Source organism: Euprymna scolopes, chromosome 10 (genome assembly GCF_053919585.1).
Source record: "Euprymna scolopes isolate OS-2025 chromosome 10, ASM5391958v1, whole genome shotgun sequence".
Lineage (NCBI taxonomy): Eukaryota > Metazoa > Mollusca > Cephalopoda > Sepiida > Sepiolidae > Euprymna > Euprymna scolopes.
Genome location: NC_136491.1, coordinates 28,668,017 through 28,729,711, shown reverse-complemented (window position 1 = coordinate 28,729,711; position 61,695 = coordinate 28,668,017). Strand labels below are relative to the sequence as shown.

Below are 61,695 nucleotides of genomic sequence, written 5' to 3'. Positions count from 1 at the left end.
TTTTCGGTTTCACTTTTGATAAATAATGTTCTCTTAATATGTTCAATGTTTTCTGTCAATCATCCAATGCGTCTCTTATAATCAGAGACAGACTTCTATCGTCTAAGCATTGAATCAGTTCTGCAAAACAGTCGCGTTCTTTTCGAGAAATTCGGGGTTATTAGGATTCTCTGTTGGAGATTGTATCACTTTGTGTAGTTTTCGAATCATTAGATATCCCAAAAGTTTTACCTGGCACAATTCGAATATAGATTCCGATCTGAAAAAGAAAAGCAATGGCTGGGCCCATAACCTGTTAAGTTTTGAGACATTATGTTGAACAAAGATGGCGGCGTAGTTCAGATCAGTAACCAAGATGGCGGCCAAGAATCAAATGCGGTCCGTGGCGCAGCTAACGGCGAACTGATTGAATCCAAAATTCGACAATTTTTATAATAATTTTGAAAGGTTTTCATTGGTTGTTTAACACAGCCGGTGGGTATAAAAATGATAGGCGAATCCATTCGTCACATACCCCCATTAGGAGTCAAAACATTTTACAAAGAGACACCCTTCTAATAACTCATCAAATGTTGTCGTTCACTTGTTCTATTGTGTCTGGTTCATCAGCGTTGACACGGAACTTTACATATCGTCAAAGATGATAATCTCATTGGATTAACTTGTACGAAAGAAGTGACCAGTCGTCAAGTTTATTTCGTGAAATTATTCATTCATCAAATGTTTGACACAGTAAATTGATCGTATATCGCGCTGTTTCTATCCTGCTGCAACCACAAGATAAATTGCCACACCAGGCTGAACTAAAAATAGCCGATAGTTGTCACTTTTGCAATTAAAGAAAATAGGTGCGAATTTTTTTTAATTTACTTTGACTTCCAAACAAGGCATATCGCCACTTGGACGTAAGGGGCTTCTAATTGGAACCATGCCTAAGAAAGATTAACAAGATGTTGGTTTACGTTACATTTGAACTTCTGCATATCAGTACAGTAAGGGAATCAGGAAGTGAATTCCACAGTCTAGCTGTTCTATGTAAAAGCCATTAAAGTAGAAAGCTTTCTGCCATTTCGGGAACTCAGCAGTGAAGGAGGTGTGATTTTGCTGCTAAGCGGGTTTTCGGAGATATGTACGTCCAGGGGGGGGGCACAAGTGCAATGAGTTCATCAGAATACATTCCATTAAAATACTTGTAAAATAGACACAGAGATGTAATATTGCGGCCCTAGTTGACAAAGTGGGATCTATTTGATTAGAGACCTTTTTTGAACCCTATCCAAGAGGAAACTTTCAGGTGTGAGTAGTCTTCTAGCAGGATAGAGGGAGTCCATCTTCTTTTCAGCAAACTTCGCAATGTCCTCAATGTATTTGTCCAAGTTCATATTTTCTGTGAATGTTGAGCCGAGGAGTTTGAAGGAATTCACAGGTAGGGAGTTATTTGCCATAGATATCGGTGGTTGGAGAGGCTTCTTATACTTACCATCCATTCCACTACGATCTAGAGATCATTTTCTAAGGATTCAGTCATTGTCTTGTAGTTTGCTTATATATATATATATATATATATATATATATATATATATATATATTACAGTTTATATATCACCTTCTCAGCTATACTGTAAAAAAAAATTCAATTTCGTTCAGTAAAACAAAAGAATTTACTGTTGTTCACAATCGTAAAAAAAAAATAAAATGCAAGGAGTTGGGCGACGTTTTTTATGACTGGTTTCCATAACTATTGTTGCTATTAATTCACCGCTCTCGTGAAAAGAGAAGAAACAAGTGAAACAGAGAGAATGAAAGCATGAAAGGGAGAAAATTGGGGGGATTTTATTGAAAGCAGACGAGTGTCGTACATTGTTATTACTTATGTGTATTTTATGTTTATGGGGCAAAAAATAAGACTTAAATTAAACAAAGAACAAGTGAATTTATTGGAAGCCTGGAAAAATCATGGATTACAATAGAAAGAAGATTTTTTTAAGAATTCAATTTATAACATTATATAATCAATTCTTAATGCTGCAATATTTTAAAGTATAAATTAATTATATTTTTTACTAGAATATCTTGTCCTTTTTCTTTTCCAGTTTTAACAATTAGTCCTTTACTTTTCCATGTTTAAGCTTAACCATATTACTTTTCATGCTCGAATTTTTCTATTGTAATTAGTATATTGATACCCTAATTTAGTGTTTGTAGTATGTTATCATCGTCTATCCTCCTTTTTAATAAATAGGATCTCCTGATCGCCGAACACGCAACTTAAAAAACAATTAAAATAAAAAATATGTCGCTTTGGGATCGTACGTTTTTAAGGAAGTGTATTTTTTTCTGTTTTAATTTCATGTTTATTTTCTAAGTGAAATCTTGTTATCCTGTATTAATGTCCCGTTTGACACGATTTCTCTTAGAAAATTTGTTTTTAAAATTGTAATGCAAAAATAGTTGTGAAATATTTAATAATTTATTTGAACCTTTAACGACGTACGTGTGTCACGGCTCTTCTACACTATTGGGACGAAATTTCAGAAATCGTAAAACTGAATTTCACGTGAAAACAACGGTATCTACGTATTCCACGTATTTTTAAGATGATTGTATCAAAAAATTACGAAAAATCGATAAGATAGAAAATTATTTATTAAAGAAAATAAAAAATAGAATTTAAAGAAAACGATCGTAAAACACAGAAGAATTCAAAAAGAAGATATTTTTCCGTTTGGATTCAAACAAGATGGCGGCAATTTTTCACATGGTAATACGATTAAAGTTTTTTTTTTTAAATAATTCAGTAATATTTAGTTAATTCCGACTGCACGATTTGGAAGCTACTGTTATAACTTATTAGAATTGATAAAGAAATAAGTTGAAACCATTGTTCTTTTTTATCTGAAAACTCCATTTATTGACTATGAAATCTCGTCCCAATAATGTAGAAGCGCCAAATCGACAATTATGTCTTACTGCCGCTGTGGAATTTCCACAGCTCCTGCTAGTACTATATGCATTCTTAAACGGGGCACGCGACTTTTACGTTCTGTTATTACTAAGATCCTAATGTATTCTTAACGCAGTAACATAAAATAAAATAAAATGGCCAAATCCACGCAAAGAATTTCTCGGCTTTTCACATGCGATTGACGTGAGAGGCATGCCATTGCGTTTCGTAATATCGACAGATGGGATCTTCAAACGCAACCAAGACGGGATTGGAGTTTGAATTGAACGTAATTGCCAACTCTTATTGTACAACGCATGCTCAGCTGCTGCTGCTGCTACTACTACTACCAATGACCTGCTAGCCTCCATTGCTTTCCATTTGAAAGGTGAACGCAATAAAAAGATTTGATTTGTCAATCAAGCCATTGGCTGCGACCAATCAGTGACCGACATTTAACTTAACGCTCGCACGCTAATGGCCGCAGATGACATTATCAACTATTTGAACTGAAAAAAAAAAAAAACCCTTCTATCTTATACTTTCTATGTTCTATCTTTATATATATATATATATGTATATATATATATATATATATATATATATATATATATATATATATATATATATATCTGTGTGTGTGTATTATTCCATGTATACATATATTATAAAGGTGGGTTCCAAAAGAATTTCCTCCAAATTTTATTCCGCCAGAATGGATTGCAAATTCCATTTTTATGATGACTGAACATGGATTAATGACCCGAAAGTTACATCTCTCTGTTGCAGATATTGACAGTGAGACTCTATGAAAGGAATTCCTGTCATCACACACACACACACACACACACACACACACACACACACACACACACACACACACACAAACATTTTCACTTTTATATACAGTAGCGTCCAAAACTAAGGGACATCATTTAAAAACCTAATATTTTTTACAAATAACAAGTATGAAAAGCTGAAATTTTGACAACTGGTAGTCGTTATCATCCATAATAATATGCTAAAATTTGAATCATTTGCAAACGATAGAAAAAGAATTATAACAATTATTTATTTATTCTTAAAATAGGAACGTCCAAAAGTAAGGGACAAAATTGAGAAAGACAATGTAAACAGTATGCTGTATAAAAATTGTTTGATTTCTTCTAAAGAATAAGTCTTACTTAGTCATTTGTAAACATTGCATCAGCTGGCACTATGGCAAAACGCCAAAAACTATTATTACGTGCATAAAATAAGTATTCTATAGACAAGTATGTTTACTCGTCATCAGTACGGCTAAACTGTGAGAATTTGGAATTTGTTGACTTGCCGAGGGTAGGTCGGTGGGGAAGAAAGGAGTGCTGGTAGCTGTGACCAACACGGCCGGTGGTCCGTTAATCAAAGAACCTGAGTGCCTATTCCTTACAAGTTAAATAGACATTCCAGTCACGCGTGAATCTCGTTGACTGAGAGTTGGAGTAGATAAAAAGGGGTGGCCGCTCTACTGTTGTTGTAGTTGTAGTCTTTTAGACAAATTACATTTCGACCATCGTTACCCATTTGTTACTTTTACAAGGAAAGACTGCTTGTAAGCAACATCGACATTTCGTTGCAAGACTTAAACCGTCTTTTCTTCCCCTCCCCCTACTCGTCGGTATGCTAATTCCGACAAAACTTAGTTAACAAGGATCGAACCTACCTTGTCAACTAAGTCTAGCTATACTGGTGAAGTGTAAACTCCAAAACATGCATGTCTATAGATGACGTACTTTTATGCACGTAAAACTATTTAATTAAAAAATAATTTAAACAATAATAATAAACAAAATAATACGCCCTAAAAAATGTGGGGCAGAAGAAAATGTAAACAAAGGGCAGATAACTCCTTTCTTATAATAAAAACGCTCAGGGAAGCGGAAAGAAAGAAAATAGTACAGAATCGCTAATGAAATAAAAACATAAAAAAGTTAAATAGAATTGTAGAAGGCAATACAATGCAGAAGTAACGGAAAGACACAAGCTGAAGCAGGTGAGAAATTTTATTAATACAACTTATAAATACATGTGTACATATTCATATTTCATATACGCAGTATATTTATATTTGCACAGTGGTTACCTGGGAAAGTCGGTCTGGTGGTATGTCCGTGTAATATAATATTTCGAGAAAGATCTCTTCGTCAGATATTTGCTTGACTTTGACAAACGTGCTGTTGTAAGCAGTAACTATACCGCAGCAAATCATCGCTCGGGACTTGTAGGTAGTATATGGTTAGGTTTTTTTTTCAAATCTTATTTTATATTTCTAAATTATTTATTTTACATTATATTTTATTTTATTTATTTATTTATTTTTTTATAATAGTTTGTTTTTCGTTCAAACGAGTTGTTGTAAACAGTAAATTTCTCACCTGCTTCAGCTTGTGTCTTTCCGTTACTTCTGCATTGTACCGCCTTCTACAATTCTATTTAACTACATACTATACGATGCTTCAAGCAAACTACACCCACCTCTTATAAAAAAGTTAATCAGCAATATTGTGTGTGTGTGTTTACGAGTATAGAAAGAGAAAAAGAAAGTTACCGATGATGCGTTAACTTACATGGGAGAATATGTTTTAGATAAAGAGATGGGGGAGAGAATATTTCGCAGATGAAATTGGCATTTGCTTTTTAAAAAGATCTGACAGAATGGCGGCGAATGACAGAGCTACCAACAATAAATGTTACATAAAGCGATATTATTTCCCACTTTTACTGTGTCCTGTACCGTTAATGCAACACTATTATAGCGAAAAAGTCGATATAAATAGTAAATTATAAAAAAAATAGAAGACGAAATTAAAAAAGAAGAGAAGAGAAAATTATTGAAGAAGGAAAGAAGGCAATTATTATCAGGTTTGAAGAAAATCGAACTAATTTAGAAATAAAATATTATAGGAAAGGAGAAAGAAGACAGAAGACAAAGGACAGAAGTTAAAAAAAAAATTTTAATGTAGAGTTTTGATAAAAGAAAGTTTAGAAAGGAGGAGAAGGAGATGCGGGAGGAGATGATGACAAAAAGAATAAGAAGATGAGGAAGAAAATAATAAAGAAGGTGAAACTAAATAAGAAGGTGAAGAAGAGGTTGCTGAACACAAAGAATAAGGAAGCGTATAAAAAGATGGAGACGAAATTGAGGAAGAACTAGCATAAACGAAGAAACTAGAAAAGCCGATTTCGAATAATAATAATAATAATAATAATAATAAGAAGAAGAAGAAGAAGAAGAAGAAGAAGAAGAAGAAGATGAAGATGATGAAGAAGAAGAAGGAGGAGGAGGAGGAGGAGGAGGAGGAGGAGGAGGGGAGAAAGAAGATGTCTTCAAGTCCAACGTTAACAAATTCCTAATGAAAGTAAACACTTCATCAAATCTCCACACTAACGTACTGTACTTGCAATAACCCTTATCCCTGAGTGGCTTCCGGGCCTTGATAAGTTGTGACCACCGTGTAAAAAAAAAGAAGAAGAAGAAGAAGGAAGAGGAGGGAAGAAAAAAGAAGAAGAAGAAGAAGAAGAAGGAGAGGGGAAGGAAGAAGATACAACAACAACAACAACAAAAGAACATGGCTGACGGAATGAGAGCATACTACCCCCGGTGAATTAAATAAAGGGTCCCGTTCGAAATTCCGTGCAGATTTCGACAAGATACACTTAAGCAAAGTCGAAGGTTGCATCGGCTGAAACGTTGTTCGAATGACACTCAAGATGAGAACAGTAGACCGAATAATCCAAGTGACCTGGATAAGTGAAGAAATAAAAAAAACAAAAAAACGACGGATTTACACGACTCAGAAAGAAACGAGAAAACTTGAATAAAAAACGTTTCCGAATAATTTAAAATACAAAACAATAAGGCATGGAGGTAGAAAAGTTAGTTTTATTGCTTGTGCCAGCAGCTATTTCGTAACTGATTTTACATCTTTTGTTTTTCTCTGTCGTAAATTCTTAACAACCACCGAAGTTTTAAGTCCTCTATACCTCCTGATACTGGTTAAATGAAATACGTATTATTGAATTCATACGAATCCTGCGAATAATTTATCTAACGCGTCTTAGTTCCTAACCAGTATAATCTCATTTAATCTACGACTTCATTTCGCGAACGTATAAAGAAATGTCGTCCATTTTTAACAACATTACACCGTTAAACGTGAAATGTCTGCGTTACTAGCATATAAAATAAACTATAGAAAGCAACTAGCAGGGAGACCCAGCGTTGTCCGGGATTGAATGACGATCAATAAATGTTCTACTTGTTGTCATTGAAATCGGTGAAATCGGCCATATTTTTTTTTATCAAATCGATTGATTGCCTGCTCTAGTTAGGGACCCCCACACAGTGTATCGGGAGAAAGATTCACACCTCCCCGTTGTAGTTTACGTTGCACTGTAGAGAATTTACTGTTGATTTGATAAAATCATCCGTAAATAATGACTAGATTTACTTAAAGTTTAAAATTCAAAAGCCAAGTATCCTGGTTCAATTGTTCCCCAAACAGAAACATTTATTTCGAACTTCTATCTTATCAAGGAACTAACTGTTGGTTGGTTGGTTGGTTGGTTGGTTGTATTTGTTTTACGGCATATCAACCTTTTTCAGGTTATTTAATGCCGAATGTAATTATTTTGAGGAACGATTTTTAATGGAGTAAAAAATTTTTTTTAAGTCGGATTCTATTTAACCCATAGTTGGGACCCTAACAGGTACTACCAATCCAGGTCAGAGTGGACCTGGGAGCAATGACAATTAAAGGGTGGCTCCACACTTCCCAAAACCTGCAAGGTGGGGCCTCATCATCAGATATAGTTTTAGGTCATATCCAGGACCGTTGTATAAAGGGTTCTTTTTAAATTTTTTTATAAAGGCCAATTTTTTTAAGATATGAGAATATGGTGTGGGGATTGTTTTTATCAAATAACTCTTTAATATTGTTTTCTTTGTAGAATCGATTTCTTACTGTTACAAAATCAGTGCATTCAATTAATATGTGTTTGATTGTGAGTGGTGTTTGACAAGGTATACAGATGGGTTGGCTTTCTTTTTTTTTAGGAACTAACTGTTGATTTTATAAATTTACATACTCACTTGAATTAAAGTTAGACCTACAAGTGTCAAATATCATGGTTCAATTGTGCTCTAAAATGAAACATTCATTTCAAACGCGACGGTGTCTTATGAAATAATCCACAGTTGATTTTATGGGCTGGGCCTTTCTGCTTGTGAGATGATAAAACATCTCAAATAAACTTGTGATGTTAGGTTGTATAAAAGTGTTAACTTTGGTACAAAATCGGATTCCTTCTTTAATCGGATTTTTTCGATTATCGATTTTCGATACTTGTCCGACGTATTCCGGTACAAATCATACGTAAGAATACTCCCAGATACATTAGATTTATTCGTGTAAAATTTTTAAAAACTTGGCCCATCCGTTTCCGAGTCAATATGGAACTTTTACTCTCTCTCACGCACAAAGTTTCTTTGATATAATTGTAGAAATTTCAAAGTCCTTGTGATGTGTGCAATTCATAATACTTTTATAATATACTAAATTAAAATACTTTTGTAATATACTAAATTAAAATACTTTTGTAATATACTAAATCAAAATACTTTTATAATATACTAAATTAAAATACTTTTGTAATATACTAAATCAAAATACTTTTGTAATATATAAAATAAAATACTTTTATAATATACTAAATTAAAAGGCTTTTGTAATATATAAAACAAAAAAGTATTTGCAATATATTTCATTACAAAAAATGCATATAATATATTCATCTTTTAAAAAGTTCATATGATATATAAAATTTTTGAAAAAAATCATTATATTTAAGACAGGCGTTATGATATATATGGCCAACAGTCATTTTAATTTACATAAATGATGCCTGCGTATAACACTATGGAATATGGTGGTTACACACACACACACACACACACATATATATATATATATATTATATGGGGGTCACCACTTATCAAGGCCCGAAGGCCACTCAGCAATAAGGATTATTGCGTGTACAGTAATCAATGAGATAGTATTGTAGTAATCATTAGTTATGGAGATTTGATGAAGTGTTTACTTAAGGGGGAGGTTTGTCAGGAGTTTGTTTATGTTGGACTTGAAGACATCCAAGTTGAAGTCAAGAGGGGAACAGGCAAGCGGCAGAGAGTTCCACAGGAGTGCAGTTCTAAGAAAGAAGCTTTGCTCATGGAATCTACGTTTGGATTTAGGCACAGATAAAGAGTGGGGAAAATTATTGATAGTAGTTTCAGCCAGACAGGTGTTTCTCGTGAAAGATTGGCGAGGGGGGGGGGACGAGAGATTGGAGCTCAGACGAGCACTTGCCATGGAAATAACGATAAAACAAAGACAGGCTCGCCACGTCTCTTCTGTGGGAGAGAGGTTGCAGGTAAGAGAAAAGGACATCCCCCACTAAACCACGAAGTCTATTTTGTACTCTGTCAAGGCAGGATAGGCTGTTTTTAGCAGCTCCTGTCGAGATGTGGCAGCAGTACTCCATTCTTGGACGTACTTGGCTTTTATACAGATAGAGAATTGCATCAGTAGTGAGATATCTTCTGGAGCGGTAGAAGGATCCCACCATTTTCCCAGCGTCCTTGGCAACGGACCTGATGTACGTGTTCCATTTTAGATCATATATATATATATATATATATATATATATATATATATATATATATATATATATATATATATATATGGGGGTGCGTGTGTGCGTGTGTGTGTGTGCATAAGTTGTGCGTTTATTGTTTTTTAATCAACAACAGCAATACTTTTAAAATTTGATTTTTTCCTTTCTTTCTTACAATTTCAATAATAAATTCCCAAGATCTACACGTGTGTTTTTCATTATCGATCCACTTGACTTTAACCAAGACCGTCTTAAAAGACAAGATGGCCGGTGGGCAAAAATAATTTAATCTGCTGACGTCATCACGGGTAGTCCATTAGTTGCTTCTTGACACCGGTAAACACTCGTGGATATCTCCATTCAGCAAAGTAAGTTTTAACGTGCTCCCCCCTGTATTTAACACGATGTAACTATAATTTAATTCAATATTATCATCCTAAGTTTTTTACCATTCAAAAGAAGAAGCTTCAAGTAAATTGCTAATATTAAAAAAAAATTTTTTTTACAGCATACAAAACTAATGAAAATGCGAGACAACATCGACTCTTTTGAAGAGACGATTTTTTTAAGCTGTTGACACATGTTTTAAAAATTTAGCAAAAATTAATTTTCCTGAAATTTTCAATATTTAAAAATAAATTATGCCGGCTGATAACATTTTTAAACTTTTTTTTTAAAGCTAGAAAGATAAAATTTAAAAATACTTATTTATATATATATATATATATATATATATATATATATATATATATATATATATATATATATATATATATATATATATATATATATATATATATATATATATATATATGAAACTTAAAAGTAAAAAAAAAAAAAACGCGCGTTCATTTCGGGTTTGTATTACTGTACACATAGATTCGAAAAAGTTGTCAAAAAACAAATATATGACAAATAAATGTTACCAAAGGCAAGATAAGTTACTTTTCTGCCAAACTAGATATATTTTTCGTGTTTTTATTCAATGTAACATGTTTATTCAGCTCGAAAAACAAGGTGTTATAAATAAAAAAAACTAGAAAAAATATGTCAAGCTATGTCACGGTAACATATATTGAGCGAGTTTTTAACAGTATTTTAACCAGTTTTTTATTTATAACACCTTTTCCCAAACTTACCGTGTTAAAGAGGGAGTCAGACGTCATCTTGAATTGTCCGGGTTTGTATTACTGTACACATAGATTCGAAAAAGTTGTCAAAAAACAAATATATAACAAATAAATGTTATCAAAGGCAAGATAAGTTACTTTTCTACCTAACTGGATATATTTTTGTGTTTTTATTCAATGTAACATATTTATTCAGCTCGAAAAACATACAGTATTACCGATGTATGTGAAAATTTAAAATGGCGGCCGACTCTCTCTTTAACACGATAAGTTCGGAAAAAGGTGTTATAAATAATAAACTAGACAAAATACTCTCAGAAATTTGCTCAATATAAGTTACCGTGACACAACTTGATATATATTTGGTGGTTTTTTTAATAGTATTTTGTCTAGTTTATTATTTATAACACCTTTTCCCGAACTGACCGTGTTAAAGAGAGAGTCGGCCGCCATTTTAAATTTTCCAATACATCGGTAAACACTGTATGCTTTTTAAGCTGAATAAACATGTTAAATTGAATAAAAACACGAAAATTATATCCAGTTTGGTAGAAAAGTAATTTATCTTGCCTTTGATAACATTTATTTGTTATATATTTGTTTTTTGACAACTTTTTCGAATCTATGTGTACAGTAATACAAACCCAATTTTCCAATACATCGGTAAACACTGTATGGTTTTCGAACTGAATAAACATGTTACATTGAATAAAAACACGAAAAATATATCCAGTTTGGTAGAAAAGTAACTTATCTTGCCTTTGATAACATTTATTTGTTTTTTGACAACTTTTTCGAATCTATGTTTACAGTAATACAAACCCACGTATTTTAACAAACTGAAAATATGGATATAAAAAAATGATTTTGCATGTTATTTTTGTTATGTGGTGAAATAATCTTAAATAAGAAACATGATTTTTTTTTAGGTTAATTATTTTTTTACTGTGCAATATTTCATGAATTTATTAAAAATATTGTTTTTGATTTTGAAAAAATATTGTGGTTCATTTGCATTTAAAAATATTGTGGTTCATTTTGATTAAAAAATATTCATTTTGATTTAAAAAAAATATTGTTCATTTTGATTAAAAAATATTCATTTTGATTTAAAAAAAAAATATTGTTCACTTTGATTAAAAAATATTCCTTTTGATTAAAAAAAATTCATTTTGATTTAAAAAATATTGTTCATTTGATTAAAAAAATAGTTTAATTTTAATATTTCAAATGTTTTGCTTGTGTTCTGCTTCAAATATTCATAATCTTACATGCATAATTTTCATTTAATTATATTAAATAAACTTCAAGTTTACTACAAATCAAATCGTGTTCCTTCACTTTTTAAAAATGTAATTTATAAGTAATTAAAGAACGCATTCTAATCTTTAAAATCTATAATACAACGAAATATTCAATTGCTTATAATACTTAAACAAACAACTTGTGTTTTATTATTTTTTTATTATTTTTGTATTATTAATATTAGATGAGTTTCAGTATAAATCATCGTGTTCTTTATTTCAATCCAATTTTGAAGTTTTGTAACGCTGTCTGTAAAAATAACTGTTCATTATTGACAGTCTAAGAGTTCCACATATCTTGCTTGTTGGGACCTCGGCGATGACGTCATTTTTTCAGCTGGCCGGCCATCTTTATAACGAAGGCCACGCTTTAACTCTTTATTTTGCTTTCATTCTATTATTCTAACATTCTATTATTCTATCATTCTATTATTCTAACATTTTATTATTCTAACATTCTATTATTCTATCATTCTATTATGAATTACTTTTCAAAGTATTTTAACACGTTGTTATTTAGATTATACGCTTTTTTATCAGTTACTAGACTTTATAAAACTTAACATCACAAGTGCATTCGTGTTATTACCTCACAAGCAGAAAAGACCCAACCTATAAACTCAACAGTAGATTCTTTTTATAAGTCAGGGATGCGTTCGAAATGAACGTTTCTTTTTAGAGCACAATTGAACCACGATACTTGGCTTTTGTACATTTAACTTTAATCAAAGTTATCGTGTAAAATCATTTTTAAATAAAATCAAGAGTTGGTTCTTTGATAAAATAGGGGCGCCTTCGAAACGAATGTTTCTGTTTAGAGCACAATTGAGCCATGATAATTGACATTTGGATATTAAACTTTAATTCCTGCTATTATTTATAGATAATTTTATAAAATCAACAGTAGATTCTCTACAGTCTAATGTAGAATACTATATATTGTGGATCAAGTTACTGTACTGAGCAAGTAATCAATCGATTTAATTAAAAATTAATAATAGTAGCCCCCTGCTTCAAAGTGGCACTGTGCCTTGTTTGGGATGAAAATTGAATAATAAAAAAAAATGGCCGATTTCACCGATTTTGAGGACAATAAAATGTGGGAGTGTGAAACATTCGTTGATCGTCATTCAATCCCGGATAATGAAAGCCCCCCCTCTCTGTTTAATATATTACAATGACTTTTGTAATTTAATATAATACGATGGCCTTTTTTTAATTTTATATATTATAATAAATTTTATAATTTAATATATTACAAGCATTTTTTTTTGTTAATATATTTTAAGGACACTTTTAATTCAGTATATTACAAATACTTTTTCATATACATATTATGTGGCTTTTTTAATTCAATATATATACAAGGAATCTTTAATATTCAGTATATTACAAAGTATTGAAAGGCTTTAGAAGCCATCATTGCAAGGTATGCAAAAGAAAGAGTCTTGCGGACTCAGAGGAACAGTTCATCAGAGGGAAGTTGATGGCCCCCAGAAACCAAATCACAGTAGTAAAGTCTACACCTCAATAGACTACGCTTCTTTTGTCCCAGTGTTGCGTTGTCATCTCTAATAATGGAGATAGAAGCGATGACGTATATTATATATTTGTTGTATCATAAAGCGGATAGTGTGTGATTGTCTAGTCAGAGTTAATGTCGTGTGTGATCGTCTAGTTATTCTGTCTATTTGTTCATATGCCGTTGTGTGTGTGTGTGTGTGTGTGTGTGTGTGTGTGTGTGTGTGTGTGTGTGTGTGTGTGTGTGTGTGTGGTACATATATTTTCAGATATACCTTCTGTTTCTTGAATGTTGGTCCATCTGGAAATCTCTCGTCTTGGAGGGGAGACCTGGTACCTGTTTTGGACGAAGATTCAATCACTCCAAGACAAGGAATTGGTTTTATAGTTTATTTCACTTTTCAGATGTCTCGCAGAGGATGGAAAGTGAAACTCTGGCTTGTGTGGTTCTGTTCTACACACGTTAGCGTCCCCCCCCAGTGAAGGGGAGGAGACGCTAACGTCAAACCAAATCTCCACGATTCAGTTAACCTGATCGTGTGGCTCACACGCAATCCGATCAGTTGATCTTGACTTCCGGTCAACGTATCTACGATATACTTTACACGCCTCCCACCCTCTGTCTCTGTCTGTTTGTCTGTCTCTCTTTCTCTGTCTCTCTGTCTCTCTCTCTCTTTCTCTTGGTCCATTCTCTAACATGGCAGCTTCACATGTCTCAGGTGTTCATTTTTAACTAAGAAACTTCAGATTGAATGTGGTCGTACAAAGTGTTAGAAAGAACAAGATACAAATCGAACAATTCAGCCCGAAACCATCATTGTTGTCCGTTGTGAAGAGTCGACACAACAACAATGATAATGATTTTATGAGTACGTATGCAGCATAGGGACCGTGCTATCGTCGGGATCGTCCGAACGGTTTATGAAAAAAAAAATTCATCAAAAAAGAAAAAACTCATATACAACCAATGTTTGATGCCAGTTGTTTGCTTTCAAAAAATAAATATTCATTCATGAAACTTACCTTAGAATAAATATTTTTAGGTTTAAGCACAGAGTGGGGGAACTTAGTGATAGTGTTTTCTGCTAGACAAGTATTTCTTGTGAAAGTCTGGCGAGGGAGGACCATAGATTGAAGCTCAGCTGAGCATTTGCCATGAAAATGACGATAAAGGAGAGACAAACTTGCAATATCTCTTCTATGAGAAAGAGTTTGCAGAGAAGAGAAAAGGACATCTTTAAAAGTTTTCTTTTTAATTATTCGTCCGCCACTTACGATTTACTTTTTCTTTGGACGTTAATGCCTGAGCTATGAAGACATATTTGCTGCAACGCTAAAAATTAAAACATTAACCGATAGCTATTACGTCACGCATGCATATTCGTAATGCCGTCGTTCGACCTCCACTTGGCAAATTCCATTTTATAAATTTTCACACTTTTGGACCGATTTTCCCCGGCTAAAACACATATATGAAGTTTCACATGGGTCCAAATACCCTATATATGGTTTCATGTCTGTAGACTAAAAACTGACAGAGGAGTTTGGTAGGCAACATTTTTTAAACAAATATATATACGCATATATATATATATATATATATATATATAGATAGATAGATAGATAGATAGATAGATAGATAGATAGATAAAGGTGTGTGCTTACTATAAACTGTTTTCCGCAAATATTACGCAAGTATAAATCATGTAGAATATCTGCATGAATATAATTACACGTAATAGTTAACGAAAGATGATCACCCCATAAGAAAACCGAAAAAATCTAATAGGGAATTAATTAAAATGAATGTTTAAAAGAATATGCAAATTAGCTAGATCTTTTGCAAATGAATGCAATTCGACGGCCCATATTATAAGAAGGTGGTATTTTCTTTTTAAATAAATAGAAAAAAGAGTTTTTAATATGAATATAAATACACGAAAAAAGGAGCATAGATAACCATTTCGTTTCGTTTATATTGTCTGCAATTATTTTTGGCAACAACGTGCTATCACGGAAGTCAAATGTGCTAATGAACTTGCATGATCGAATGCAAGTGTGCACCGAACTTCACGCCGACGCAAATAACATCGCACGAGCGCTTCTATCTATGATGTTTGTCCATACGCACCTGAATGTTTGAGGAAAATCGCCATTCATTTTTGTAATAACGTGTTTGGAATGCATAACCTTTAGCTAACGAGCGCGTGCAGAACATCTACCATTAGGTGTGGCGGTCGATAGCACGGGAGACGAGGCTTATTTCTGCAACAGTGAACTAAACGTATGTATTTTAGGAAATGTATATTCATTTTAACTGCAGAGTGTCAATTTTTATTCGATGTTGGCAAGTGCTTCAAGCGTTCTTTCTATTTAGATGCTGATATGACATTTTTTTGCTTGGCAACATTCATAGTGAGAAAGGAAGTCTCGGATTCACAAGACTTGTCACAGAATTAATACATATTTTACACACACACACACACACACATATGGTATGTGTATTATTATTTCATATATCTGTATTCTTATTTATGTAGCTGTATGAGGTATAGTTTTATCTATCTATTTATATATGTGTATCTCTACTATTATATAAAAGCCACTTTGTGTGTGTATGTGTGTATGCGTGTGTGTCTGTGTGAGTTCCTTCCTTATAGGTTCCGAAATGGCTGAGCCTATCTTTTGCAAATGTCACACAAAGCTATTTTATATGTCTGGCAGTGTTCTTAGATATGTTTTGTACAGAAATTACATCGATAAGTATAAAAATCCAAAAATATCCGATCCTAAAAATAGTAGTTCGTCTCTTATAGATAAAAAAAAGTCATTTTCGCAGGAGAATATTTTACGTTACACGGGCAAGAGCGATAATAATATTGTAGTGGGTCATTTCTTTAAAAAAAAAACAGATTTATTATAATCTGGAGATATAGCTTAGTGGTAGAGCTTTCGACTACAGATCGAATGATTCCCTGTTCAATCCTGGGTGTACCTCACTATTTTATTTTAATTTTTCTTATTTATGGGCTCAATTTACGATAAAAGAAAAGGTACCATTTAAAATCACTGCAAATTATTTCTACATTTGCATGATTAAAAACTAAACATTAATCAGAAGTGACGTTTCCAAGGCATTCATCGTCAAGCCCAAATATCAGCTGACGTGATAATGTAAACAGGGACAGACGGAATTTATGAACGACATTATCATCATTATTTTTAATTTAATTTATTTATTTATTAGCGAATTAGTTCACCGTGCAAATTAGTCCTTATAATATATAATAATCAATAGAGGATTGATCCTATAATAATACATACGCAATCTGCATAAATTAAAATATCATGTTTAAACATATTATACGACCGGGCAACGCCGGTATGTCAACTAGTATACATATATAAGAAACGTATTGGCACTTTAAAAACAACATAACATATTTTGATTATTTTTCCATATAGTAAAATAGAAACAATTATTCTTCACTGGAAAAAAAAAGCATTATAGCTTCACAACCGCAGACGCCACATAAAAATTTAATACAATGATTACCTGTTATCAGTTTTGCACATATTTTTCATTTTTACCTTTTATTAAATAATATTGTATTAATTCCTAGGAGTGTGACATTCAAAATTAAGTCATTTAAAACAGCGGTAGCATGATTTTCACTCGCTATTCTTTTTTTTTTCATTTCTTCCTTCCCCAAATGTAACTGGGAACTCTCGACATTAGAAACACCTAACAAGAACACCATTCGTGTTTGATTTTTATTTCTATATATTTCATATTATTTATTTCCCCAACAATGCTTCGAATAAGGATCTCTCCCTGAAATAATTTCTTACTGACTACCAGCATACGCTTTCTCGGAATTAGCGAATAACAGAATAATCGATTTCCGAAAGGTACGAAAATACGTGCAACAACAATACCCTTCGATTCGTCTCCATCTAAGAATGCCGCATTTCTCCGAAAAATTACATTTCATGTACGCTTTGTTAACGTTTCTTCTTTCATTCCATATTCTAATCGTTAGCAAACCCGAAATACAGTTCACTTTTATTTTAAACCACGGCAGAAATGCATAACCTCTTTGTTTCTTCAGACTCCCCTAGGCCAAACATTGTATTCCGTATCGTAAGTTCTCCCATTTTCGCTTCTCTTTCATCTGATTCATATGCAAGCGTACATTTATTTATTAAATATATTTACTCAGCGGAGAAACAGAAGCGCAATTGTTACCCGTAATATAAAATTGAGACACTTACATAGAATCACAATGGTCAATATTTGTTTAATTAGTTGAGGATTGAGTGGTTGAGGGTGATCTAACTCAAATTCACAAAGAAGTTGGCCGGCAGCCCCTCCAGACGGTGGAAAACCTAAATTTAATGTGCACCATCCTTATGTTAGTAGTTTATGAAGATCCGGACCAAACATAACCTTGAAAAATGGTGTGCACCATTCCTAGGTTGGAGACCATCACCATGGCAAGTTTGATCATGTTCGGTCCAGTGGTGTGGGCTGGAGGAGAGAATGTATACATAGGCTATGACCTTGACTTTTGAGCTTAACCTTGAAAAATGGTGTGCACTATGCCTAGGTGGAGGGCCATCATCATGCCAGGTTTGGTTATGATCGGGCTTATGGCTGTAGGAGAGTTATAAACACAGACAACAGACACATAAACACTACTTTTTTATATACATAAATATTGATTTCCACCCCCCTCTCTCTCTCTCTAGATATATAAATACACATACACACACATCTCTCTCTCTATATATATATATATATTTATATATATATATATATATATTTATGTAGAAATATATTTTCTTATTATATATAAATCCTTCTTATAATATATACACGAAATAATCACGTTAACACACCAGTTCTTGTTAAATTGCTTAAGTTAACGTTGAGCCTGACCAGAACCAGATGGGCTACCACTTAGGAATATCGATCGCTGTATATAGGAGGACGTCAACACCATTATACACGGATTGCAAAAGCCTAACGTCGTCATCTACCCTGTTAAACATACGACTGAGGACCGCTTATAAATTTAACATTCCCTTGACACATCCTCCTCAGAAAGAAGGCGGTTCAACCCGCCTAAGGTGAATACCACTGGCATACATCGTATATATATATATATATATATATATATATATATATAGCAGGTTCCTTCAGTCTTGGGCAGACTATGGATACCTACGAAGGGTTGCTTATGCATAGAATTTTTGTGGCAGGAGGTGCGTAATCTCCACCCACACCCTTTCTGAGACGACATTGTTAAATACGAGTGGCAAGTGAAATACAGGACGACTGGAAACAAATGCCGAGATAAGCGGAGAGCATATACAGCGCTTAGAATTCCCAAGTGGTCGCCCATCTGGTACTAACCAGACTCAACATTGCTTAACTTCGGTGATCTGACGAGAACCGGTGTGTCAACGCGATTATGCTATATATATATATATATATATATATATATATATATATATATATATATATATATATACATATATATAGAGTGTCACAATAAAATGTATATACTCTTTAAATTATCCCACTTTGCTATATGAATACGCCATGCCACGTTCCCAAAGGATGTTTAGAAATACAGAATAGCACTTCCATCAGGATGAAGCACTTCCTCACTCTCATCATGACGTAAGAGCACATCTTGATAGTCACCTGCGAAACAGATAGGTAGGACGAAGAGACAGTATCGAGTACTGTCCACACTCACAAGATTTGACCCCCTCCCCATGGATTTTTCTCTTTTCGGGGGGTGGGTAGGGGATGGGGCATATTAAACACAGGGTTCACACCACAAAATGAGCTACAATAATGAGCTGAAAGCAACCATTGGAAGAAAATGTGTCAACATATCAATTGAACTGATTATGAAAGTTTTCGATTCAATCAGTGAGCGTTATCAGCTGTTCATGGACCACAATTGCCAATAATTTTAACACTTCCGATAATTAGCTGGTTTCTATATTTGTTCACAGTGTTTTGATGTATGAAATTCCTTTCTCATAATAAATGTTGGTTTTATCGTCATTTAAAGAGTGCATACATTTTTATTGGACAACCTGTATATATATATATATATATATATATATATATATATATATATATATATATATATATATATAAGACGGTGACCCATTAGGTCATCCATTAAGGTCAGCTAGATCGTTTTAATAAGGAAAAGGGCAATCCACCGGCAGTAGATTAGCCCTATTCCCCAATGGAAAGAATTAATGCCCGAGAAGATTATCTTCTAGCATTGGACTGAAACATATTTAATCCAGATAAATAATTCGCGTTCTTTGCGAATCAGACTCTAGTATCAGAATGTGCCAAGGATTCAGTATAAAAAGAAGAGCCGAGAAAAGCCCTTTAATTACGTGTCAATATTGACACGAGGTCAGTTTAAAGAGAGGCAAACTGGCTGTCCAGAAGGAGGAACTAGGAAAGATCAACATCCCCCCGTAGGTAATACTTATCTTTCAGAAGAGTATGGTTTTCTAGATCCAAATCGAACTTTGCCTTATTATTATAAAGATGCGCATAGTTTTGTTCGAACTGTATTTCGCCGTATTAAACACCGATTGTATACTTTACTTTTTCTTCATAGGAAGGCAAGTAAATTTGTTGCATTGAAGCATTGCCCCAACCGACTTCAATGTGCCAAGGATTCCCTGTTTAGTATAATAAAAAGAGTCGAGAAAAGCCTTTTAATTACGTGTCTCCTGTGGGTGCAATATTTGATACAAGGTCAGTTTAAAAGGGGCAAACCGGCTTTCCAGATAGAGGAACTACGAAAAATCAACATTTCCCCGTAGAAAGGCTCAGAGGGCAGGTAATACTTAACTTCTCAGAAGAGTATGGTTTTTGTAGATCCAAAATCGAACCTTGCCTTATTACTGTCATGCAAGGATGCGCATTCTTTTGTTCGAGCTGTATTTTTCCGTATCAAACACCGATCTTGTGTCTGACTTTGTCTTCGTAGGAAGGAAAGTAAATCGAGACAGTCATATTGTTGCATTGAAGCATTGCCCCAACCGACTTCAACGCCGAATTGGTATGATGCTGTGAGTTGCCTGACACTATTGCAATAGCAGCGAAAATATGAACAACTGCAGTTGACAGCTGTATTACTTTTAAAGATCTAGAAAGAGAAAGAGATGGATAGAGTGGACTCTCTCTCTCTCTCTCTTTTATTTCTCTTTCTCTCTCTCTCTCTCTCTCTGTCGTTTGAACACTCTGGATTGTCTAATGTCTGCTCCCGAATTGAGCATTTATTAGTTCTTAATTCCCTTCATTCTCGTGGTAATTGTTTTTTTTAGTAGAAGGTTAGCAAATGGACTCAAAGGTGGCTTTGTGGCTGAATTTGAATCTTTTGACCAGCAGCAATTGTCATCCTACACTGATGATTGCATAAGCATGAAACACTAGTATATGTTGGTATAAAAGAATAATTGTCATTTAATTATAATATAAATATATATTAATGGATGAAACTATATGGCATTTTCATAACTGACTACCTGTCTCTACTCACGTATTGAGTACTGGTGAAGGAATTATTGAAAATCGGTACATGAAATATAAGATCTGCTTCTAACATTTTATATGAATACCTGAAATAATATATAGAATATATGAATATGATATATATATTACAGAAAAATATACGTATAAACAAGAAAATTGATAGCGAAAATCTATCTCTATATCTGCTATTATATAAAAGTCACTTGTGTGTGTGTTTGTCTGTGTGTGTGTATGTATGTGTGTGTGTGCATGTGTGTGTGTGTGAGAGAGTTTCTTCTCTCATGGGTTCCAAAATGGCTAAGCTCATCTTTTGCAAATTTCACACAAAGCTAATTTATATGTCTGGCAGTGTTCTTAGATATGTTGTGTACCACCGGATAAGTATCGAAAATCGAAAAAATCCGATCTTAAAATTAGTTTTTCATCTCTTACAGATAATAATAATAATAATAATAATAATAATAATTTTTAAAGGGAAATATTTTATGTTACACCGGCAAGGGAGATAATAAGATTTCAGTAAATCATTTCTTCTTAGAAATATAGATTTATTATAATTTGGAGATATAGTTATGTGGCATAGCATTCGACTGCAGATCGAATGATTCCCTGTAAAAGCCCAAGTTTACCTCACCATTTTATTTTAATTTTTTCTTATTAACGAGTTCAATTTACGATAAAAGAAGAGGTACTGTTTAAAATCGCCGCAAATTATTTCTTCGTTTGCATATTTTAAAAGTAAACATTAATCAGAATTGGATTTTCCAGGATTTTTATCATCAAGCCCAAATATCAGCTGACGTGATATTGTAAACAAACACAGACGAAAATTGATGAAGGACATTATTATTTTATTTTATTTGCCAATTAGTCCACCGGGCGAATTATTCCTCGGAATATATAATAATCAATAAAGCATGGTTCTATAATAATACATACACAGTGAATTAAAAATATCATGTTTAGCGTTTTGTACGACCGGGCAATGCCGGGTTGCCGGCTAGTAAGAAAATAAATAACAGTATTCATTAACTCATCAAATCTTATAACAATTAAAATTTAAAAAAAATACAAATTCATGTTAAAAATAAGATCCTCTCGCCAGTATCATCAGTAAAACGTATATTACTAGTTATCATCACTTTGAAAATCTATATATTAATACCTTAATACCTTAAACGTACGTACATACGTACGTGTGTCACGGTTTTCAGATGATAAATTATTCGACCGAAATATCTTATTTATTAAAAAAGAGCGATAGAAGACGATAACATATTACGAACATTAAATTAGTATATAGATACGCTAACTTAATGTTCGTAGTATGCTTTGACCTCCCATCGTCCTTTTTAATAAATAGGATCTCCCGATCGTCGAAGACACACTGTAAACAAAAATAAAATAAATGAAATAAAATTAAAAAATGATTTCGCTTTTGGGCCGTACTTGAAACTAAAATATACCTTCTTGGTCTTCTATCTAGGATCCATGGGTAGTATCTGTCCTGTCTAAAGATGGTGTAGTGATATGGGTGTCATGCCTACAGTCAAGCATGGTGGTGGGTATGTCATGGTCTGGGGCTGCATGAGTGCTGCAGGTATTGGAGAGTTACATTTCACCGAGGGAAACATGAACTCCAACATGCACTGTCAAAGACTGCAGCAAAGTATAGTCCCTTCCCTATATAAACCGGGTCACAGAACTAACCCTAACCCTAACCCTAACCCTAACCCGACGGTCACAGAACTGTGTTCCAGCATGGCAATGATCCAAAACGCATATCCAAGACAATCACTGCTTTACTGAAAAAGGCTGAGGGTAAAGGTGATGAATTGGCCAAGTATGATTCCAGACTTGAACCCAATAGAACATCTTTGGGGCATCCTCAAGCAGAAGGTTGAGGGGCGCAAAGTCTCAAATATCTCCCAGCTCCGCGATGTTGTAATTGAAGAGTGGAAGAGTATTCCAGTGACTACATGTGAAGCTCTGGTAAACTTCATGCCCAGGAGAGTAAATGCAGTTTTGGATAATAATGGTGGTCACACAAATTATGGAGAGTTCACACGTTGTATGTTTATATTGACAACTTTTCATAAGAGGTGTACTCACTTTTGTTGTCAGGGATTTAGCTTTTAATGACTATATTTTTAATTATTTTGAGGAGAAAATAAATGAACTCTGTTATATATGCTGCAGGCAGACTACTTTTCATTGTGTCAAAAAATTATTTTTTTCAGTATTGTCCCATGAAGAGATATACTTTAATATTTGAAGAAATGTGAGGGGTGTACTCACTTTTGTGATACACTGTATACATGTGCGCACACACACACACACACACACACACACATATATATATATATATATATATATATATATATATATATATATATATATATATATATATGTTTAAGCGTTGCCTTAAGGAGAAGTGCTTTCTAACACCTTGGAAAACCTCATCAGTATGCCCTGTATTTAAGAATTCAGGTGATAAGTCCTCTGCCTCTCAGTACAGACCAATAAGTCTCCTGTGTGTCATGAGTAAGTCGCTGGAATCCATACTAAATAGAGAAATAGTCAACCACCTCAGCAGAAATAACCTCCTTAGTGACATGCAATATGGTTTCCGTTCTGCAAGATCTACCGCAGATGTGCTAACGGTTATATCTCATAGGATTAGCGAATCTCTTGACAAAGGCTACCTTTCTAGGGCAATTGCTCTTGACATATCAAAGGCCTTCGACAAGGTATGGCATAAAGGCCTACTTCACAAGATTTCTAGCTACGGTATAACTGGAAATGATTTCTCAATCATTAAATCATTTCTCTCTAATAGGCTCATAAGAGTAGTGGTCGATGGACAAAAATCAGAGGCCTGCAGTATTAATGCTGGAGTCCCTCAGGGGTCCATCCTGGGCTCAACTCTCTTCCTGATCTACATCAATGATCTCCCTAAACACATACTTAAATCATTCGTTGACATCTATGCTGATGACACGACCATCTATGGCAACACATCAAAGGCTGTAAATGACAAAGTTCTCTCTGATTTTCTCTCCTCTGATCTCGAGCGTGTAGTTCAGTAGGGGAAGACGTGGCTGGGTACCTTTAATGCATCTAAAACCAAGCTCCTATCTTTACACCATCAACACTTTGATCCCCATCTGGCATCAATTGTAATGGATGGCTCTCACCTAGGAGAAGCTCAATGTTTTGACAAGTTTCTGGGTTTGACCTTTACTCCTGATATGAAATGGAACACGTACATCAAGTCTGTTGCCAGGGTCGCTGGAAAGATGGTGGGTTCCTACTACCGCTCCAGAAGATATCTCACTACTGATGCAATTCTCTATCTATATAAAAGCAAAGTACGTCCAAGGATGGAATACTGCTGCCTTATCTGGGCAGGAGCTGCTAAAAATAGCCTATCCTGCCTTGACAGAGTACAAAATAGACTTCGTGGCTTAGTAGGGGATGCCCTTTTCTCTTCCCTGAAACCTCTCTCCCACAGAAGAGACGTTGCGAGCCTGTCTTTGTTTTACCGTTATTTCCATGGCAAGTGCTCGTCTGAGCTACAATCTCTGGTCCCCCCTCGCCAATCTTTTACGAAAAACACCCGTCTAGCTGAAGCCACTGTCAAAAATTTTCCCCACTCTCTATCTGTGCCTAAATCAAAACGTAGATTCCATGAGCATAGCTTCTTTCTTAGAACAGCACGCCAGTGTAACTCTATTCCGTCTGCCTGTTTCCCACCTGACTACAACTTGGATGTCTTCAAATCCAACGTAAACAAATTCCTGATGAACCGTCCCCTTAAGTAGACACTTTATGAAATCTCAACACTAACTGTACAACGTACTGTACATGCAATAACCCTTATCCCTGAGTGGCTTCCGGGCCTTGATAAGTGGTGACCTCCTTGTAAAAAAATAAATAAATAGATAAATAAATATATATATATATATATATATATATATATATATATATATATATATATATAATCTTTATCATTAATATATAAGTAAAAGAGTAACTGGATTCTGTATACATTTCTTATTAGAGAAGTGGTATTTTCAACTGAAAAGCCATGGATTTAGCAGTTGTCCTATATTTAAATCTACGAAAAAGCTACATGGGAAACAGCTCTTGCTCCACGTTTTCTGTTTAATATTATGTTAAGAATAACTAGGTTCGAAAACAATATTTAAAGTTCATAGCGTACTTGACTTCCTGTCGTTAGGTTTTGGTTTCGATCTCAGCTCAGGTATTTTTTTATACTTACAAGAAGTGAAGTGTTCAGAAAAAAAAAAAAACAATACTCACATGCACATGTCTCAGTTTATATTCCGGTATTTACTTTATTTTTTTAAACGGATTTTTATTGCAGATTCACTCAGAAATTTTCACGAATTCACTTAAAAAATAATCCCAATTTCCAGACATATTTTAGACAAAGGGGCAAGGGCGGCTTTTCCCGGTCTTAAAATACGCTTAAATATGATATTTAAATTTGTCCAAATTTCGTATATATTATTATAGAGTCGTGATTTAAAAAAAAATGTATTTAAGTGCCATCAGCGAGAATCGAAACCGAAAGCAAAACTATAGCATTCAAAGCTGGTGACGTTACCACTTTACCAACATGACACATGACAATTAAAAATTAAAAATAAACTCAGATGAATGTACAAAATGTATGATGATGTGTTCAATTTTAGCCCATTTTTGGCCCCTTAAAACAATTTTAACCGGCTAAAGACCCATAAAAAGAAAGGTCCGTAAAATATCCGTTCATTTGAGGTCCCTAGCGCCGCTGTGTGACTTTGAGTTTCGGAGGAGATAAAGTTTGAAAATATGGAGACAGACAGACAGACCGACATACAGACAGACAGACATATAGCCGTTTATATATTATATTTCGTGCTGGATCTGCACTCGAAAAGCAATTTGGTAACTAAAAGAAAATTAAAAAAAAAAAGAGGAAGGAGAGGATGGAGAGTAGATATTGAAATGGAGGGTCTTGCAGGAATATGTGAAAGAAATAGTGAAGAGGGAGAGCAAGAGATGAGAGGTAGTAGGAGGAGTAAGAATACTGCATTTAAAAAGTTACCCGGATGTGAAACAAAGGAGGATTGAACATGATATTGTCGAAACGAGGTTACCGTCCTCTCGCGAAATGCTCTTCGTTTTTCGTATTTTGCATTTCAGTTTTTATTTATATTTTTAATTTATTTTACAATTGACAGTTTTAAAAACGAAACAAAAATGTCGCGTCAAATTGAAATTCATTATGCTATTCGTATTTTTCGATTTCTTAAGTAAAAAAAAATGTTTTTTAAATTAAATTTTAAAATGGTCGTCTTTATTTTCTGTTTTCTTTGTTATACGGAATTGCAACGTTAATATTAATTTAATTTCTTCGTCAAGTCTGTATATCTCTCTAGAGCCAATCCTCTGACATAAAAACAAAAAACAAAACAACAACAACAAAAATAAAACAAACATCATAGTTGATCTCAGCAGCGTAAAGAGATAATGCTACGCTGTAAAGGTGAAGTTCATAATAAAAAATAATGGCAATATAGGCTATAAATTAGGCGGGAATTATAAAAGGCGCCAAAATCTTTTTGTTCTCGTTTTTTTTCTTGAGCATCTTTCATGAGGATTTTATGGCGTTCGTTTCCCCGATATCTCTCTATTAAGAATTATTTCTACAAAGATAGCGGGTACTTACGGAAAGGGTCAAGTGAAGGTTGCCGACGTCCCTAAGTGAAAGCGTCTCTGTGGAACGAATTGGATTCGAACTTGGTATACCCAAGTAACCAGTCTGTGTCGTTAAACACGTAGCCACCGTCACCTCGCTCAGTTATAGTGAACAGCAATACTGGTTAAAACTAAAACAGGTGCATTCTTCAGATACGTCCATTTAATCTAAATTTTAAGATGCGGCCATTAAATCTGCAAGCTTAACGATTAACACCCCTTTTTGGAACAAGCGAGCGCAACGTAGATAGATTGGGGTATTTCTGTCTGTCTTTCTATCTGTCTCTCTCTCTCTCTCTCTCTCTCTTTCTCTCCTTATATATATATATATATATATATATATAGAGAGAGAGAGAGAGAGAGAGAGAGAGAGATAGATAGATAGATAGATAGATAGATAGATAAAGAGAGAAGGAGAGAGAGAGAGAGAGAGAGAATAAATGACAAAAATTTATATTCCAAAATACATGATGTTGACAATTTTTTATTTTATTCCTTTACATCGATTGATCCTTACAGTTCTTGGCAGTATCTGTTTCGTAGCGCAAAATCAATCACTTCATAATTATATCAATTAGTGAATCTATTATGCCCTTAACTCATCAGAAGAAATAGCAACAATCAATCAACCAAAAGGAATTAAAATGTGATACGACATGGTGAGATTCCGAAAATTTGGAAGAGAAGCTGAATATATATATATATATATATATATATATATATATATATATATATATATATATATATATATATATAAGGAGAGAAATAGAGACACTCAATCCTGGATTGAGGTAGTTGCCTGTCTAGCCGCACTGATGAGCTCTAAAACAGTGAAACAGTACTGCATGTGGATAACTATATATATATATATATATATATATATATATATATATATATATATATATATATATATATATGCGTGTGTGTGTGTGTGTGGGTGTATATATATATTTAAAAGAGTGTAGCCATCAACAATTGTGGGGTTTTTAGCCTTTTATCATATTTTTATTTTAAAATATTTTTATAACGCGTTTCAAGCTTTGGTTCGCTTTCTTCAGACATTTTCGTGAAAAGGTATTTTTTTTTAAATATATATAAAATTTTACCGCCTTGTCTTTTTCTATTAAGTTATGTGTTAAATAGTATTAGCACATGTGGTAATATTCTCTATTGTTAATCTATATATTAATAGGATAGCATGTGTGCCATTTATTTTGTGTGTGCTATTTCTTTTGTGTGTCACGCTTACATCCGAGTAACAGTCGTTTAATTGTTAGGGACTCCCATTTCTTGTATTAAATGATTTTATCAATAATTCTTCATAAGTTTTGGTTCTGGTTTCGATTATAGCTGATGGCACTCATCTTATATATATATATATATATATATATATATATATATATATATATATATATATATATATACTTTTTTTTTCATACGTTTTAGTTTCGGTTTTGTATTCAAGCTGATCCACCTAAGTCATATGGATTTTTTAAAAATCAAAACTTTATAATGTATAATAATAAATACGTAATCTGCAAGATATTAAAATATCATACTTTACAACCGGGCTATGCCGGGCGTCGCTGGTAGCTAAAATAAATACTTTTGTAGTTTTAACAAAAGAGCTACAATAATATCAGAGGGTCTCCATTTACACTGAACCCTTACAGAATGCCAACATCAATATATTACATATGAATGAGTTCTTGTGGAATTTACACATATGCATATACTAGTAATAGACTATTCCAGTATTTTGTTTTACAGTTAGTTTTATTACCTTTAAATGTTAGAAAGAAAGATATCTCTGCGTGTCTATCTGCATCTCTTATCACTCTCTTTTTCTCTGTATATATACATATATATACATACATATATATATATAAATATATATATATATACGTTTTATTTTTTATTACCGTATCTTTCTGTTAAGTTACATTATTGTTTCAGCTACCCGGCCGGTTTTTTTTTGGCCGTCTGTAGCTTCCTCAGACTTCTATAGAAATGTTCATTATTATGGGATGAAAGAGTGAAGGGAATCAAAACAACAGTAGGCAGCTAGGGTGGAGTTAAGTTTTAAAAACGTATTAATAGGTTGGCAGGCTCGGGCTCCTGACGCGAAGGTGGAAATGAAAGAAAGAAAATCAGACATCTTACCGATGCTCCATCGTCTGACAGGAAGTTGGGAACGTTGAAATTCAGTGAAGTCAATCCAACCGATATAATGACTTGCACAAATGACTACTCAGAAAACGACTCCTCCTTGCAGAAAAATTGTCCTGTTGAGGGTGAAGGAATTAATGTTTTTGGCCAAGTTTTCGATATTTGTCATCCGAGTTTTTGGCCAAGTTTTCGATATTTGTCATCCGAGCTTAAAAACGATCGATCTCCTGAGGATCCGTCGCCTCTGTCGAAAGTTTTTGCAAGACATACAAACACACACACATTTTGACCTTTATATATATATATAGACTAGCGGGAGTACTCGGCGTGCCCGGGTTTGGTTAGGTGTGTGTATTAGGGGGGGGTAAACCAAAACAATAATAATTTAGGCAATAAAAGAATAAGCGAACGAAATAACCCTGTTTAAATATTAAAACTTTTTTTAAAATCCGAAAAAAACAGCGAACGTGATGGAAAATAAAGAACAATCGAACAAAAAATGGCATAAATAAACCTGTTTAAATATTAAAACTTTAAAAATCGAAAATAAAATAAAAGTGGTAGTAGGCAGGCAGGCTCGAACCCGTACCGCGAAAGAATGGAAAAAACGTGGAAAAAAGTGACTTGCGTTGATCACCAAACCGGAATTGGCGAAGGTTTGAATTAAGCCTAGTCAATTGAAAAGAGGGGACGACTTTCGAAAATATCGGCGAAAAAAAGAGACCTCTTCCTGTAGAAAAGTGCCCAATTGAGGGCGAAGGAATTAATGTTTTTAGCTAATTTTTCGATATTTGTCGTCCAAAGGAAGGAGCTTCAAAACGATATCGATCTCGTGAAAATCCGTCACTTCTGTCGAAAGTTTTTGTAAAACTTACATACATACGTACATACGTACATACATGATGATTGATGATTGCAACGTCTTGTCAGACGAGTGCCACTCCCTCAGACATTTAAAATCCATGAGCCCAAATGTCTGAGGGAGTATCTATACAAATATGATGTTACAGAGTCTTAGCTTTGTACGACAGCTAAGTCTCTCTCTCGGTTCAAAATGTTGAGATCCAGCAACAAGCAAGAGCAAGATAGCCAGCAACAAATTAAACTGCAGACCAGCTTAATGCGGGTACTGGTCTTCCGCTTTATGGTTTTTTAAATCAGAGATTTGCTTCTCCTAGAAAGGTTGACTTCACCACGGCTTACGGGAGCCCTCTCTACCCCAATACACATATACACACACACAAATATATACGGTGCTAGTTGGCCGTTGACCCAGAAAAAGAGTTCATTCGCCCTTTGGAAGGTCTTGTTTTTAATCCTTCAGGGAGACTAGCCGCCCTCCTCACCAAACAAGTCTGGTGGGGGAACCAGTTTAGTCGCCGGTCACCCGACCATGAGGCAGGTAGTACTGGGTTACATGGTACCAGTAGCATATGACATGACCTGACTATAATACTGTATACGTACATACATACATACATGCATACATACATACATACATACATTTAAACAGACATGTAAGATTTATATTATAGATTGTTATTTATGCAGTTGTATTAGATATAGTTTATATCTGTATCTTTATGTATGTAGTAGTATAGGGTATTGTTTATATCTGTATCGTTATTTATGAACTTATATGACGTATTGTTTGGTTATTTGTATCGCTATTTATGTAGTTGTATGTGTATGGTTATATCTGTATTGTTATGAAGTTTTATAGTGTATTGTTTATATATGTATCTTTGTTTATGTGCTTGTATTGGGTATAATTTTTATATGAATATCGCTATTTTCCAGTAAGATATTTGATTTCTTTTTCAGATTCATATAAACATATAAGATATTCTTTAGACAGCTTGCCTGATAACAAAATCACAAGGGCAATGGCGGAGCATATGTTTCCTTATCCATCTCTGTATCTTTCGAGTGTTCCTTTTCTTTTTCGTTGTTTATTACGATTGGGGGCCGTAATGTTTATCGATCGTTTCCGGTTGGCAAACACTCATTTACTGGCCGTAAACAGTGTTCGTTTTCGCTTTACATGAGCTTTGGCTATCTGCACGTAGGTAAATTCATTTTTATGTTAGATATGGTCGGGTTAAGGTTAGGTCAAAAGTAGGGGGAAGATCTGTTAACAGGAAACAGTATTAATCTTTCTCTTCAATCTGTCTGGGACAATAGAAAATGGAAAAATTTATATGACAGGATTAATTTTGTTCGTCTCGAGGGATATTAATAAAATATAGCTTTATTTAGTACACTTTTAATTTAAAAACACGTTCAACGAATTTAAACCATGTAAAGATTAAAGGAATACACCATTTATAAGTGTTACTACCCATCAAGGTAAAAAAGCCATTTGAGGATAAGAGTGAACGTTTTTTGCCAAGTGGGTGATGAGACAAACACTTTGAGGATTGCAGACGACAGTTTAATCTGGGCAGAATTTGATTATGTATGAGAATTTGACTTTAATAAAAGCACGCTGTAGTGAGTTAGGAAGCATCGCCATGGTATTGTATTTCATAAACGGGTAGTATTTGGAATGAAATTTCTCTCATGAAAGTTCTGCTTAGGTTTTAAGAAAGAAAAACAGCTGATTGGGACCAAACACGATATAAAAAAATGAACGCATAATTTCAACCATGTTGGTCCCATTTTTTTTTTTTTTTAGAATGATATATATTGTGAGTTTCAATCTTATTAAATACCAAAAACAATCAGAAAGTACTTTTCATCTCTCAAAAATAGATGAGGTATACATAAGTGTACGCAGACAGAATCCAACCATAACGAGACGAGAGACAAGCGGAGGGGAATTTGAAACAAGGAGGATGGGGTGATGATGAAGAAAGGTCAATGGAAAATTGAAACATATGATGAAAGAGTGCGATATTAACACTACTTTTTAATTTTGCTGGCGGACTTTGAAAAAGAACTTTGATCTGAAAATTAGATCGTACTGGTTCGTCCTGAACACTCCCCAAGACAAATTTCTTCACTGTGTATGTGTGTACACACACACACACACACACACACACACACACACACACACACAATATATATATATATATATATATACATATATATAATGTGTGTGTGCTTGTATGTATACACACATTATATATATATATACACGTATTTATGTATGTGTAATTATATATACATATATATGCACGCATGTATATATATATATATATATATATATATATATATATATATATATATATATATATAGTCTTGGAAGTTTTTTAACCTTTAAAACTATACAAAAACTTATTTAATTTTTATATTTTTTATCATTCGTTAAAAAAACTATTTAGTCAGTAAGTCATTTAATAACCTGCAATCACTGCATCAACTTTCTCTCTCGAATTCACTATAGTACTAATGGCAATTTAAGGGATCATCAGTTGTTTACCATGAAACACTGTTTCGGGTATTTCAAAACAAAACAGTATATTAAATCATGGCTCCGCAGCAGTGTTGATCAAACACCACCTCCCTTAGTATTGAGAAGAAAAAATGTTGCATAGTATATATATATATATATATATATATATATATATATATATATATATATATATTTACAATATATACAATATATTATGTCATATATTTATAGCTTCTGTCCCAAAATATCTAGAGGAGCTTCGTAAACAATTCAGTCATTTTTAACTTTAGTTAATAATGAAATATAAAATCAATTAAATAACAAATCTGAAACGAAACGTACGAAAGTGCCAATAGAGTTTCAAATAATGCGTTCTTTTCGTCAGAGGAAATATTTAAGCAATATGCAGACTGGTTGGTTGCATACCAATGACCAAAGGCAAGAATCTGTCGACAATAACACTATTTTATTTTTTCCCCCTTTTTATTTCGCCAACTTGTATTTCCGTGCGTATAATAGTTTCTTATCCTTGATGATTTGTTGCTAGCAGTATCGGTTTTATGCACGGTGAAACACATGTAAGACGCCCAGGAAAAACATATATATTCTCGCATTCAGAGCATATTGTAAATTTTCATTCCAGTTACAACAAAGTCAAATCACAGTCATGATTTCTAAAATCAAACTATATTTTTATACAGGCTGGAACGATAAAATTCTCACCCTTAAAAAAAACAACAACAACAACAGTACAACTTTATTTTAAACTTTTATTAAAAAATCAATTCAGATGACTTGATTATGTAGTAGAGCTGATATCTATTCAATATAGCCGACTTCAGATTCAATCACTGCCTCAATACGGGTCCGGAACTGGGAGTATTTTTTTCCAACAAGCGCCGCTGGAAGATCGACGAATACTCGGCGGATTGCGGCGATCAGGCTGGCTTTGGTGTTGTGGGAGGTCATGCTGGTGATGTTCTCGATCACACTCTTCAGCACATCCAGGTACAATTTGCTGTTGACTTTCAAGCCGATTTCGAAGATGTGAGGTCGCATGATGTGGCCCTCACTTGAAACCACACCAAAGGCTCTAGCCTTGTCCGTCAACTTTGCTATCATCATCCTGGGCACGCCCCTCTTATCCTGATTTGTATTTTGAGAGTGCCGGTAATGGTCCTGCTGTCATAACTTGAACCGGTAGAGAGCATAAATTTCAAAGCGACCCATCTCCGATCTCGCTCGTTTAACATTGTATCACTTTCAAGATTAATGAAATCAAAGGGATGTAGTGTTTACCTGATATACGCAATGGTAAACCTGAAACTAATATAAATAACAGCGTTTATATATAGAAAATTTAATCTCAACCGAATTAAAAAAAAGAGAAGAGTTTATTATAAGAGAATGAAAATTAAAACTGTAACTGTAACTTGTCGAACAATAAATTTTGATTGTAAAGTTAAACTTACAGTTTTAATTTTCTTTCTCTCATATATATACTAGCGAGGGGTACCCGGCGTTGCCCGGGTGTTTGGAGGTGTGTGTGGAAACTCCGGGGGTGGGGGTGGGTTAAAATATGTTTTGGTAGGTAAGGATCGAACCGGAACCGTTGAGGGAAAGTTGTAAAGTCAAGTGTGAAAAAAAAAAAGTGCGACGCTAACCATTGCCCCCACCGCGAGATGCTAACGGAAACACGTTTGAATTTATTTAATTACTTGGATTTGGCAGGTGCCCGTTTTAATGAGTTAATGAGGTCAAGTTTGACTGCGGGATGGTATTAGTATTTCATTTACCGCGGGAACGCTTCCCAAGATGTTATAGGAAAAAGACTAACCCACATGCGGCGAGCGACAAATGTTGAATATATATCTTCCCGAAATCGAGCAAATTAAATAGACAGGCGAGCTTCGTTGCTAACTCTGAGATATTTCGATTTATATGTGATATAAAAAGTTTTAAAAAGTTGTGGACCGACCGACTGCTTCTCTGAAAAAAGCCTTTTGTAGACATACAGAAAAAGCGAACACACATACAAACATAAATACATTTTCGCTTTTATATATATATATATATATATATATATATATATATATATATATATATATATATATATCGTCATAATATATTTCAGAGGTATCCTTCATATGGAGCATACCCCTAAAATATATTTGTGATAAATTTAAACCAAATAAAATATTTGTTTATTTTCCTAATATTACGCTGTATTTGGCTTTCAAGTGCACTTGATACGTATTTTATTTTATTCAAATTAAAACAACGTCTCTATATGAACTCTCATTCTTTGACGTTATTCTCGCGTTGCCTACGCACGGCCCAAACATTTCAAGCATTGACCCCTTGGCAGGTAAACCGATTAAAAAGCTTGCCCTACGTATGAATACACTTTATGTAAAATTTTAAATGTTTAGACCAAAAATTGGCTGAATAATTTGGTAGAGACCGTAGAGGTCAAATTTTTTAAAACTTTGACCCCAATTTTGGACCTCTAAATATTCATTGTTTTGTGCTCACATCAAATTAAAAAGTTTGATCCATGTCCAATTAACCTACATTTAAAATTTCAAGTTATTAGACCCCAAATTAGCGGAGGAGTTTGGTAGAGTTTCCAAAGGACAAACCGTTGAACTTTGACCCCTTGACAGCCAAATTTCTGACAGAAAACCGATTAAAAAGATTTTCCCAAATCTCGACACCCCTTATGTCCAATCGACAGAGTAGTTTGGTAGGGAAATATACACACACAGGCAATTTCACTTTTATAGATATACTAGCATTTCAGCTCGGCTTTGGCCGGGTATTTGAAGGTGTATGTTGAGCAAAAAAAAATAAATAAATAAATAATAAAGAGCGGTCAATTTTTTTAACTTTGACCCCTATTATGACCCCTTAACCTTTATTGTTTTGTACTCAAATCAAATTATTAAGTTAGATCCATCTCCAAGGAACCTATGTCTAAAATTTCAAGTGTTTAGACCAAAAATTGGCGGAGGAGTTTGGTAGAGTTTTAAAAGGTCAAATTGTTGAACTTTGACCCCTTACCAGCCAAATTTCTGGCCGAAAACCAATCAGATAGCTTTTTCCGAATCTCAGTACCCTGCATATCAAATTTCGAGTCTGTAGACTAAAAATTGACAGAGTTATTGCGTAGGAAAATGTACACACACAGACACGTTCACTTTGATAGATAGATAGATAGATAGATAGGTATCCTCATTATTGTATATATATATATATATATATATATATATATATATATATATATATATATATATATATATATAATGTGTGCGTGTTAAGCGGTCAACTCTATTTAGGTCGATTTTTATTTTAAAATAAAAAAAATAATATCAATTTCACATTTTCAATTAACATTCATTTTCGACCGAAAGTGTAACATTCATTTCTTTTGAAATCTTGATCTAATTAAGAATTGAAATGATCAAAGTCTGTCCGACTGCGACCTTGGCTTTCTTTTTCTTTTTCTTTTTTTAAAGAACTATTTCCAAAGACATGGCACAAAATACATTTTTCATTTTGTTTTTATGAATCACGTGAACAATTTTTAGATACGTCACCGCATCTCTGTGCAATGTTCACCGTTCACGCTTGATCGTGAAATAATATTATTTTTACACCGAAACGCAAGTCTGTCACCTTTAAGTTGAAAGGAACATTTTCACCGGCCTTTCACGCTTATTTTTCAAACAGCACTTAAACAAAACAAAAATTTAATTTGTGCATCATATTTGTTCAAGATAATTAGCAAAAAAAAAAAAAAAGGTTGGGAGAACCTGATTTGAAACCGAGAGGAAAAGTAGCAAGAAAGGTTATAAGAATTCTCTCTGATTTAGAAAAATAAGAAAAAGAAAAACGAAAGAAGGAATATTGGTTTAGAATTTCTGTGTGCAAGAGAGGAAGGGGGGCGAGCCAAAAACATTATATCAATAAAAATAAACAAAGGAAAAACACAAGTTTGGGATTCGCTTTTGCTCAAGGAGTCCACGTCGTTCTGAGTTAGCCCCAGATGTGGGAATGCTGTTACCAACTAAAACCGTCTAGAATTTGAGAACTTCAGAACCAAAAAGCCAATCCTAAAACACTTAGATTAAAAATACAATTATACACTTTCCCAATTCAATATTGTGACAAAACAAACGTTAATTATTTAAGCTCTAGTGTTATAATAAATACACCAGAAAAGGAAATATTTGTTTGAAATAGTTGAGTGGGCTTGGCTACTTTTCGAATAACACAATCTAGTAAATCGCCTTAACGAATGGATGTTTGTAGTCGTAGCTGGTGATATGCTTAAGCCTTAAGCTTTTGGCGTATCTTTGAACATCACTCTAAGGCCTGCTATACCCATCCGTATTTATGGCCTACACTAGCCAAGTATGTTCTTTTGTGGAGGAATCCGGATGTATTCCTAATTCCACTAAGTCTATAGGAGCGTTTCAGTCAAGAGTAGGAGGTAATTCCTGGAGAAGAGCAGCCTCTTTGGACTGACCTAACCATATTTCATTAAAAGAAATATGGTATGATCTTAGAGCAAGTCAATCCCTGGCATACCGATTTATTTACCCCCCCCCCGCTCCTCAATGAGACACAGTTACCAGCAAATACATAGAAATATTTCGCTAAAAAATTTATCCTTTGATGAGAAGAAATGACATTCTTTGAAACTCCGCGGATTAAGGAATACACAACTTTGGAGTATTCTACCGAATAATAAAAACTGTTTGTATAATTCTACTTTGCAACTCGGTTGTTATTATTATTATTATTATTATTATTATTATTATTATTATTATTATTATTATTATTATTATTAATTATTATTATTATTATTATTATTTATGTTTAGCTCTACTACCCTCAATGATTGTATTGAGCTTTTTCATTTGGTTGGGATTAAAATATGAATAACTATATTTGTATTTATTCTTTAAATGGAGACTCTTTAAATTTAGATTATCGAGAGACATTTATTGCATATATATATATATATATATATATATATATATATATATATATATATATTATATGTATAATATAGTAAATACTTATATATATTATAGTAGATATATATATATTATAGTTAATATATATATTAATATATATTCATTAGTTAATTAGTTATTAGTAAATATATATATATAAATATATATATATATGTGTGTGTGTGTGTGTGTGTGTGTGTGTGTATTTACTATAATAATTATTGATTATTAATTATAATAATTATTTACTATAATAATTATTGAATACCTACAGAGACTAGTGTTTTATCTTTTCGGGAATCATCATCAGTGCAGGGTGTCACGATTAACACCGGTTAATAGATTCAAACCCGGCAACAGAAGCCATCTCTGACTTCATTCGCAAGGAGCTAATCCAATTGGCCACCGTTAACCGATAGAAATACTGTTGAAATTTAGACATTTATTTTTATATGTTTTAACGTCTGTCAGAGTGATCTAATCATAATATGTTGATATGTGCATAAGATCTAAATTGACCGACTTTATTTCAACTAAAAGTGCTCAACGATAATTAACACCGGTCGACAGATTCGAACCCGGCAACAGAAACCATATATATATATATATATATATATATATATATATATATATATATATATATATATATATATAAAATGGGTTAAGAAATTCCAACGACAAGCCCAACAAAAGAGCAATAAAAGAGTAATAAAAATTGATAATAAACACTTACAAGCCTCCACCCCTTGGAAAAACTTCAAATTAACTACGAAAATCGCCATTTTTACATCTCCAACACATTTGAAAATAATTTCTGACGAGGGCGCATCACAGAACGTCTGAAACGCGCGTAAAAACGATTTCAATGACTTAAAAACATTATTACAATGATCCAAACATAATTCCCAATGAAAAACCAAGACACGGAATAATAAAATAATGTTAAAAAATACACACTGTTGGTGGCTACCCCCTCATTTAAATATATATATATATATATATATATATATATATATATATATATATATATATATATATATATATAATGATGATGAGAATAATGGAAATAGTATTCCGACAAAATAGAGAAATAAAAATGAACAAAACGAGTTATGTGTTCATCAGCACACACACACACGCACACACACACACACACACACACACACACACACATATATATATATATATATATATATATATATATATATATATATATATATATATATACTAGCATACGTGCCCGCCGTTGCCTGGGTGTTTGGAGGTGCATGCTGAGCAAAAACAAAAAAAAACAGAAATAAAATAAACGGTCAATTTGTTTAACTTTGACCCCTATTGTGACCCCTTAATATTTATTGTCTTGGGCTCAACTCATGTTATTAAGTTAGATCCATGTCAAAGGAACCTATATCTAAAATTTCAAGTGTTTAGACCCAAAATTGTCGGAGGAGTTTGGTAGAGTTCTCAAAGGTCAAATCGTCGAACTTTGACCCCTTAACAGCCAAATTTCTGGCCGAAAACCGATCACATCGATTTTCCCAAATCTCAGTACCCTGTATATCAAATTTCGAGTCTGTAGACTAAAAATTGACAGAGTTATTGCGTAGGGAAATGTACACAGACACACAGATACACAGACACACAGACACGTTCACTTTTATAGATATATAAAAATTGCTCTGCTGAGGTAGCTCCAGTTCTCTCCAAACTTTTCAACAAATGCCTTAACAAGTCTTGCTTTCCTGACTGCTTCTGTGGTACCAGTTTACAATATATTATGATTAATTATTACTTATTAGTCCAGCAAATGCGCTGCCGCTTTTAGTCGCCTTAATTTCAACACTTACTTTTGTCAATAATGTTTACATTGTTCCATTAGGGTAGATGGTTTCCCTTCTCCTTTCACATTTGGTCAGCTATGCTTAATTTTTCAATATCTCCATCTATTACGGATGACGAAAAGCCAATCTTTAACAACCGAGCTATACAATCTTCAGCGCTTCTCCCGGAACTCTGAGAATGTGTGTGTAGCAATCTAACAACATAAAATCAACAATTCGCCATCAGTTAAACAAATTTCCTTATGGAAGTCCTCAGTTTCCCAGGAAGACATATATCAGCGAAAGCTTTTAAATGCATGTCAAAGTCGACCAGGTGATACATCTGTGACGTTGGATATGGCCAATGGCAACGCGAGAGCTCTTTTCCTCGCCGCCGCACCAGTAGAAGTTGTGTGGATGTAAGCTCGGAGATAAACGTTACGTATTGCCGGAACATTTTTCACGGCGAGGGAAATAGGTGCGATTCCTGCCAGTGGCTGGTGGAAAGTGATTATCGTCTCTTTTATAGGCGCTCTTTAATGTTAATGGATGATAGAATAATGGGGAAGTAAGAAGGAAGGAAAAGTGAATGAATCAAAAGTAAAAGAAGGTGAACGGAGAAAAGGAAGAGGCCACACAAAGCATGATGGATACATTATACAAATGCCACACACACACACACACACACACACACACACACATACTTCACACGCACATAATTACCTATTTATATATCTGTAAAAATGAGAATGTGCGTGGGCGGACACTTCTCAACCTATATACTCAGCAAATGTTTGACCTACAGACTTGAAAGTTGGTATATATAAAATATTCAGGCATGTGGATATCTTTTTAATCTATTTTCCTCCGGAAAAAAAGGGGCTGCTAAGGAGGCAAAATTGAAAAATTCGTTCGGGGTGGGGTATCGGATTTTTATCTGCTTATTGTTTCACGAACGCGCATGCGTGAATAGTTCGCATTAACGATTATTTATGTAAAGAATAAATAGTTTGAAGACAATTCTTTAAGACCGTGTTAAACTGGTTATCGTACTTGACTCACTGTTTTCAGGTTTTGGTTTCGATTTCAGCTCGAGTATTTTTTTTTTTTTACTTACAAGAAGTGAACTGTTAAAAAATATTACTCGCATGCAAATGCCTCAGTTCCTTTACTTATATATATATATATATATATATATATATATATATATATATATCGTTTAATACTAACATAAACGAGCAGAAACAATGTGCCACCAAATGGACAAAGGTGAGTGCATTTTGCATACTTAATAATTAAGCACCCGTAAACGATTAACTAAAACAATCTAAGGGTCTATCACGCTTGCAATTGGAATGTTGATAAATACCTATGGCAAGTATTATCGTAAAGCAACGTTGTTGGCACGGTCTACAATAAAGCTGACTGTGATACCATCAGAGATCACATCAGAGATACTCCATATTTTCTCTTCCTGCGGAACAGTGCGCAAATAAAACCACTGAATGGTTCAAAGCGGCAACTGAAGCACATGTTCCCATACGTAGATTCTATAGCAAACCCCACTCACCACAATGGTGTACTTCTACTTGCACAGCGGCCATTGCTCAATGGCAGCATGCACACTGCAGAAGTATGAATAGACAAAACTTTAAAGAAGTAATTGTAAGAAGGAAATAGCTACAGCCAAGAGAGAATATACAGAAACCACCTGAAAAAGCATTGGACCGCAGAAATTAGGAACTCGTAATTTCTGGAAAATCAATAACAGTGTAGTAAATAATAAGCAATCAACAATTCCCAACTACCCAACAATCATGAAGTTGTATGCACGACAACTGAAAAGATTAATCTGTTTGCCCGTCGATTTTCCTCTAACTCTACTTTAGATCCAGCAAACCATGCCCGCCCAGATTTTCCTCTGCGAACAGAAACCACGCTAGATGATCTGAAAATCACCCCTTCTCAAGTACATCATATAAAAAACCTAGATACCTCAAAAGCATGTGGACCTGATCTCATCCCGGCTGTACTATTAAAAATTGCTCTGCTGAGGTAGCTCCAGTTCTCTCCAAACTTTTCAACAAATGCCTTAACAAGTCTTGCTTTCCTGACTGCTTCTGTGGTACCAGTTTGCAAGAACTCTAGCGAAAAACTGACCCATTAAATTATCGCCCCATTAGTCGCCTCCCCTTTTTTGCGAAAATACTGGAGTCCATAATCATTAAAGCTCTAGTCCACCACCTCACAGCACCTAAACTTCTGTCCGACCAGATTATGGGTTAGACAAACCCGCTCTACTGCAGATATCTTAACTGTAATTTCTGAACGTATATACCATGCACTGGATAAAGCTGAGGGGGCTAGGGCAGTAGTTCTACATATATATAAGACCTTTGATAGAGTATGGTATGATGGTCTTCTCCTGAAGATCAGATCCTATGATATTACTGGACGAATACTCAACATAACTAAACCCTTCTTGAATAAGAGAATAATCCAAACTGTCCTCGATGGTCGTACGTCAAAACAATGTGATATAAATGTGGGTGTACCTCAGGGGTCGATCCTTGAACATTTATTATTCCTGATATTCATAAATAACCCCCGTGATAAAATGGTCTTGTTGATGGGTATATTTGCTGACAAGACCACGCTCTATAACAAACACGAGGGGAAAACGAATGAACGCGTATCCAAAGAAATGGAGGAATCCTTAGACGAAGAGCTCCAGTCTGTAGTGGAATGGGGATAAAACTGTATGGTAATATTCAATGCTGCCAAGACTACGTTTTTTTTTCCTTTAATAACTACAAAAAAACTTTATCGACCACTAATAGCCATGGCTAATGATACATTACCTTAAAGTACTTCGTTCAAACTCCTCAGTTTAACTTTCACGGGGACATGAGTTGAAAAAGATACATTGAGGGCATTGCAAAGAGTAATTTTTTCTAGGAGTAATGCTATCTAGGAGTAATGTTTTCTAGAAGTAATGTTATCTAGAAGTAGTGTTTTCTAGGAGTAATGTTATCTAGGAGTAATGTTTGCTAGGAGAAATTTTTCTGGGAGTAATATTATCTAGGAGTAGTGTTTTCTAGGAGTAATATTACCTAGGATTAGTATTTTCTATGAGTAATGTTATCTAGGAGTAGTGTTTCCCAGGAGTAATTTTATCTAGGAATAATGTTTTCTAGGAGTAATGTTATCTAGGAGTAGTGTTTGCTAGGAGTAATGTTATCTAGGAGTAGTGTTTCCTAGGAGTAATGTTATCTAGGAGTAGTGTTTCCTAGGAGTAATGTTATCTAGGAGTAGTGTTTCCTAGGAGTAATGTTATCTAGGAGTACTGTTTCCTAGGAGTAATGTTATCTAGGAGTAGTGTTTCCTAGGAGTAATGTTATCTAGGAGTAGTGTTTCCTAGGAGTAATGTTATCTAGGAGTAGTGTATTCTAGTAGTAGTTACGTTACCCTCGGTGTAAAATTTCATTTTAAGAGTAATCTTTTCAAAGAGTATAAAATAATTATCGTTTCCATTTGACAACTTTATTCGATTTCTGTTTTTTTGAGTGACGATGGATTATTTGGATTATTCGAGCAAAGTGAGAATAGTAGTCCGAATAGTCCAAATAATCCAAAGTTTGCTCAGCATTAAATAAGCATCACGATATACTATTTGCTTTTCATCTTTAATGCTTTTCATTTTTTACGTTCCTATTAGAAATCCTTTTTGATAAATTTGCATAAGGATCCAATCTTATTTAAAATGTGTCCATGTTCGGTGTCACCCTTTTGTGTTTCTCTTTTCCCATAAACGATACACCTTTCATGTAGAAATTATCACACGAGTTGGAGCAAGTCAGTATGGTTTGTAATAAGAACATATACAAACTAGCAGGGAGACCATGCTTTGCTCGGGATCGAATAACGATGAATGTTCCATACTTCTATTACTTTTATTGTCATCGAAATCAGTGAAATGGCCTATTCGTCAATCTGATTAGCCGATTGCCTACTCTAGTCGGGAACCCATCGCGGTGCATCAGGAGAAAGCTAACATACCTCCCCACAGTGACTTAGTCCACAATTGATTGTAGCTTACATTGCACTGTAGAGAACTTACTATTGATTTTATGAAATTATTTTTATATAATAGCTTGAATTAAGTTTAAGATACAAAGGTCAAGTACAATAGTTCAATTGTGCTCTAAACAGAAACACTCACTTTGAATGCAACCCGGTCATATCAAATGACCTACTGCTGATTTAATACGCCGGGGTCTTCTACTTGTGCACTGTGCAGTGATGAATTTGCTCAAATGCACTTTTGATATTAGGCTATATAAAAGTATTGACTTTGGTCAAAATTAGACATTTTTATTTCTTTGAATTTTTTCGATTATCGATTTTTGATACTTATCGACACGAAGCCTATCTAAGAACACTCTCAGTCACATAGATTACATTAGTGTGAATTTTTTAAAAAATCGGCCGACTTGATTTGAAGTCCACATGGAACGGACTTACACAGGCATACACACACACACACGTGCACACACACTCGTGCACTCACACGCACACGCACACACACACACACACACACATAAAGTGCCTTTTATATTTAAGTAAAGCTATGTAACTATATTGAACTGCCAGAAATGTATGACTATAACCTGTAACACATATCCAAATATAAATTTGCTGCATATTTCGCACGCCTTTTATCTAAAGTATGGTACGTTGTTAGAAAGCGACTTACTGAAGTACAGAAAATTCTATTAAAGAAAAAAAACACCGTATCCAGTTCGGTGTCTCTTTGACACAATAAAGGTGAAAGTAGAAGCATCGAACTCGATAATGTAAAAGATCCGCTAAGCTGATGGCTTCGATCCGCTTGGCCACCACCAAATCAAATTGGGGAATATCGATTTTTTTGAATACTCGGCCGACGGACCAAAATGTAGGCTCTTGTAACAAACGAATGGCAACCTAAGATTTGTAAAGATTTGTTTATGGATTAACGTGCCAGGAAACCGAGGCTTATATATGCTTACACGCTTCGTTACGACGAAGCAGCTGTCTACGGATGATTAAATTTTCTACTAGCTGTCCCTATCTAGCGTTGCCTGGAAGTTTGTTTATTTTATTTTTACTTTTATTTTTTTTTATTTTGTTTACTTTTTGTGGGTTTCTATTTAAAAGTGTGTTTTTCTTTGTATGATTTTAGTTATTAAGTTGTTTTTTTTTTAAATACATTTTCACCCCCCAAACAAGACACATTGCCACTTTGATGTAGGGGGTTACTATCAGGGACATAAACTATAAGGGTACTATGTGGGGAGTTGGGCAGCAAAATGTCGGCTCACGTTACACTTGAACTTCTGCATGTCAGTACAGTTGGGGAAGCAGGAACCCGGAAGGGAATTCCAAAGTCTAGCAGTTCTTGGGAAGAAACTACTGGAGTAGAAGGCTCTCTTACATCTGGGGATCTCTACTGTGAAGGAGTGGGATTTGGTTGCTTGTCGGGTTTGTCGGGGGTATTTATGTCGAGGGGGGACAAGTGCTTGCAGTTCGTCGGAGCATTCACCGTTAAAGTACTTGTAGAACAAGCAGAGGGATGCTACATTTCGTCGATGGGACAGAGGCTGAAGCTTAGATGACAGTTCAGGACCTATCAGGTTGGTGACTCTCTTTTGAACCTTGTCTTTTGAACTCAGACTAGTAGCAGATGCACCAGCCCAAATATGACAACAATGCTCCATACATGGGCGAATGGTGGCCTTATAGAGGTACATGATACTTTCGGGGGTTTGTAGCTTTCTAGCACGGTAGAGAGAACCTACCTTCTTCGCAGGTGCGTGTGTGAGGACACTTCTCAACCTATATACTCAACGAATTTTTTATGTACAGACTTGAAATTTGTATATAGAGTTTCAGACATGTGGAAAACTTTTTAATCACATTTCAGCCGAAAAAAGAGCTGCTAATGGGTCAGGATTGAAAATGTAATACTTAGGATCATCGGTTTTTTATCTGTTTGTCAACTGTTTCATGACTGCGCACGCGCGAATCGTTCACATGTCAGTTTCCTTATGTTAAGAATCAGTGGGTTTGAAAACACTTTCTAAAAATCGTCTCAAGCTGGCCTTTTTTTTTACATAGGCGTCACCACTTATCAAGGCCGATCGGCCACTCAAGGATAAGGGTTAAAGAGTGTAGAGTAGTCAAAAGGACAATATAGTAATCAATAGTAATGGAAGTTCGGTAAATTTTTTAACTTAAGTGGAACGGCTCATCAGAAACTTGTTCACGTTGGACTTGAAGACAACCATATTATAGACAGCTGGAAAGCAGGAAAACGGAAGACAATTCCAAAGGCGTGCAGTTCTAAGAAAGAAGCTTCGTTCATGGAATCTATGTTTAGGTTTAGGCACAGATAAAGAGTGGGGAAAATTATTGATAATGTTTTCAGCTAGTCTAGTGTTTCTTGTGAAAGTTTGGCGAAGGGGGACTATAGATTGAAGCTCAGTCGAACACTTTCCATGAAAATAACGATAAAGCAGAGACAAACTCGCAACATCTCTTCTGTGAGATAGAGGTTGCAGCGAAGAGAAAAGGACATCTCCCACCAGGCCACGAAGTCTATTTTGAACCCTATCAAGGCAGGACAAGTCTTTTCTAGCAGCTCCTGTTAATATGTGGCAACAGTATTCCATCCTTGGACGTATCTGGCTCTTATATAGATAGAGAATTGCATCAGCAGTGAGATATCTACTGGATCTATAGAAGGATCCGACCATTTTTCCAGCGGCCTTGGCAACAGATTTGATGTACGTATTCCATTTAAGATATATTTGTCAACTGTTTCATGACTGCGCACGCGCGAATTGTTCACATGACAGTTTCCTTACGTTAAGAATCAGGAAGAAGGCAGGACAAGTCTTTTCTAGCAGATCCTACCCATATATATATTTCTTCCCGAAAGTATCATGTACCTCTATAAGGCCACCATTCGCCCATGTATGGAGCATTGTTGTCATATTTGGGCTGGTGCATCTGCTACTAGTCTGAGTATGCTATCCTTAATTAATTCCTAATGGTTATCGCATTTTACTCACTGTCTATAGTTTTTGGTTTCGATCTCAGCTCGAGTATTTTTTTTTTTTTACAAAAAGCGAACTGTAAAAAACATAATACTCGCATGCACATGTCTTAGTTTCTGTATAAATTCAAATATAACTCCAATCCCTCGTCCCCCCTCACCAAACTTTCACGAAAATCACCCGTCTAGCTGAATCCACTGTGAAAAATTTCCCCCACTCTATATCTGTGCCTAAATCAAAACGCGGATTTCATGAGCAAAGCTTCTTTCTTAGAACTGCACGCCTGTGGAACTCTGTTCCGTCTGCCTGCTTCCCTCCGGACTACAACTTGGATGTCTTCAAGTCTAATGTTAACAAATTCCTAATGAACCGCCCCCCTAATTAAACACTTCATAAAATCTCCTCACTAACGTGATGTACTTGCAATAACCCTTATCCCTGAGTGGCTTCCGGGCCTTGATAAGTGGTGATCACTGTGTAAAAAAAAAAAATAAATAAAAAAAATAATAGTTAAGCTTAGTTTACGACCAGACAATGTCGTGGGGCCTGCTAAGAATTTATATTGTCGTTCTCTTAGTCAGTCTGCCTGTCAGTTTCACTTTTTTCTATTGAACTACTGCGTACATTTGGCCAAAATTTTCTATGGATCTTTGTTCTGAAAAGCTGCAGCGAACTAAGTACTGGAGTATCTGTTCGATACATAGTTAGGTATTAATAGCGATTAATAGAAATTATTATGCAATGCAAAACTGAGTCCAAATTTAACAGTATTAAACCATCAATCTATAATATAAATCTCACCTGTCTGTTTAAATGTATGTATGTATATATGTATTTGATATTATTTGTGAAATAACGTGTGAAATTGTCCGCATCATCATCATTTTCTACTGCAAAAGTGTTAGTCTCAACTAAACTTTTTATTTAAAAAAAAAAGTGTAAGCGTCTTTATACATGACAGTTGGATTGTGTTTACGTTTGATTCGGTCATCGATTTTATTTGTGAAATAACGTGTGAACTTGACCACATCATCATCATCATTTTCTACTGCAAAAGTGTTAGTCTTATAGACAATTTTTTTTGTAAAAATAAGAACAAGATGTAAATCCGTGCCCTTTTTTTTTTGTCAATCTCATTTAATCGTGCCCATCACAATCATCGTCGTCCTGATCATTGAGTATTTAAGACTTTTGGAATGTTTCTTCATGTGTATTATGTGTACGTATGTATATGCATGTGTATGTATATGCGTATATTTGTGCTTCTACGTGTGTATATTTGCATGTGTGTGCACGCGCATATGTATGTTGGCATACATCTGTATGTATGCATGTGTTTATTTTCATGTGTGTGTGGGTGGAGAGGGCTCCCGTAAGCCGTGGTGAGGGCAACCCCTTTAGGAGAAGCAAATCTCGGGTAAAAAAAAACACAAAGCGGGAGACCAGTACCCGCATTAAGTCGTCTGCAGTTTGACTTGTTGGCTATCTTCCTCTTGCTTGTTGCTGGATGTCAACATTTTGAACCGAGAGAGAGATTTAGCTGTCGTACAAAGCTAAAACTCTGTATGTGTATGTATGTATATATGTGTGTGATATGTATGTGTGTATGTATGCATATATATATATATGTGTGTGTACATATGTATGTGTGCGTGCGTGTATATATATATGTATGTATACCAATGGCCGTTTTCAGTGTCATGTCTGCTTGAGCATGTGAATTCGCCGGCAGGACTAAATGTCATTTTCGGGCTCATGAACTTTCAGTGTCTGAGGGAGTGGCACTCGTCTGACAAGACGTTGCAATCATCATCATGTATGTATTTATGTATGTATGTATGTATGTATGTATGTATGCATAAAACTTTCGACAGAAGTAACGGATTTTCTCGAGATCCCTCAACTGGGAACTTTTCTACAATGAGAGGTCACTTTTTTCGCCGATATTTTCGAAAGTCATCTTTTGGATTGAATAACCTGAATTTTAACTTTCAGTACTTCCGGTTTGGCGATGGACGCAACAGCAAAGACGTCACGTTATTATTTCACGTTCTTTTCGTCTTTCGCGATACGGGATCAAGCTTGCCTTCTTAATACCACTTATTTATTTATTTATTTATTTATTTTCTCAACACACACACACCTCCAAACACCCGGGCTAGTTTTATATAAAACACTCATTTTACATCAACGGGCTATAACTTTCGCTCATTTTACCGGGCTAAAAATTCCACTTTATTTATATTTCTCAGTAAAAATGTTTTCCTCAATATCATTTTAAAAATTAACTTTAATAATTACCTCATGTAATTGCTTCCAGCTGCGTTTGTATAAAATGAGAAATCGAGCCTATTAAAGTGGCTTTATACTGATATAGTTGATCAGGACACAGTGCTATGATTAGAGAGAGGATGCATTAACGAACTCAGAATACTTAAGCAACGTTGATCCTAGCCAGTATCAGATGGGTGACCATTTGGGAAGGCGAGGCGCTGTATGTACCGCGAGGTAAAATACCAGGTTGGGAAATTGGCGCGGTCTATCCTTCTCTCGAAGGTAGATAGGCTTCTCTTAAGCCGTGGTAGGCAACCCATCTAGTGATGGCGTCATGATAAAAATATACACTTGATAGACCTAGCGAAGCATTAAGTACTCAGCTATGGACAAGATTTGAATTACACTACAAACTCGTGTAGTGAGTTCAATCTCGGCTGCAGCCACATGCTACGTTTGTTTATTTTTTACTGGTGTCCCCTCGATGTACGCACTTTCAACTGACACGACAGACAGCAAATCCTATCTTTGCACTGATGAAGTTCGTAGGTACCAGAAGCCTTTTACTGTAATAGTTTTTTTTTCCTTAAGACTGCTAAACTTTGGAATTTATTCCGTGTTTTCTGCTCATCATCATTGAATTTAACGTAGTTGCTGATAGTGCTCTCTAAAAAGAGCAAACTATTATTTTATTCAATTTAGGTAAACAGAACTACCATTGGTCGCTACAATAAATCTACTGTTTCGATCTATAAAGATTTTATCAGACAACGGTAGACTCCGGTATTTATCAAGGCATGTCTTTTAATGAAAATTGGGTTGAGCCTATTGGGAAGTGATAAACAAACTGCCATTAGCGTATCAAGCGATATTCTTTACGTAATCAAATGGAGCTTGGGCGTTTGGACAATGTTGGAACATTGTTAATTCACATGCCCATCATAGGAACAGTCAAATAGCATAATGGTTAGAAACGCCGACTGTTGTCTTTATTTGAGATAGTTGCTTGTCTGTTCGCACTTGTGAGCTGTGATACAGCGAAAAATTACTGCATGTCCTTGAACACCTGGCGGGAGCACAGGCCATCCATATTGTAGATGGTTTTGTAGCAAGGAGTTCTTTTTTTCGGGGTGAGGGTGCTGGCCCCACGCCAAATCTTTCAGAAGGAACAAACAGGCCTAGCCTTCCGAAATGGTTACCCATCTGGTACTGGCATGGCTCAACGCTGCTTAACTTTGGTGATCCGGCGAGAACCGGTGTGTAAATGTAATTGTTCCGTACACACACACACACATACACACACACGCACACACACACGCACACACACACACGCACACACACATACATACATACATACATACATATATATATATATAACTACTTAATTTACTCACATAAAATTAATATACAAAAGCATAGATTTATGTGTAAACTTTAAGTATTTACTTTCAAAGTGCTCAATACGTAGGTAGAGCTAGTTAGTAATTTATAAAATATATATAGCGATTAAGCTACACTGAATATTCTGCGTTTCATCCACTCTAGGACTCTTCAGGCTTATGTGCGAATTCTGTGGTTGTTTATCGTTTTTGTGCGAATTCTGTGGTTGTTTATCGTTTATATATATATTGATATAAAAACGATAAACAACCACAGAATTCACACATAAGCCTGAAGAGTCCTAGAGTGGATGAAACGCGGAATATTCAGTGTAGCTTAATCGCCATATATATTTTATAAATTACTATATATATATATATATATATATATATATATATATATTAATGTGATCTATAATTTAAAAGTTTTAAAAAAATTTTAAATTTAAAAATCAAAATTTAATTAAATTAAAAATCAGTTTCATAAGAAGGAACAACAACAAAGTCAAAAAAAAAAAAATTAAAATTAAAAAAAAAAAAAATACTCTCTCTCTCTATAGATATTAACTGTAGCGTCTCTAAATCAAAATACGCTAACGGAAACAATTTACTGCACGAGCGTCGCCCTTTTTAAAATTCATCATTCAATAAAATAAAAAGCTATAGCAAACATCTAAATGACTACTTTAAATACAGTTCCTGATTTCAAAAAAAGAAAAACCAAAAGGTAATTATATATCTATATATTTTTAAATCAAATTTATTATGTAAATTCAAAATATATATATTTTTTCTACTCATTTCTATCTCTAACCTATACCAATTTTCTTATTAATTTTCTTATAAATTTTAAATCCAAACCTTTTACTTCAATTTTTCAGATTCATCTGCCTTACTGTTAATGCTAGATTTATTTTTGGTGTCTTTTCAATTCAATAGAAATCCTCCTAAATTTGCTGATGAGGAGACCGTGCTTACCAAAAAAACTATGTATAATTGTTCTACGTGACTTCATGTATACCACAAATAAAAAGCACGGATTTCCGAAACGATCGTACAGATAATTGACTTTGTTGTTGTTCCTTCTTATGAAACTGATTTTTAATTTAATTAAATTTTGATTTTTAAATTTAAAAAAATTTTAAAACTTTTAAATTATAGATCACATTACTTAATATTGAATTAGCTCTAGGACATTTAACTATCGAGCTTATTATATATCTAAATTACAACGAGCATTTCCTGTATTTTAATTAAACTAGTAATTTCACTATTACATTAAAATACACTTAGCTCTTTAGACTATTATTCTAATCTCCTTTAAATTATATATATATATATATATATATATATATATATATATATATATATATATATATATATATATATTAATAATTGCTTTGTACGGACCAAATTCATTAATCATGATAAATTATAAAAGAAAAGGCTAGCTGACCAGTTTCGCACCTCGTTCAATTGACCTAAAATCGAGGTGAATAACGATTAAGAAAAAAAATATATATGGTGGCGGACAAGCGGAAGAAAATAAACAGGGAAAGAATTAATATGTAGTTTCTATCTGAGCCATTTCCTGTTTTATTTTTGTTCTTTTTTCCACTTGTCCTCCGCCATATATCAACCTCATATTTTTTTTTATTAATCATTATTCACCTCGATTTTTGGTCTATTGAGCGAGGTGCGAAACTTGATTTTCACTTTTTATTTTTTAATTTATATATATATATATATATATATATATATATATATATATATATATATATATAGTAAGTTATAAAATATATATGGCGATTAAGCTGCACTGAATATATGACTACTTTGTTTAATCACATAAATTAATATGCGGAAGTATAATTTATGCGTAAATTTTCAGTATTTACTTCAACTGTGCTCAATGCATAGGTAGAGCTAGTAGTAAGTTTTAAAATGTATATGGCAATTAAGCTACACAGAATATTCCACGTTTCATTCTCGTGAGAATTCGTCAAAATGGAACGCTGAATATTCTGTGTAGCTTAACTGCGCTATATACTTTATTACTTAATATATATATATATATATATATATATATATAACTACTTAATTTACTCACATAAAATTAATATACAAAAGCATAGATTTATGTGTAAACTTTAAGTATTTACTTCAAAAGTGCTCAATACGTAGGTAGAGCTAGTTAGTAATTTATAAAATATATATGGCGATTAAGCTACACTGAATATTCTGCGTTTCATCCACTCTAGGACTCTTCAGGCTTATGTGCGAATTCTGTGGTTGTTTATCGTTTTTGTGCGAATTCTGTGGTTGTTTATCGTTTATATATATATTTATATAAAAACGATAAACAACCACAGAATTCACACATAAGCCTTAAGAGTCCTAGAGTGGATGAAACGCGGAATATTCAGTGTAGCTTAATCGCCATATATATTTTATAAATTACTATATATATATATATATATATATATATATATATATATATATATATACATATATATATATATATATATATGATTTAAAGGAGATTAGAACAATAGTCTAAAGAGCTGAGTGTATTTTAATGTAACAGTGAAATTACTAGTTTAATTAAAATACAGGAAAGAGAAAGTGCTCGTTGTAATTTAGATATATAATAAGCTCGATAGTTAAATGTCCTAGAGCTAATTCAATATTAAGTAATGTGATTGATAATTTAAAATTTAAAAATCAAATTATAATTAAATTAAAAATCCGTTTCATAAGAAGGAACAACAACAAAATCAATTATCAGTACGATCGTTTCGGAAAACAATGCTTTTTATTGAGGTATACATCAAGTTACGTACAATAATTACATATAGTTTTTTAATAAGCAAGGTCTCCTCGTCAGCAAATTTTGAAGGGTTTTTATTGAATTTAAAAGACACCATAAATAAACCTAGCATTAAAATTAAATCTTATTGAATGATGAATTTAAAAAAAATGTTAATAGGTTCATGTAGATTTGGAGTTCTTTCTTTTTACATTGAATCATATTACCAATCTATATCACCTATCCTACTAAATAAATCTCTATTAATGGCACGAAAATTAACTAATATAGCTCAAGACGAAATTAAACTAATACTTATAGCGAGAGAGTATTTAATAACATTTGATAATAAATATTGGACCAGGAAAATACCCCTAACCACTTCAACATTTTAATGGGATCGACGGATTCGACTCAGGTCACTGATCTAGTTGGCCTTTTCCTTTTAAATGAAATACATTGTATACTCCATAAACAGTTCAAACTTGAAGGAGGACTATATAGAGATGATGCACTTTTCGTAACTAACTCTACTAATAAAAATTATGAAAAAGCAATTAAAGCTCTACATAAATTATTTAAAAATTATGGACTTAGTATAAAAATCAACCCTAATAAAAAAATTGTTAATTTCTTAGACATAACCTTAAATCTTGAGAATTCTACCTTTGAACCCTATCATAAACCTAACCAATCACTACTATATGTCCACAATCAATCAAACCATCCTAAATCAATATTAAAATTAATAGTTCCCAATATCGCTTTAAGAATTTCTAGACTGTCCTCTACTAAATCCATATTTACCAAAAATGAAAAAATATTATAATGAGGCCCTTAAAAACTCTGGATATAATTCACAAATTAAATTCATAAATAAAAATGATAGAAACATAAACTGCATTGAAAATAAACCTATTAAGAGCGTAATAACATATAATATGGCAATGTATTCCCGTATACGAGTTAAGAAAAATAACCAAGAGACATAAAAAGATAAAAACAAACCACAAATATTAGATAATAATACAAATAAACAGCAAACCAACACCCGTAAACGTAAGAATAGACATAAGGAGATCCTATGGTTCAACCCCCCATATTCCAAAAACCTAGGGACAAACATAGCCAGAGAATTTTTTAAAATATTAGATAAGAACTTTAAAGTCCCCGTAGATATAATAAAATTTTCAATAAGCACACAATTAAAGTCTCTTACTCTACTATGCCTAACCTTCATCAGAAAATAATTAGCTCTAATAATAAGAAAATTAATAAACTACAAAATACAACTATACAAAATACATCGGACTGTAACTGTAGGAGAAAAAATAAATGTCCCCTACAAGGCTCATGTAAAATTAAAAATGTTATCTATAGCTGCACAGTATCAAAAACTCCAAATCTACATGAACCTATTAACAGCCATAACTCAACTACCAGATTAAATAATAACACCAACTTAAACCAATCTACCGATCAATTACAAATCAACCCACCATATAATAATCCAACAACAGACCTAACGGAAAATAATCACAATAAGCAAGAGGTAATATATTTTGGTTCCACATCTGGCCTAATAAAACACAGAATTTCAACGCACAAACATTCTTTTAAAAATAACTCTCTGTCAAACCAAACTACTCTATCCAACTATATTTGGCAACTAAAAAACAGCAATATTTCTTTCAACTTAAAATGGCGAATAATTGAGACTTGAAAATCATATAAACCAGGAGATAAATTTTGTGCACTATGTACAAAAGAGACACTAAAAATTTTAAAATATGAAGATATAAAAAATACAACCACACTATTAAATTCAAGACAGGAGCTTATATTTACATGCAGTCATAAACGTTGGTTTAAATTTAATAAATATAAACCACCTTAAATCATTAAAAATTACTTATTAGTAAAAATAGATTACAATTTTTTTTTTAATAAATTAAGTTAGACTAATTATCTCCCTTACACCCTTCAAATAAATAAAGTAAAGAAAACATGACAATTATCTCCCCTTACAACATGTAATTGCACAAGCAACATTCTTAATATAAACCGTAGCGTCTTTAAATCAAAAATACGCTAACGGAAATAATTTATTGCACGGGCTTCACCCCCCCTTCTTTTAAAATTCATCATTCAATAAGATAAAAAGCTATAGCAAACATCTAAATGAGTATTTTAACCATAGTTCCTGATTTCAAAAATCGAAAAATTAAAAGGTAAATATCTCTATATATTTTTAAAGCAAAATTATAATGTAAATTCAAATCTATATTTTGCTCTATTTATTTCTATCTCTAACCCATATTAATTTTCTTATAAATTCTAAATCCAGACCTTTTATTTCAATTTTTTCAGATTAATCTGCCTCACTTTTAATGCTAGGTTTATTTATGGTGTCTTTTAAATTCAATAAAAACCTTTCAAAATTTGCTGACGAGGAACCCTTGCTTATTAAAAAACTATATGTAATTATTGTACGTAACTTGAGCTATACCACAATAAAAAGCATTGTTTTCCGAAACGATCGTACAGATAATTGATTTTGTTGTTGTTCCTTCTTATGAAACGGATTTTTAATTTAATTATAATTTGATTTAAAATATAAATTTATTTTATTATTTAATTAATTTATAATTTGATATAAATTTTAAATTATCAATCACATTACTTAATATATATATATATATATATATATATATATATATATATATATATTAATAATTGCTTTGTACGGACCAAATTCATTAATCATGATAAATTATAAAAGAAAAGGCTAGCTGACCAGTTTCACACCTCGTTCAATTGACCTAAAATCGAGGTGAATAACGATTAAGAAAAAAATATATATATGGTGGCGGACAAGCGGAAGAAAATAAACAGGGAAAGAATTAATATGTAGTTTCTATCTGAGCCTTTTCCTGTTTTATTTTTGTTCTTTTTTCCACTTGTCCTCCGCCATATATCAACCTCATATTTTTTTTTATTAATCATTATTCACCTCGATTTTTGGTCTATTGAGCGAGGTGCGAAACTTGATTTTCACTTTTTATTTTTTAATTTGTATATATATATATATATATATATATATATATATATATATATATATATATATATAGTAAGTTATAAAATATATATGGCGATTAAGCTGCACTGAATATTCCGCGTTTCATCCACTCTATTACTCTTCAGGCTTATGCGCATAAGCCTGAAGAGTCCTAGAATGGATGAAACGCGGAATATTCAGTGTAGCTTAATCGCCATATATATTTTATAACTTACTAACTAACTCTACCTACGTATTGAGCATTTTGAAGTAAATACTTAAAGTTTACGCATAAATCTATACTTTCGTATATTAATTTTATGTGAGTAAATTAAGAAGTTATATATATATATATATATATGACTACTTTGTTTAATCACATAAATTAATATGCGAAAGTATAATTTATGCGTAAATTTTCAGTATTTACTTCAACTGTGCTCAATGCATAGGTAGAGCTAGGTAGTAAGTTTTAAAATGTATATGGCAATTAAGCTACACAGAATATTCCACGTTTCATTCTCGTGAGAATTCGACAAAATGGAACGCTGAATATTCTGTGTAGCTTAATTGCGTTATATACTTTATTACTTAATATATATATATATATATATATATATATATATATATATATATATATATATATGTATATATTGGCTAAATACAGACCAATCGACATAATGATTTAAAAAATAAAAAATGAAAATAAAGGTTAGCTAACCAGGTTTCGTTAATCGCTCAACAGAGCTAAATCGAGGAAAATACGATTAAAAAAAACAAAAAAAGAAAGTAATGAATATGGTGGGGGAAGGGCGAAAAAAGGGGCGAAAATCACATAGAGACTAAATTAAGTCCTAAAAGATTTCTTTTTGCTTGCAAAAAGAAGGTCTCAAAGACTTAATCAAAATAGTCTCTAGAATTTTTAAATGATAGGGGAAGTGCGACTTACTCAAGATCGTAAACATCAGCACTGAAATTCCTGACAGCATAAACATACCTCAAATCTTCCTTTCATACGTTATGAAATTAAAGGTGCTTCTCTCCGAAAGTGAAAAAGCTTAGTCGGTAATTATATTTACATATTTAATCATTTATTCCTTGTTGGATTCTTTTCCAAAATTAGCACGCTTTGTATAAGATTACATTTTTCTAAGTTCCCCCCTCTGACTTCCTGTCATTAAAACCCCATCCGCCTGCTAAGGCGTGTATTGAACTGATCTGCGTCGTAACTACAGTTCTACATCTCAAAATCTATACTTCCATTATGTCATAAAAATCCTTGTTGGGTATTTTGTCACGTATTTTTGCTTATATTGCGGTTAGCTTAAATTCCATCTATCAAATTAACATCAACTCAACATTCCTGACAACGATTAAATGTAAATATTTCAATTAAATATAACTTTTCACATCGATAAAATATTTCTATCTAACAATATACATTTATCAATCATAATAATCGATGATTATAATTTCATCATAATGATCGACTATTGTAATACTTTTCGAGTATACTTACAATATATATATAATTATAACTTCTATCTCATACTTTCTATGCTCTATCTGTATATATATATGCATATATATATACTATGTATATATATACAATATATATATATATATACAATATATATATACAATATATATATGTATATATATATTGTATATATACATATATATATTGTATATATATATATATATTGTATATATATACATATTGTATATATACATTGTATATATTTATATAGAATATATGTATGTATGTATATACAATATAGTATATATATACAATATATACATGTATGTATATACAATACACACACACACACACACATATATATATATATATATATATATATATATATATATATATATATATATATATGATAATTGCTATTTCTTGACAGAAGCTTCTCATTTTTTCGGTTGACTGTTGTTCGGCTGCGTACACATAAGTGACTTTTAAACATTCCTTCTTGAAAAGATGACTGCATTATAATATTGTTAGTCCTCCAATGTCGTGTCAGGCCATTTTTAGATTTGCAGATATGAGAACTTACAAATATGAGAACTTAGCGTTGCCGGATGTGCTGTAAAAGCCTCCTCATAAGACTGTTGTTCCTGTCTTTGATTGTGTGATTTCAGATGATTTACAAAACCAGCTTTTAACAAACAGTACCTGCCGCATACAGTACATTCTAGTCCCTGTTGTAATTTCTCTGATATCATATTATCGTCCTGATTTCTGAAAACATTTTTATGAAAGCAAGATCTACACGCTGCTTTTCAAAAATCTTACAACTATCTCTGATGTTTTTCTCCATAGTGATTGATCTTTCGTTTCGTTTCCCAGTAATGTACATCCATCTCAAGTATTTTCAAGTTATATTTTTTTTTAACTGGGATTCATTTAGATGAGTATTATTTATTAATTTTATTTATTGCGGACTATTATCCTCATCTTTTTTTGGTTGTTTCATGACGTTTCGGCCAACTATTCCTCTGAAATTCCAGAGGAATAGTTGGCCGAAACGTCGTGAAACAACTAAGAAAAAGATGAGGATAATAGTCCGCAATAAATAGAATTAATATTTTCAAATTGTTTTTCAGAGAATTCTTTAACCTTTTTCTTGGTTCACGTAGTAGTTTTTACTCCTATCTTGTCATAAAACAGTTCTTTAGGAAGTCTTGTTCGCCATCCTAACCAAGTATCCAGTCCAGCGCATCGAATTTTGAATGATTTTTATTTCTATACTAGAACTGTTTGATCGTTCAAGAAGTACGGTGTCAGGCGTTAGAGTATTCCAGTTAATATTAAGTAATCTCCGCATACAATATCGATAAAACCTTTCCAATAACTTGAGACGCCTTCTATATGTTGTCCAAGTCTCTGACCCACATAGCACTGTAGTGATAATGCATACTTCGTAAACACTTAATTTTTTATGTGATTCTCCGATTTGACCACACGTTTCTCTAATTTGCCAAAAGCAGAACTGACTTTGGCTATTCTGTGATTTATCTCAGCCTCAAGCTTACAGTTCTTACTCAGCACATTACCCAGATATACAAAATTGTCCTTGACATTTAACTACTTACTATCAACCAAGATGTTTGGTTCAACATATGACATTCCTATAGGAGGAGAATACATAACATATGTTTTCTTGAGATTGGTGGTAAATCCAAAGGCTTTACAAGCCTCTAATAACTAGTCCATAATCATCTGTGTTCGCTTCTGAATGTGAAACAAGGTTTGCATCATCTGCATATAAAAGTTCAAGGACAAACTTCTGAAAAGTTTTCGACTTTGCGTTGAAACGTCTAAGGTTAAAAGGTTTACCTGGTGTAGGAAACTTAAACTTCATCCCAATATCGCAATTATTAAAAGCATGTACCAGCATCACAGATTAATATATGGAAAATAATGTATGTGCAAGTATATCACCTTGTTTCACGCCGTTTTTGACTGAAATTGGATCAGACAGAGGTCCATTAAAGTACACTCGAACTTTCATGTTATGGGGTAACTACTGGAGCAACTCCACAAAACTAGTAAGTCAGCCCAGTTGCCTAAACATCTTCCAGAGTGCATTGGGATTGATGGCATCAAAAGCTTTTGTCAGTTCGACAAAAAACTTGATACAAAGGCACTCGCTGCTCCATAATTTTTCATTTAGCTGTCACGCAGAGAATATAATGTCTATTGTGCCGTGGCCAGATCTAAAACCACATTGATTCTTCGGGGTGATAGAGGGAAAATCCATTTCAGCAAACGATTTAACAACATTTGCTAAAACCTTTCCTACTGCTTCAAGCAAGATAATTCCTCTATAAACACCACAGATTTTGACGCCTTTTCTTTATAAATTGGAATTATTATTGCATCAGTCCAATCTTGAGAGATAGTATTACCATGCCAAACAGCAAGACGAGTACATCGACTGCGTGGATAACGCTGTCACCTCCAAATAGCAATAATTCAACAGGTATCCCATCAAGTCCAGGTGCATTTCCCTTATTAATCTCTGTTAATGTGCTTTTGATCTCATCAGTGCTGGGATTTGTCATTATTTCATCAACGACCTCCTTTTGAGGGAGATTATTAATAACTATATCATTTACTTCAGACGGATTATCAAAAAGATCTCAAAAATGCTCTGCCGATTGATCCATGATTTTCCTCAACACTTTTGAAAAGGGCAGAACCGTCTTTGGATTTAACAGATATCAATGTTGGAGGCTACGGGCCAAAAGTTTTCTGATTTTGTCATACATATATTTTGAATTTTTTGCGGTCATAATTTGTCTGAATGCTGACAGTTTGGCCTACCTCTTGTTCTTCATTCAACATGTCTCACAAACATATCCCGTGAGCTTTTTTCTTCTCTTCCAAAATATTGGTGATTGTAGAATCATTTTTCATCAAACCAATCCCCATGTTTGGCTTTTTTAAAGCCAATCATTTCAGAACCTTTGCTATATGCTTGTGACTTGAATCCTTTCCAAGTTCTGTCAAATGAGATATTAATAAATGAGGTACTAAGAATTCCACACGCTCCTTATTTTGTAACTTGGAGACTTCGATGCGTTTAGGCACTTTTACCCCAATTGACTCTGACCGTTTTCTTTATACGCAACTTAAATTTAGCATGAACAAGTTTGTGGTCAGTGTCACGGTCTGCACCCACATAACTCTGACAGTACACATATCCTGAATATCACGGTTTCGCATGATGATATTATCAGGAATATCGTCATGTTTTGATCTAAGGTGTATCCAAGTTACCTTTTGAATTGGGGTTTGTTCGTAGAATTTGTTACATACTGCAAGATTATGTTCAGTACACAACTGCAAAAGAAGAATCCATTATAATTTGCTTTACCAAAGCCATATTTTCCCAAGACACCCCAGATGTTTTGATCACTTCCAACTTTGCATTGAAGTTTCCAAGCCACAAAATATTATCTTCTTTTGGTATCCCTTTGATACAATTCCCTAGATCTTTATAAAACCCCATTTTGACATACTGCCTACTATCCAAATTAGAGGCATATGCTGAGATATCTGACGCGTAACGATCACGAGGTGAACGTACTCTCAGTAACATGATATGATCACTAATTGCGCAGGATTGTTTTAACTGAGATGTGATCCTTGTCTTGATAGCAAAACCAACTCCTCCTTCCCGTTTTACTCCCTTGGGTTGCCTATGCAGAAAAATGTATACCTCGCACCTTTTTCAGTAAAGTGATCTCCATCACTAAAACGGGGTTCAGATAGAGCAGCAATATCCACGTTGTCTCTAGTTAATTCTATGGAAACAATAGTTGTTCTTCGCTCTGAATCAACCAACTCTTTCGTATCAAGAAGTGTCCTTACGTTCAAGGTAGCAATATTCAATTTAGTCTTCTTTTTAAAATAAATCACATTGTTTTTTTCTTTTGTCCCCCCCCCCCTGCAGAAAGGAACAACTGTCAGCCGCAGGAAACTGACCAGCCGAAAATAGGAACAGGCGATTTTTTGGTCATCTTTTCTAGACCTCTCCCATGATCTGGTTGTCCTTTAAAATGCTGATCAGTCGCAAAAGGCCCCACCGAAATTAGTTCCTGTCCCTCAAAACAAACAGCGGTGTTAGTATCTATGCAGATTTGTGATTACATACTTCCAACTTGTTAGGTCTGTACACGTTGTCTTGCC

At 33.7% G+C, this 61,695-nt stretch overlaps 1 pseudogene; it reads right to left on the bottom strand.

The window, feature by feature from the left end:
- Nucleotides 1-18,981: 18,981 nt before the first annotated feature.
- On the bottom strand, nucleotides 18,982-19,098 carry LOC145286821 (5S ribosomal RNA; annotated as a pseudogene).
- Nucleotides 19,099-61,695: the final 42,597 nt, after the last annotated feature.